This window comes from Photinus pyralis, unplaced genomic scaffold (assembly GCF_008802855.1).
Source record: "Photinus pyralis isolate 1611_PpyrPB1 unplaced genomic scaffold, Ppyr1.3 Ppyr1.4_LG9, whole genome shotgun sequence".
Taxonomy (NCBI): Eukaryota; Metazoa; Arthropoda; class Insecta; order Coleoptera; family Lampyridae; genus Photinus; species Photinus pyralis.
Window position 1 is genome coordinate 18,876,891 of NW_022170878.1, and position 72,089 is coordinate 18,948,979.

The 72,089-nt window shown below is 36.1% G+C and overlaps 4 protein-coding genes and 1 long non-coding RNA gene across 8 annotated transcripts in view; 2 read left to right on the plus strand and 3 right to left on the minus strand.

Moving 5' to 3' along the window:
- LOC116181202 (myb/SANT-like DNA-binding domain-containing protein 3) overlaps positions 1–147 on the plus strand; it is a gene marked incomplete at its 5' end in the record, with an annotated part of 1,426 nt that extends 1,279 nt beyond the window's left edge. For all 3 annotated transcript variants that reach the window (XM_031501498.1, XM_031501499.1, XM_031501497.1), the window contains 1 exon segment: positions 1–147. This exon segment is cut by the window's left edge and continues 177 nt beyond it. In XM_031501498.1, coding sequence (XP_031357358.1) covers positions 1–110 — 110 coding nt within the window. In that variant the 3' untranslated portion in view covers positions 111–147.
- The window catches only part of LOC116181201 (putative nuclease HARBI1), a 2,346-nt gene extending 232 nt beyond the window's left edge, over positions 1–2,114 (minus strand). The window contains exons 1-2 of one of the 2 annotated variants that reach the window (XM_031501496.1): positions 1,716–1,749; positions 1–1,658 (exon numbers count right to left, since the gene is read on the minus strand). The exon at positions 1–1,658 is cut by the window's left edge and continues 232 nt beyond it. In XM_031501496.1, the coding sequence (XP_031357356.1) occupies positions 598–1,650 (1,053 nt within the window). In that variant the 5' untranslated portion in view covers positions 1,651–1,658; positions 1,716–1,749 and the 3' untranslated portion in view covers positions 1–597. The other variant, XR_004147213.1, reaches the window with a different exon arrangement.
- Positions 2,115–5,039: 2,925 nt separating this feature from the next.
- Positions 5,040–6,865, minus strand: LOC116180810 (UDP-glucuronosyltransferase 2C1-like). The gene is made up of 4 exons (XM_031500940.1): positions 6,033–6,865; positions 5,765–5,987; positions 5,497–5,716; positions 5,040–5,449 (listed from the first exon to the last, which is right to left on the minus strand). Exons 1-4 carry the CDS (start codon positions 6,840–6,842, stop codon positions 5,164–5,166), a joined length of 1,539 nt encoding a protein of 512 aa, XP_031356800.1. The 5' UTR covers positions 6,843–6,865; the 3' UTR covers positions 5,040–5,163.
- Positions 6,866–25,931: 19,066 nt separating this feature from the next.
- LOC116180278 lies at positions 25,932–27,854 on the plus strand. Its single transcript, XR_004147102.1, has 2 exons — positions 25,932–26,403; positions 26,458–27,854. It is a non-coding gene; the product is annotated as an uncharacterized LOC116180278 (long non-coding RNA).
- A 1,878-nt stretch (positions 27,855–29,732) lies between these two features.
- Positions 29,733–31,809, minus strand: LOC116180277. The gene is made up of 5 exons (XM_031500184.1): positions 30,860–31,809; positions 30,585–30,767; positions 30,391–30,528; positions 30,242–30,322; positions 29,733–30,179 (listed from the first exon to the last, which is right to left on the minus strand). Exons 1-5 carry the CDS (start codon positions 31,045–31,047, stop codon positions 29,831–29,833), a joined length of 939 nt encoding a protein of 312 aa, XP_031356044.1. The 5' UTR covers positions 31,048–31,809; the 3' UTR covers positions 29,733–29,830.
- Positions 31,810–72,089: the final 40,280 nt, after the last annotated feature.

A 72,089-nucleotide genomic window follows, 5' to 3' on the forward strand; every position in this document is an offset into this window, starting at 1 on the left:
AAAAAAATTACTACCTTCAAAAGTTGAAGAATGCTAGGCTGGAATACAGCACTCTCCTAATGGAGAAAAATTTTAAAAAACGCATTTTCATGAATCAATTAAGTAAATGAACATATTTTCTATTCAAATAAAATGGTGTTGATAATATTGACTGTATTTTTATACATTGGTTGGTCATGGTCATGCTAATCCCCGTAAATATAATAACTCTGATCTGTCTGATGGCATCGTCGTTACTAAAAATGTACTTAGGTACCTACTCATAGTTAAATAAAGTCTTTGAAGAAACACACTTGCTGAGAATGCAGGGTCGAAACACTTTAAGAATTACAAAAGAAAAGGTGCATAGTTAAACGAAAGAATTGAAATATTCATAAACAAAACCACATAATAAAATGTTATTTTTCTGCAAGCTCTTTTGGGATTGCCTCCTATTAATGTCAGTACCTATATACCTGACGAAGTCGAAAATCAGCAAAAAAGTATTTCGCTGAAGTTTAAGATGACTTCGCAGTTAGGTGCTGGATTCAGCTGTTTAACTTCTGTGTTCCTTTTTTAAGGAAGTAAATGAACAAATAAACGGACAGAACAAATTTATTAACTGAAAGTAGTATTAACTAGAGCAGTTCTAATGGATGTATTTTCATTCCGGTAACCTTCTGCGATCGGTATGTCTTCAGCTCTGCCTTGATCTTCAAAAAATTCGTTTAAATGGTCATTTGAATCAATGGCAATATTGTGTAAGACCGCGCATGCAACTATTATCATCAAACATACGTGAACAGTATTTCTCAAGCCTAAAAAGAGACAAGGAAACCTTCTTTTTAACACACCGAATGTTCTTTCGATCGTATTCCTTGTTGCCACATGTGACCTGTTGTATCGTTCTTCTGCGGGCGTTCGGGGATTCAAGAAAGGGGTTAAGAGATATTTCTTACAAGCATATCCAGAGTCCCCCAATAAATAAGTTCCTGCTCCGTATTGGTCAGCTTCAAATTCCGGGATTAATGGACTATCATTGAAAATAGTACTGTCATGAACAGATCCTGGCCATCTACTTATTATGTGCCTGATTTTTAATGTGGCATCACATATGGCTTGCACATTAATAGAAAAGAAGCCTTTTCTATTTCTATATAGCTCAGCATTATTTCCACCAGGAGACTGTATCTTGATGTGTGTGCAATCTATAGCTCCAATCACTTTAGGAAACCCTCTGATTCTGTAAAAGCCTCTACAGACTTGTAAAATGTCGTCTTGGTTCTTGGGCATGTTTATAAAATTTGGCCTTTGACGAGCAAGATGTCTGGTGACTCTATTTATCACACGACAGGCAGTACTCTGATTTACGTTGATATGATCTCCAATAACTCTTTGATATGTTCCAGTTGCATAGAACCGAAGAGTTATTAGAAGCTGGGTTAGGCCATCAATACTTTTGTTCCTCTTGGTTTTCGGTTCTATTAAATGTCCAAACATATGAAGCAAATTTTGTACTATTGGCTTCGAAAACCTGTACCTCATTTTGAAATCGATATCATCGTATATTTGAAAAGGATTGTTTCTATCCCTTATAAATCTTATTCTCCTGGCGGGGGCTTCCTCTTCATCGGAGGACGAAGAAAAAGAGGAGAGTGAAATGTCCAACATGAAAATGGCTAAATAAACAGTAAGGAATTATGTTATTTATAAGTAAAAAGTAATTTTTCACTTACATATTATTTCCAAATTTATTTATGAAAAAGTAAGTACCTATTAAAAAATGAACTGAACACAAACTGAGAACTTTAACACTAATTAACAATAAGGAACATCTCGAATAACTATTAGAATAGGTCAAATTATTCTATAAAAATACGTTCCACAAGATCAAATTGAACATTATCAACGAACTGTCAGTTTAATCAGTCAATGAGCACCGGTTAAATTTTGCCGTGATTAAAGCCGACTTGACGGCGTCGTTAATGCTAATTCTTTTTTGTGCATAGGAATTTTAGCTTAATCGATGTTTAACAGTTCCGTTAAATTAACTAATTTAATCAAAGCAAATGTCATTTTTTAATCGAAACAAATGAGTTAACAGCGCCGTTAAGCTTTGATTAACTTTTGTGCATTCGGCCCTNTTATTCTTACTATGGGCATCCCTGTCTTGGTCTTTTACATGTCCAAGACGCTCCTTCCCTTCTATTCTTACCCGTAATCTAGTCTTTCCATATAATTCCTTGATTTTTCCCTTTAACGTCTTGTCTTTTCATGAAAAACGCGATCACCTTTATGCCTTTTTTTTCTAATTCTTCTTCCACCAATCTGTGTAGTATAATAGCTATACGAGTACAGTAGACCGTTCCCTTCCCTTCTCTGAATCCCATTTGTGTTTTCCCTACCATCTTCTTCTCTCCTTTCCTTCTATTCTTACCCTCATTCTTGTCTCTCTATAACAGTTCTTTGATTTTGTCCATCATCTTCACTTCTTTCCTTTCCACTCCGTCAAACGCTGTCTTTAAGACCATGAAAAACGCGAACACGTTTCCGCCCTTTTTTTCCCAATTCATTTTCTACCAATCTGTGTAATGCAGTCTATCGCCCCCCCCCCCTCCTCTTTTCTCAAGTCCATTTGCGTTTCCTCCAACCTCCTTTCGTCCATTTCTCTTTCTAGTCTTTCGTTCAGTATCATTACATAGATTCTATACGTCGTCGTAGCCATCCCCTTTTGAATATTAGCTTATTTACCTCTTCCTTCCATTCTTCACGGAAACCCCCTCATTTCCAAACCTTGTATACTCGCCTTATAATACATTCATTAACCCTATATGTGGTGAAAATCCAAGCCTCATCACCCAATTGCTGTTCCATCTCCTCTTGTTATCTCTCTTCTTCAATTTTATTTCTTCCTACCTCATCCATAACATCATCTCCTGCTCTCCTTGTAGTACCGGGTGACCCAATAAGACTGTTCCTCGGCCCTATCTCGAGAACCGGTCGTCGTATGACTTAGGGGTAAAAAATTTTTGGGTAAATCGATCATGAAGAATCGCTGTAAAATATTTTCAAGTTCTAAAAATGACCAACAGAGGGCGTAACTGCCATCTTAAATTTTAAAATTGCATTTTCTTTAAATTTCGCATTTTTTTTTCACATTTTTAAAGAGGAGCAGTTTATCTATCATTTTCGTAAAAACAAGAACTCAGTTATTTCAAAAACAAAGATGGCGTGCGGCGTTCAATTGTTTTTGCAATAACCTTCCTTAACTTCTTAACGGTTTGACCGATTTTAACAAATTGTGTATGGTTGAAAAGAGAATCCCTTGGGCAATGAGAATCAACCAAAATATAGTTAATTTAGTCGAATCCTTTCTCGCCAGAGGGACAGTTTTGACACTATGACCCAAAATCTTAAAAAAATCAAAAAAATCAAATGGAATGATATGACTTTTTCCTTATGAAAAAGTAGCCAAATAACATCCAAAGAGGTCAGTGAAAACCGTTTTTCAAATTCCTAACCTCAAATATTGGGAAAATGAGATTAATTAATTAATTAATAAAAATGCTTAAATTGTATCTTAAATTTACTTTTTACATATTTCCGGTACCTATTTGTCGATGGCGCGAAAGAAAATCACCCCACACTTTTAGGTAAGCCTTGGAAAATTAAACAAATGAAATACGATGCATTATAAAATAATAACAGCCGTAATTTGTAAATTATTCTGCTGTGTTTACATTCAGAAAGTGCAGTTTTTTGAATTTGTAATCTTTTTTAATATGCCGATTTCTAACCAAAAAGCATAATTTAATATGCTGGCGCTATATTTTGAGTATTTTCAACATGCGACCCGCATCTTCTATTTGCGTTATCCGAATCGACCACGAACCATCGCCGCCAGCATATTAAATGCTTCTGGGTTAGAAATCGGCATTTTAGAAAAGTGTGCAAATTCAAAAAACTGCACTTTCTGAATGTAAACACAGCAGAATAATTTACAAATTATGGCTGTTATTATTTTATAATGCGTCGTGTTTCATTTGTTTAATTTTCCAAGACCTACCTAAAAGTGTGGCGTCCTTTTCCAAACAATCTTTCGCGTCATCGACAAATACCGGAAATACGTCAAAATATAAGATACAATTTAATCATTTTAATTAATTAATTAATCTCATTTTCCTCTGTTTATAACCTTTCAAAGACCTCTGTTTTTATTTCCCTGATTTGCTCTTTGTATTCATTCTATACTTATTACTATCTTTTGTTCTTTACATTTCCTGTTCTCTCAACTCTTTCTCTTCTATTTCTCCACTTCTTTCGTTCTCTATTATTTTTCTGTATCTGTTTCTCTCTTTGCCCTACATCTCTTACTTGTTTCCATGTTATAGCTTTTTTTAATACTCTCCTATATGTTATTCCACTCCTCCTCTAACTATCCACCCTCCTATTTCTTTTTTTCTTCCTCTAGTTTCATTCCACGCACAACTCCGTATTGTCTGCTGTCCATAGCAGTATCTCCCTTCTTTTTTGTCTCTTTCCCTTTTTTGATCTTCTTATCTTCATAAAGCGGGAAAAGAAAAAGAAAATGATATTATACACCCTTCGGAGTTTCCCTCCCCCACCCACCCCTACAGCACTGATTGGCATGGAAAAAACCATTTGCGCTTGGGCAAGTCACCTTTAGCCCTAGCAGATGGCTGAGACTGATCGGCCGAGCTCAAGATCTCCAAATTGCCAAGAGTAAAAAGAAAGAACCAAAGAAAGGAAGACAAGAAAGACAAAGAGAGACAAAGAGAGGCAAAGAGAGGCAAAAGAGAGGCAAAAGAAAGGCAAAAGAGAGGAAAACGATAGACAAAAGACAGGCAAAGACAGGCAAATAGGGACATGGAGAGACAAGAGAGACAAGACAGACAAGAAAGACAAGAGAGAAAGAAAGAAATGCTGTGTTACAGATGTATGTACAACAAGGAGTTGCGACACAACAACATCACCCCTTCGGTCATTGAGGGCGATATACGACACTCCAAGTCATAGGGTTCGTAGACGCAGCGGTCGTTAGCCATTTATTCATGCATTTCAAAAACAGTGAAGAATTCACTTACAAAATTATTAACACTTTCATATACCGCATTGTGTTAGTAAAACTATAATGGTTCCAAAGGATCCGAAAGGCCACTTCCACTAACCCTTCTTCACTTTAACTCGGAAAAATGCTTTGTTTAAAAATCGCAGACAAATTTTTGAAACGACCACGATTATACACAAAAGTACTGTAATAATAAAAACTAAGACGGCGATGACATCCCAGAAGTAATACTGGTACAAAGGCATATCGAGAGCCGGACTCCTAAAGTGTGTGGCACCCTTGTGACGAATCACATACTCAGTCCACCACACGGCCCGTTCCAAACCGGTCATCGGCTGATCCTCGACCAAATCGGCTAACTCCGTGATGCGATTTCGATACCTAAAACCACGCGAGTCGAATCTATCGAGAATTCAACAAGGCCATACCTTTGGTTATTGATTACTTCCAAAATCGCGGCCCTAAATTGCTCTTTCGACATCGACCTGTAATCCACCGACAACGCGAAACCCATAGAGACCATCTTCTTAACATTAAAGGGTTGGTCGGCGAAGAAAGGCATCCCGACGACGGGAACTCTGGCCGAAATCGTCTCCTCCATGGACTGCGCTCCGCCGTGCGTTATAAAGAGCTTCAAATTGGGATGCCCTGATAACTCAGTTAAAAAATGTGGCGAGTACCGCGCGAACTTCTTACTCAAAACTTCCATCTGAGAAACCCACTTTGAGATCATTACATTATCGGGCTTGCTCGGTAAATCGCTAAGCTCGTACTTCCAGAGTATCTTGTAGGGAATTTCCAGGAAGGTTGCAAGTATGACGTTCATGGTGTCGGCCGGAATATCCTTACCTTTAACGTTTGACCCCAAACTGAAGTAGATAAAACCTTGACGTGCTTCATCCAGGTACCTCTTGACGTTCTGTAAGCCTCCATATGATTATGCTCGCGTGCAGTGGGGACTCACTTGTTCTAAAGGTTTAACCGGGAGTCTAGCCACGTTGCCACCAATTGGAATAATAGACGGAAGTAGAGGTCTCACATAGCTGAAGATCGGATCTGAGTTCACGAACAATAGACTGGCGTTCTGAAAGATTGCTCTAACGGGAGTGTCATCTTCGAAGTATTTTTTTCCAACATTCTCTTGCGATTCAAAATAATGGACACCAAATGTATAGAGCAATTCCAATCCGACCAAGTACACACGCTGGAAGAGGTTGGTGGGTCCGTACAGTTGTGCAAACTGATGTGGATAAAGAATGGGGTGACCTACACCACCAATTGCTTTTTGGATCGTATTGGGAGCGTCTACGGAGAGTATCCCAATGTGTGGGCACTTAAACTTTCTCGCAAAGTAAACTGGAGCAGCGAGAAAGTACTCAACGATTAGAAGGTCGAAGTGTTCAAACGGGTCCTGAATAAGTTTTTGCACCTCTGGACTGCGTAGTTGTGCGTCGACAACGTTAATAAACGCGTCCATCGACGCACGAAGCGATTTTATGGGGTTCTGACTTGAAGTAATAATTTTACCGAGTTCTTCTTCCAGGAACTTGTAGGAGAAACTCAAATCGATTTCGGTTAAATTTGTAAGGAGCGGGTCGTTGATTGGATTTGTTGTGAGCACCGTTACGTGGTGCCCACGTAAGGACAGCTCCTTCCATAAGGGGTGAAAGACTACTTGATGACTGAAGGAGGGTACTGGTATAACTGCCAATATCCGAGCACTACCGCACACGTTAAGCAAGGGGAGAAAAGACACTATGTACAGCACTTTCATTATCAGACTGAAAAACTGCACTATGTCCCTTGAACTTCGATTTCTCCATTCAAGGGTACTGATTACGTATCTATTAATGAGATTACGAACCGACACAGTGGGAGTTGGTCGCTAAGTTTTGAATCGGCTTTACAGCTTTTTAGTGAAATAGAATCCATAAGAGCAATTTGTCTCCAAGTTCAGGTCATATAGTAAAGTCGAACAGCACCAATTGCCAACGAACAGGACGTCCATTTGGACCAGTTTGAGTTTGGGTTCCCTCTCCCGAATCTTCTATTGAAACGAAGTTATTTAAAATTCAAAATAGAAAATAAGCATTTTAAATAACACTTCGAATACACATTTTTCACCACCTCTTCCGCGTGGCTCCATTCCTTTGATAATTCTGCCCAAGTTGGTTTTCCACACCACATCAATGTATTCGTCTTTTCTCGACGCTTACACCACTCCAACCGTCTCCCTTAGTCTCGAGATCAACAGTTAGTGGAACGCCATCTGTAGGAGAATCAAAAAATGTTTGCCATCAAGCTTATTCGTTTGTTTATTTCTCGATTTAATCTTCTTCATCAACTGTCGATACTAACTCTTAATAAAAAATATTGTTTACGCTTTGATTTTAGCACCGTTTTATGGTTTACACAGTTTAAAGAAAGAGATCGTGGCGCCCTCCTATGTTTTCTCAGAATTTTACCGCCCAGCTTATATTTTCAATTTTTGTTTCCTCCTCTAATATAGTCTTTCTATTTAACCCTAATTCAGTTTTTTTGGTTTACCTACTATATCTTTATTTAAAAAATTATTATTTATAGAAAATAGATATGTCTTGGAGTAACAATAGTTAGTTTTACATTTCCACCGTGTATATCGTTTGCGTTAGTTTTATGTAGTTATTTAGTTTTTATTTAGTTTTTCAATATTCTTTTTTCATATATTATTTCTATCTTTTATATCTATTTAAGTTATATATCTCATAGTTGTTTGACTCACTTACGCACTGCTCTCCACGTTTCATTTTTCTTATATGTATTAATGTGTTTTTTTTCTCTTTGTTATAATGAACAACCGTAAATAAATAAATAAATACCTTAAGTAAGGACAAAAAAAAATAAAAAAATATCTACCGAGTTATAATATCTTCTTTGTACTTCTTTCAGTTCCTCCCATTCCTTCTACCCCCACATCTTCCTTGCGTACATGAGCACCCCTCTCACCATTGCATCGAACATGTACGTTGTTGTTCTGAAAACATTCTTGAATCTCCTCTCTCCAATTCCCACCTCCTACCTCATCGCCACCAACCCCTATTCCCTTAATTCTCTTATCTGCGCATTTGCCCCATTGCATATGGTACCTCTTCTATTCTTTCCGCTCTCCATTTCCGTTGTATCTCCCTTTCCCTTTTCTATATTTAGCTACATTCTTTTCGTTGCCCAATACCCCCATCATTTCCTTCATCTGTTCTACCCCTGTTGCCATAATCACCGCGTCCTCCGCGAATGCCAGGTACCATATCTTCTTCATCCCACTACTATCCCTCCACCTTGGCCATGCCCTGTCTTAATATTTTTTCCGTGTCTTAATCCTTTGCATGATCAAAACGCTTCAAACTCCATGCCTTCTAATCTTACCCTCAATCTTGTCTCTCCGTGTGGTTCCTTGATTTAGTCCTTTTTATCAATTTTGCTATCTTCCACCATCTTCCCTACCTTTTCCCTGTCCATTCGGTCAAACGTTGCCTTTAAGTCTATGAAAAACACCTTTCCGCCCTTATTTTCCAATTCCTTTTTCATCAATTTGTGAAATATGTACATGCAGTCGATCGTTGCCCTCCCTTTTCTGATATTTGTTCTTCCTCTATACCTATTTCTCTGTTTTGTACACTCTTTGTCCCACGACTCCGTTCTCCCCTCCTTTTCCGTTAATTGTTTCCATGTTATTGCTTTGAATACTTATATTATTTCACTCCTCTATATTCCCGCCTATTTCTTTTCTATGTTCCTCTAATCTCGCTCTCTCTATACAGGGTGTTTTTTTGGGAGCTTTAGTTAAAAGTTTCTGGGAAAGTAAAATAGGTAGGTTTTTGAAAATTTGTACTTAGGAGTTACTCTGAAGGCCGAATCGATGTAAAATATTTTCAAAATGGCCGCACTTCCGGAAACACCGGAAGTAGATAGTAACTTCGTTATTTTAAATGGCAACCCCTATTTTTTATTGCATTTTTGGATTCTACGTGAAATTTCACTTCTTTTGATACCCATATGTCCATAGGTATCTGTACCATTTATGGTTTTTAAGTTATTTTGTCTTTAAAAAAAAATGGCGGATGCAGATCGTACCTTGGTAATTGATTACTTGAAAACGGTTGTAGTCATGGCAATCTATTTTTATCAGTGAATAGAGAATGCATATGGCTTTCTTTAAGTGCACTTAAAAAAAGTTAAGTTGCGTACGACCGCCTCTATGGATACCTATCCAAATTTATGAAACTTCAAAGACTAAAAACTCAGTTTCTTTAAATGGAATGAGCATATTCTTGCTATTCCATGAGATAGAGAATCGAAATGGGCATATTTTGACAATACATGTTCCTATAGCTATCTTTAACAGTTTCTGACTTATTCCCATTTTATTGAATTGACACTATTTTTTCGGATTTTCTTTTTAGTAGTCGGCCATGATTCTATAACAATTGAATTTTAAACAAATCTAGTGACACTAATCCATCACCCACTGTTATAGGTTAACAAGTTTTTCAAAAATCGAAAAATGACTCGCAGTGGTTTCACCTATTTTGGAATTTAATTGTTATTTATGGTGAAATGGGCAGAATCGCGGCGCGTGCTTTCCGTACATTCATTCGAAAACTGGAACGAAATTGTATGAATTTTGGAAATTTTGTACCCCTAATGCACTACAAACCGTTGAAGCACAAGTGATACAAAGCTCTACAAGAGAATATTTAAGAAAATGAATTGAATTGCAAATGCAAGATTAACAAAATAAATTCAATGCAACATATAAAAAACTTCGTTGAAACATTTTTGATATGGAATTGTTGCTAGAACAGATATCGCATTCTTATAAGTTGTTTAAGAAATTCAGTTGAACGACTCTGTTTAGATTTTTCAAAAATTTTCCGTCCTATATCCTTAATAAATGAGTTATTTATTAATGAATTATTTAGATAAGAACTAGAATCAATGGTATTAAAGAATCTAGTCCTTGATTTGTTCAAAATTCGATTGTTACAAAATCATGGCCAACTACTAAAAAGAAAATGCGAAAAAAATGGCATCAATTCCGAGATCAATTCAATGAAAAGGGAATAAATCAGAAACTGTTAAAGATAGCTATAGGAACATGTAATATCAAAATATGTCAATTTCGATTCTCTATCTCATGCAATATTAAGAACATGGTCATTCCATTTAAAAAAAACTGAGTTTATAGACTTTGCAGTTTCTTAAATTTGGATCTCCATAGGTGCGGTTGTACGCAACTTAACTTTTTTTTAAGTACACTAAAAGAAAGCCCTATTCATTCTCTATGCACTGATAAAAATGGGTTGCCATGACTATAACCTTGTTCAAGTAATCAATTATCAAAGTACCGTCTGCATCCGCCATTTTTTTTCTTAAAGTCAAAATAACTTAAAAACCATAAATGGCAGATATCGACATATGGGTATCAAAAGAACTGAAATTTCACGTAGAATCCAAAAATGCAATCAAAAATAGGGGTTGCCGTTTAAAATAACGGAATTACTATCTACTTCCGGTGTTTCCGGAAGTGCGGACTTTTTGAAAATATTTTACATAGATTCGGCCTTCAGAGTAACTCCTAAGTACAAATTTTCAAAAACCTACGTATTTTACTTTCCCAGAAACGTTTAACTAAAGCTCCCAAAAAAACACCCTGTACAGCTACACCATGCCTCTTGTCCATAACTGTATCCTTCTCTGCTCTTGATCTTATCGTCCGTTTTAGACCATACTACCATATTTTCTACTTTATTTGTTAAATTCTTCATTCCTTCTCTGTTGTATCCGGATATCACTCTCATTTTCTTTCCCTCAACTTCAACTAATCTGACCTGTATTTCTTCTTCTTCTTTTGTTTCATTCGTCTATTCCTTTATCCCCTTCGATTACCTTTGTTAATATACCTCCTTTTGCTTGTCCTTTTATATTGTCTCTCCTCGCAAATTGGTTCTTCGCCACTTCTTCCGTATATATTCATCCGGAATCCGGTTTTGTATTTTCTCCGGATTCTTTTCGGCTATCCATGATCCTACCATCCCCACGACATCATATCCTCTCAGGCTTGAGAGTCTTTACCAGCTCCCCCCCCCCCTACATTCCATAATATCATGCTCTTCTCCACCTTTATTTCGCTTTTCTCTTTTCTTCTGTTGTTTGTATCTGTACCCCCTTCCCCTCTATCGTTTCTTTTTCGGTTAGTTTCTCTCTCCAAACTCCGCCCGTTCCTCTCTGTTCTCACTAATCCTTTTTTTGGTACTCCATCTGCATTCTTCATCTTCTACCATTAGTTTCTCATATCCCCTTGCCCCTTTCCTCTTTTCCTTCCCGCAACCCTTATTTGTACCCTTCTTTCTTCATATGTCAACTCCCCATCTATGTATACCCCGCCCCCGTTTAATTTTCCCTTTCTCCTCCCTCTTGTTTTCCAACGTTAGTTCCTCGATTACTACCTTATTAAGCGGCAGAGCAAAGTGATGCGAGCTTTATAGGGGAGTCGATGGTGTCCGTCTGTCCGTGAACACGATAACTATCAAACGCTTGGACCGATTTGGTTCAAAGTTTGCACAGTTGACCTATATGCCACATGTAACAAGCCAATTGAAAATGGGCCAAATCCAATGACTCCGTGGGGTCACGCAGATGTGCCCCGCCGCTTTTTTAGACGCTCTTTATGGGTTTATTTATTTATTTCTCGCCTCTTTTACCTTCGCCTCTACTTGTACGATTTCTTTAAGCCATGTCTCCGTTCTCTCTCAGATAGGTTTATGGATATTAGGATTATGCTGAAAATTCTTAAGGACAACCTGCAGATACTTTACACAATAAAAAATTAAAGTAACTTACAGATATCGCTTTTTTCTTTAGGTTACGAATGATAGAAAAAATGCTCCTTCCACGAAAAATTGAAAACTGGACCGTTTTTGGTGTGATATGGTACAACCCTGCTCACATTACTTCCTGTTAGTTTTCAATAGTTCGCAGACGCGTTAACGCGTATTATTACCAATTTTATCATCTCCTAAAGTTTACGCGATTATAGTGATATTGTTGACTGTGCATCTCTTTCCCATGTAAATATTGTGTAGGATTTTCAAAATCATCTAGAAAAACGTTATACGTAAGTACCAAACCATTTTTGTTTTATTTGAACGCTTTGTAAAATAAAAAAAAATTGTTATGTTTTGCAATATGACATCTCTCTCTCCTTTTTTCACTCCTTTTAAATCACGTGTCAGAATTAATTAATTGATCAAAGAATCAAAGAAATACTTAAATTAATTCAATTAAATTCGCTTAATTCGATCAATCAAATTAATCAAATTAAAAACCGAAAATAGGAATAATAGGATATTTAGCGCTATTATGCTAAGAGGCTACTATGAGGATTTAGCTCCAGAAACTGGCTTCCACTTCACAAATAACCCAAGTTTCTTTTGCAGCAGTTTTTGAGCGCAACTGTTTTATCATGGAACAGAACACAAACACAAAGTGCCACCACCATTATGCTCCTTATATGTATAAAAAATGAGTATTAAAAATAGTGGTAAGTTGTTAGAAAGTTTAGATGATGGGGTGGAACTTAATGGGCAAACAGGCGAGTAATCGGATTGTAGGGGATTATTGAGCTTAGCTGAAGCGTGATTAATTGATTCATATAGGAGACAGCCCCGTTATTATTGCGGAGCGTAAATAATTTCGTTTACTTACAGGTGATTCCGTCTTCATATTGGCCAACGCAGGGTAGAACAAACGATATCACCCCATAAATCAACGCTAATGCAATTTAAATCAATACCGCTACTAATACGATCGCGATTTTTATAAACAGTTTAGTTTACGAATCGAACACTTGTGTGACACCCTCTCGCGAAGGGTTAGCGTTACACTAAACTATTAAACTCTGACAAGTATGACGTTGCATGAAATTTCGATTTAAAAGAGTTAAATGTGCAACAAAAGATTTACATTTTAGATCAGTACCCCTGCGCTGGACTCGTAAAATTAATGTTATAGATTATAAGGGATGTTAATACCGCATCGGGAGTCAAAAGATTGATGGAGTTTTACCGCAGGTGGCTTGCTAATTTGACGGCCAAGCTTCTAGTCATACACTCGTCTTGATGTTTTCGATTTCGATCTGAACCCAATTATGTAATCGTGACAATTATTGCATAAATCTCTAGAATTCGCCCTTAAAAACTCGAGGATCGGTATTGGGGTTTCGATTTAATCATTTGGGCACCAGGCAGCAGCTTTCACGAGGGAATTTCTCCAAATTACAGTTGATTTTCTCCTTTTGAAAGGTAGCAACAATTCGGAAAATTGGATGGTGGAACGCCTTATGCCATACAGTTTGGACCTTTTGCATCGGTTGGTAAATTTGATTACTCGTTGAAGGTGAATTATGGAAAGAGGGTTGCCGAAATTGAATCAGGAACAAACTGGGCTTCAGGTTTCTCGAAATTAGGAACTGGAAATTTGGTTTTTAATTTAGTACAAGTACTAAAAAAAACCTTTAATTTCAGAAATTCACCAGCCCCTGATGCCTCTAAAATTCCAAACAACAAATTAACAAATATTCAATTAACCTCTGATGTAATTCTAGGTACGAAATAGAAAAATTTAACTTGAAAACTCTTATCTGGGTCGTAATTTGGGCTCAATTAATTACAAAATCAACCATTCACAGTTTCACGCGATTATTCAACATAAAACAAGTAAATAAGCTGAAAGAAAAATAGCCACTCAGAGTCAGAATAACAGTTTCCACGTAACAAGCGATCTATAGACTAATTAATTAAAGAAATCTTAATTACATTGACGTATCAATATTCTAAAATCCCCGGTCGTAACTGCGATTTACGATAAATGACGCACAAACAAACACAAAACACCAAGTGATATTGCTTCAAGGCTTCACTTCTCGACTTCAATTGATTTAATGGTCGGATTTGCGTTTAATATCAAATTTCGCTTTAATAATACTTTAAATTAAACATACAGTGTGACCCAATATATTACCGTATGTGCTGAAACCAACCAAAACGTACGGATATCGTAGTTTACACAACACTATATAAAGACCTATATTTTTAAAATCTTGCAGAATGTTTTTAACATTTTTTTAAAAATTGTCTATAGAATTCTCTTATAATTTTAGTAGAATTTTTCTAGAACGCTTTTAGGATTTTTTGAAATTCTCTTAAAATTTTCAAAAATCGTTTATATAGTTTTCATGAAAATCTTCATAGAAACTTCTTTGAATTTTCTAAGAATTTATTTGTCAGATTTTCTAGAAAATCTTTGAAACTATCGAAATACCTTTTCGATCTTTTTGAGATTTCACCTTCAATTCTGCCTTCTATTTCACCTTCAACTATGCCCTCTATTTCATTTTTAATTCTACCCTCCATTTCACTTTCAATGCTGCCCCTTTTAATTATTCCTTCTATTTCCCTTTCAATTCGCCTTTTATTCTATCTTCATTTATGTTCACCTTCAATTCTGCCCTCTATTTTTGACCTTAAAATCAGCCCTCCATTTCACCTTGAATTCTGTCCTCTGTTCCACGTTCAATTATGACCTCNATATATATATATATATATATATATATATATATAAAAGATACGGCAAAATACAAATTTTAGAATGTCAGATTGGTTAAAATTTCCTGGTCTATGCGAATCGCCTTCGTTCACTTCCACAGGTCCTGGAATACCATCCTGGTGGAACAGTTCTGTAAAATAGGATAAATCCTTGTTTTGCTTCCATTCATTACCATACTGCGATGTTAATAAACTGGAAATGCTTTTAATTTTATCTACTTTCAAAGGTACTCCTACGGGTAGTTCTTTGGGTTTCATCATCTGGATTGTTTTACCCTTCTTGAAAATCGATTTACCTTCTCCAATATCATTTCGATAAAGCGCTTCCCCTCTTATCAGTATTTCATCTTGCTTGTCCTTTGTGAAATAAGACCTTTTTGAGGGTTGAAACTTTTTTTTATTTTTTTTATTTGGTTTGAGTGCCTCGACAACCATAGGCCATTGGCACATGTTATAAGTAATTAATTTAGAACAGTAAGTGATATATACAAAACACAAAAATTAACAGAAAAGGAAAATTGAGGAAAAATTTACATTTTACATTAGACTATATGTAATTATACAGATTAGCATCTTTAAGAAAATTGATAACGTTCTGGAAACTATTTGTTAGAACTTCTCTAATCTCTGGTTTTAGGTCGTGTCGTTTTCTAATGTCCGCGTATTTTGGTTGAAACTTGAAATGCAGCGCTCCTGGTATTTTAAGCCGGTCCGAAGCTTCCGCTCTCCAGTCATAAACTTTAAAATCATTTCCCATGTGATAGACGTTTGAATATCTTTTGATAATATCTATGTAACCGTCTGGGTGGATTACTGTCGTAATGTTTCTTACTATCTTTTCAATATTGCCAAACACTCTGTCTGGTGGAATGTAAAAGTGTCCAACTACAGGAAATATTACTTGAATCTCTTGAATTTGTTGTGGAGCATCACATAGAAGCCAGTGGCATAACATTCCCATAAACTCATTGCAGGGAGTTTAGAGAAACCCCAAATCCGCGGTAAGGCCCCATGCAATTCATTTCTATCTTGGACACGTGGTATAGGGGCAGAATCGCACAATTAGTCTAAATCACGGAATTTGTTTATTAAAATTCCATTCATATGGGTGTTACCACCTAGGATAAAGACATCTTATAGAGACTTTAGTCAATATACAAATTTAAGTACGCAGAACGCTTTTGGCTTTCCTGCGAAGACGTGCAACATCAAAAATAAATTGCCTGCAGTTACTGTGAAAAATATGATGCTTGGTGAAAAATTTCTGTTATAGAAGTGTAATTTGCAACTGACGATTAAAATGACAGTCGCATATTTTACGGCGTTCAAGGTATAATACTGAATTCATCTTCAGTATTCGACGCACGTTTCTGCACGAATAAAATTTTGCGCGCAAAGGGAAATATATGAGAAGGGCATTATTATTACGACGATCAGGCGTGCTAATCAAAAATAAGATTCCATTACAATTTTGCTATAGACTTACGTATTTTATTGTTTTAGATTTTGGCTTAACAAGAGAAACAGCCAATAGTTTCTTATTCTTATTTCTTATCAATACGATTTAATGAAGTGAAGCGTAGTTTAATCAAAATTTCACGAAGCCTCTCGTGCCAATAGATCATTTTATAATGTAGTATACCTAATCATATTTGTTGAACGCGCCACGATATTGAAAGCTAAACCGAAGAAATCGTCTCCCCCTGTTCGCCTACATTATCAGTCTCCATACAGTTATCATTTTTCAAAGCCTCTTACGTTATTGTTTTACTAACGTACCTATAATGTGTCCCAACATTTTCTACAGCAGGTATGGGTGGGCAGGAAGGATTTGTGATATATTCGGACCAGAGGCTCAATAAAAATGCATTCTTATGAATATCAGTTGGGTTTTATTTTCTTGCTTTCTTCCTATACGATTAATTTCATTTATTTCCTTGAACTATCAGCTTATTCCGTCTGATTGCTTTTTCTAGGTACTCGAATCTCTCATTTTATTTGTTCACGTTTTTCTATACATCCGAAAGCTACCATATATATCATTGACATTGTTTTAAAAATTCCATTTCCTTCTGCAATATCTATTCCACACGTACAAAATTTCTAACCTCAAATTTTAAAAAAATTATTTTATTATTTTTTTTATTTTGTCTTGATTTTTAAATGGGCGGGGTTTCAGCCACGGTTGCTCTACCAACCCAACCCACTATACATAGGTATACTGAAAAATCTACGTTTTTGGGATAAATGTCAATTATCTGCGCAGCATTTTCTTTTGAGGTAACTGAAAAAGTAACTGTGTAAAATATAATTACCTTCAAATCTTTGAGTCATTTCTATTCTTGCTTCTTAGTACCTTCTAAATCTACTCGTATTGGTAACACTGTGTTTGAAAATACCCGGTGCTTCATCTCGTAAAAATTGTTTTCCACTGAGGCGCTTGGTTTTGAGCCGGGAAATGCCACAGAGAGAACAGACTACTTATAAAATATTGTAAGAAATTGGTAATTTTTGGGACTATTTCTGGGAGAAACTGCGCATTGTCATGGTTCCCATAAGATGGATCGATAATACTTGGTACTTCGCTCTTCCCTCTACAAAGTTGTTGGTTACTCTCAGTATTGTTATTTTCGTAATCTGCATTAAATTCTTCGTGCAACATTGGTTCCGTTCCCACTTCATAACCAATATAAAAAGCAGGATAGTCATCGGACATAAATACATTAGTTGTAATTATACCACACTTTAAACTTGAAACAATATAACATCAGATCGATTTGAAATACAAAATGTTGCTGGTACTGAGTACACCTGAGCGAAATTCATCATTTACGACAATTGTATACAATTAACAATTGTTATTTAAACATACTTAACTATGTTGTCAGGTTAATAATGTTGTTAAGGCATGTGATTGGATGTTTTTTCAAAGAAAACACAATCCTTTGCAAAACATCCAATCACATGATTATAATGTAAATTCGTTGATTAATGTACCCTCTTAGAAAAGTCGGATAGTCGTGAACAAAATACATTATTTACATATATACAGTACGTATCTTAGGAAGCTCAAGAAAAAATCTGCCTCATTCGCTCTAATATACTTCCACGGGGCTGTAGATGCTGCCTAGGAACTCTCCTCATTCTTCTGATAATTTTCATCTTCCCCTCCACTCACAATCTCTTAATGCTTTGTGTGTGCACCGCTTTCAGGACCCATTTATTTATGTATGTCTACTGAATGGATTCACGTTGTAAGGAACCACGGTGGCCATTTGACCGACGTTGTGTTTCAGAGATGTTTCATATTTTAATATTTAATAAATGTTTCTCAATTCCTTGGATATTGTTGAATTCCAATAAAATTGCAGGTAATCCATATTGATAAACCCTGTATTTTTCATAAAGACCAGCTTGTTAGCAGTATATAAATAATTAATCATTAATCATGATGCATGACTTACAGATATTGAATGAGTTGTATCACCGTTTATACAAGACTGAAGCAGAATATTGAAATTTTTATTACTTTTTCAATTATTTTTCTACAACAGCACAGCATAATGTGTATTACGCGTCCATAAAATGCTCTGCAAGTACTCATTTTCTGGAGTTGCGATACAAATAACCTTGTACAATGTACATGTACGCACTGTTTCAGTTTGTAGCGCTTCGTTCCGCTTTACGCACTGTTCTAACTAAATCACGTACGCATGGATGTCCCATAAATTAATCCATCTATCTGTGACTGCGCCAACAGTTTTACGTTAGGTAGAGTTAATAGTTGACTCATTGCTCATATATGCGAGCAAACATCACCGGGTATTGTAGTTTAATAGTAACAAAGTTAATTGAATGATCAAATTTACAGCACACAGTTTTAAATGATTGTATAACGAATGGGAAGGCGTGACTTGACATCAATTTGAAATTATTACGAAAATATTTCTACTAGACTAATCCCGGAATGTAATCACGTTCTGTCTTTTTTTCCGATCGATCCCTCCAATATTTTAAAAGATTTGATCATAGCCTAGCTAGAGATTGTGAAAAATGCATGTTGATAACCTAAAGTCTGGTGGATATAAATTGTTCCAAGTTTGTATCCAAACCTTAACCCTACGTTAAGTAAAATGTGAAAGATAAAAAGTCAAACTCGTTTCCATTTATAAATGTTTGAGCTTTAATACGAATGTATTAAGTCATTTAACGAAAAAGACTAACAGGATCGGATTAGTATATGAAGGAGGTGATTACTACTAATTAAATTTTAAACAGAAGGGTAGCTTTTCACGGAATCTTACCAGATTTGTGTACGCTATACGCAAACGCTTAACCTCCACTACGTGGATTGTACCAATCAAACCGAAGTAAAGGTATATCTTTAAGGATTTATTTAAAAATGATTACTATAGTCCATGGCATCCTTTTCATGACGAAGAAGAGAAAAGGCAGAACCATTATTGCCAGGACACACCAGGAACAAAATGAAATAGAAAACTATAACAAAAAGAATTCAAACCAAACCAAAAGAACTTTAGTAGAGGAAGATAATCGGCGTACACTAGAACCTTCAAAAGCTAGTCAAATACAGGCAGAAGATTTTGTTTTGGTTCTATTAGAATATAATGCAAATTCATCGATCCATCCAGAAATATTATATTGGGCACGTCGTACGTATCAATATGCAGGCAATGCGGAAAAATGCTAAAAATAATACTTGTTTTGTTTTCCCATGTGTAGCAAATGTGTGCAACCAAATATCACCGGGACAGACACTTTTTTTGTAAAATCAAAACTTAGTATAGTTTGCGTAGAATATTTATTAGTTACACGATTCGTTCCGCACAATTATTATTACTATGATTATACCATCATTTTGCTTCCTTTTAGTGGTGCGCGCATCTTCCTTCCACGCTAAAGTTTGGTATGCGATAAGAATTTCTCCGAGTACCCATCGTATGCCCCATAAAGTTAGCCAATTGTTCAATATCTGTTTTGTTCATGTTGTTAAATATTTGGGTTATGGTAGCCAAGTGCTTTCTTAGTCTAGTGGCAGTTATTGCTTTCAGGTTTTTGGCCCCGCACATTTTTGCATATTTTTCTAGAACTTTATAACCTGCTGTGGGAGTTCCCACATTTCCCTTAACAAACAAGTATATGGATTATCACGTTTTACAAAATGTTGCCTAGATGATAACAGACGTATATGTTCTTGCACATCTTGACTAAATCGGACGGGGTGTAATTACAACTCTTTTAAATTTTTGCAGTAATATTTTATCAGTCGGTGAAACGGCTTCCGAAAATTCTTCGTAATTTTGCGCATTTTCGTTGTTAGATTCATACAAATGTAAAGCAAATCTCGCCCCAGGACGTCGACGATTTAATAACAAGACTACAAAATATGGTTTCCAACAATTCATTATAAGCAGACACATCTTCTGCGATGCTTCCTCCGCTTTATTGGATAAAAATTCTTTTATTAGTTTTAGATCACTTACAAGTGGGATTAGCGTAATCTTATTCCACTTTTAAAGGGTCAAGTTATTGACCGCATGGTTTGATACATCGTATCTCCAATTTGATTCTAATAAGTGAATCATCGTTTTAAAATCTGCTTCAGCTTCAGTATATGGTTGCCATTTAGGCCCAAATTCCGTTTTCTCAATAACAAATCAATTGCAATGTCACAACATTGTTTAAGCGAAGTACTAATATTCATAGCATATGTGGGGGAAATAAAGCAATCTTTTACGGCATCATACATGGCAATAATCTTTGTAGCGCAAATCAAAATTTTGTGGCTTAAGTGCTTCGATTAAGTTTCGTACTGTGGGATTTAATTTTTTCATTTCTATAAGTAATTTTGACAATTCGCGCATCTTCCTAGAAGTGCTTTTCGCGGTGTATTTTTATATAGCGGCGCCAAATGCACATAATAACAAGTCCTTTTTTTGCTACTAGGGATATTTGGTCTGCTTGCATATGTGGAAAGACTCTCTCTCTTTTAAATTAGCGTCTACTTGCATATACTTCACTAACATATTGTGAGCATCAATTTGCGGTGCAGTAGAGCAACTTTCTCCTTAAGTACTCTGAAGTTTCTTATTTTTGTTTTTTTTTAATTTTTTGTACCTCGGTCTCCAGCGGATGGTTTCGTTGCAAGTGCCTTGAAAAATTTAAAACATTGTGATAAACCGCCCTTCACACGGTTTATCCACCTTTCGCACCTGCATAGTTGAGTATGAGAAAGTGCATTTAATGCACTAGATTTCCCTAGAAAATTTCACATTTAATCGCTTTGATATCTATCTTAATATTTAATTTCCTTGATAACTAGTGGTGTATATTGTTACGAAGCTGTTTCAGCTAAGATAAGACTTTCAGCATTTTTTCGAATTAAACTAGAAAGTAGGATAGAGGACTGTCCCAAGGATGGTATGTAATACAGGATTGCTCGATCACTGAATTTTTTCGCCGCGTGTAGTGACGTCACTGGCGGACCCAGGCGCACCGCATGCTTTGACTTTTCGATTTGTGCACCACTTTCATTTGTATTTTATATTACGTAAGATTCTAAGAGCTCCTCACGATGCGTTTTTGAAACGCTGCAGAGTGAACATTTTCTTCGAAAAAAAGATAATAATAATAATAATCTTTATTATTCTGGCGAGGATCAGCATAATGCTGTTTTTCCTAACCAGCACGAAATAAATGACACAAAAAAAAACATTAAACTGAAAAATACAGATTGGTTGTACTAAATAATACAAAAAAAATTCGTGTTATGGAGAAAAACATTAACATTTGTATTAACCGAGAAGCACCGTTTAGCCAACTAAGAGTGAATCTCTTCAAAAGATTTTTAATTTTCCTTTTAAATGGTTGCAGAGGTAGCGACCGATAAACATGAGGAACCTTGTTGTACAAATAGGCACACAGGTAACTAAAGGAAGCTTCGTAACGTGTGGTACTGTGCGCAGGTATTTTGATGTCCATAATATTTCTTAATCTACGATCATGAAGATCTCCACGATTTTATAGTTCTGTGATTTAGACAAGTATAGTGAAGTTCTCTCCTTTCTCGCATACGCATAATATTATGTTGGTTGTAAAACCGTGAAACATGATCATATTTTCTAATGCTTGATACATACCTTATACAACAGTTCTGCACTCTTTGAATTCTACTAACTTCAGTACTAGTAAGGAGAGGCCCATAGACAGAATCAGCATAATTAAAACTTGACAGAAGACTCTACCAGTGTCATCTTGACAGACTGCAAAAGACCATTTCTAAGTCTGTACAAAGAACGCAGTTTCGCATAGCTACTTTGAAGCAGCATACTGACGTGAGGAGAAAAGGAACGAGTTTCATCAATTATTACACCAAGACTTTTGTGTGAACTTTTAAACATAAGGGGCGCATTATCAAGTAAGACTAAATCAGCAGGAAGATCCGCCTTCGCCAAAGAGCTTTTTGTACCAATCAACATACCAATAGATTTAAGGGGATTCAGAACAAGGGAGTTGTTCTTAGACCATTCCGATAAACTCTTTAAGTCCGAATTAATTAATGGTAGTAAATCTGGTGCGCATAGTGGGGTAAAAGACCCGTATAGTTGAGTATCGTCAGCGTAACTATGGAAATTAAAAAATTGAAGATTGTAACCAAAATCAAATAGATATGTAGTGAAAAGAAGAGGCCCAAGGATCGATCCTTGTGGTACTCCACGTGTTAAGGGAAGGAAGGAGGAATAACGATCTTGTCTGATATGGTTATGCGGAAATCCATTCCTCCCGATGAGAAAATAGCTTTATTTTTTTTATTGCAGCTAAATCAGTTTATTTAAACTTTTGCATCTTAAAATAACGATTTCTCGACGTTAATTAAATTGTTATTACAGTCCAATACTGCACGTCGGCGTCCAAGCATTTTTGTTGCAATATAGCGAACACTTATACACACAGTTATAACTAGAGATGGGATTTTAGGCCCATTGGCCTATTATGAATATTCAAAGCCCCATAGTGCCGTGAAATTAAAATACAAATTTTAACGTATAATTTATTATAAAGGGCACTATATTTTGCCTAAAGTGCCTTTTTTTCGCAAATTGATACCTATTTTAGAATTTGTAAAGGGAATGTGCCTATGTCTGAGGCATGTTGACCTATTTTCTCTGTTGTTGGAATCTATGAATTGCACAATTTCGAAACACCTTGTATACTTTAGTCAAATCGGCAACACAGGTATAAATCTTTACTTAACCTCAACATTATTTACAATACTTAGAAGTGAGAAGTGACTGAAGTGAGCGATTTCAATATTAAATAAAATTATAATGCCTTAAAACAGAGAAGTGTCGATAAATAACTGGATTAAAGACAATCCCCATTTTAAATATCATGAAGGTGACAAATTATTTTACAGACTTTGTAATAAAGTTGTAAGTACTTTTATATATAGCGGTAGTATTCTCCACTATTATCCTATGTTTCAAGTTTTCCTGTAAGAAGAAGTTTCACATCCTACATACAACATGAGAAGACCAATACACATAAAAGGTTGCTATCGAAGAGAGTTTCTAAGCAATCACAGTTACCTGAATCAACTACAAGCAATGGAAATGTGAAAGCAACCTTCTATATGGATTTATGTACAGCACTAATTGCTGCAAATATACCTTGGTATAAGTTAGATAATCCGCAATTTCGACAGTTCCTAGAAAAATGCAGCTCAACTAACATTCCCGATCGCACAACGCTAAGTAAACTTTATTTACCAAAGTGTTACAATCAGGTACAATATAATTTTTTAATTACAATTGTAATTTATTTTATCTATCTTTTTAAGGCAATAAGTGATATTCGAGCAGATATAGGCCACTATAATGTTTGGATTTGTGTGGATGAAACTACCGATTCAATGGGACGGTATGTTGCAAATTTAATAGTAGGAAAGCTCTCAGAAGATATGTTAACCACTCCGCACTTACTGTCTTGTAAGGTTTTGGAAAGGACAAATCATTGCACAGTAGCAAGATTTGTGAATGATAGTGTATTATTTTGAAATGATTGCGCTCGTTATGCGCTCATATGCGCCACCGATAATAACTCTTGCGCCATTATCGTTTTTTAGAAATCCGAAAAAACATTTGGGGGGGACAAGTGAACGTAGCCCCCCCACCCAATTCCTAATTTTGTTTAAATATGCCTATACTTTAGACCACTATGCCTATAATGTAATCTCTCTTGCCTACTTTAGTGGTTTTTTTTTGCCTTTTTCCCTACTTTTTTTTTCATTTTCACTTGCCTAAAACCCCCTTCCCTAGTTATAACGTTAATGCAAAAACATTGACAACTTGGCAAATTAAACTGTCAATTCCGACAGCCAGGTCCGTTGGTGACGTCACATATGACTTAAACGCGGGCAACATTACAAGTATAGGGATCAAGCAATCCTTATAATATATAGCATCCTTGGGACTGTCCTATCTAATCACACTATACCATTTTGCAAATTACTATAATTACTTTATTGGAACTACTTTCCATTAATTCAAACTAAAGGTAAGGTGATTATGATAAAGGCAGTCCATCTTAAACTTCGAAACGGTAAAAAACTAAAACTTTGTAACCTATATGTAACCTGTGTGGAAGATATTAAATGATTGTGTAGCAAATAAAACGTTGCAACTTCAATCCGAATTTATCCGTAGTTAAGGCCTCGGAAAAAGAGACGTACAGACATAAAAATTATTGTGGAGAATTGGTGCATTAGTAATAGCTATAAGCTACCCAATACAAAGACGAACCAAGTATCTTGCAAACTGTAGGAGTATTTAGATTTCGGAAAAACGGACGGATAGATGTACGGATAAATAAACATCAATTTTGAGCAATAGTTTATAAGCTACCGAATACAAAAAGGTACTAAATATCTTAAAAACCGTAGAAGTATCTAGGCTTCGGAAAACCGGACGGACAGACGTACGTAACATCTGAAGATGTTATTGGTTTTTTCCATTTTTCACTGTAATTGTTTCGATTGGCATTAATTTTTATTTTTCGTTTAATACATGTGTGAAACAAAGTAGTATAAATTACTGTGCCAGTGTACCCTCCTTAGGGTGAACAGTGACACAAATGCAACATTTTGAATTTATAATTATAACTAATTTTTGAGTTAATTTATATTAATGTAAATAGTTCGTGGTACTTCTGAAATATTGTAGCATGCCCAAAATCAACCTTGTATGAGAAATGCATTTCTTTTATATATTTAATTGAGCATTTTATAATTTGAGTGCAACTGTACCCTCCTCTCCCCTAAGTATGCTGCCAAAAACTGCGCTTCATTAAGGTTATTATGTTGAGACTTTTTTTCAAAATGTTGACATTAAATCTAAAAAATTTGAAATAAAATGAAATATATTGTGCGCAGTCGTATTTCTTATATAAAAGCAAAAAGAAATATATTTACCCCTAGTATTTTTAGTTATTTGATGATGGTGGTACAACTGAAGTAATAGTATCATCAACTTATCCCAGGGTCCAGCTGGATTCTGCCACCGCTCAGTATCCCAATACTGACCCTGAACCGATGGCTTGACCAATTCCTAAAATTCCAATAAGCTAGTATAGTAAGGCCGATCCTGGCTCACTTTACATTGAAAAGTGCCATATGATTGAAGTGTTAGCGTTTCAAGGTCAAAGTGGTGTTGAAGGTCAAAGTGGTATTGCGTAAGTGGGGGGGGGGGGGGATTTCAAGGTCGAGTGTTGAGAAGAAAGGGGTGTATTGTTTGTGTTCTTTGGAGGGGGGTGGTGGTGTCGGTTCAAGGCCGTTGGTAAGAGGGGGTGATGGCTGAGGTCATTGGATTTCAAGGTCGATTGGTGAAAACAAAGGGGTGTATTGTTTGTGTTCTTCGGAGGCTTCAAGGTCATGTGTGGGGATGTGTCTGTCTGAAAGAATGCGTGCCGATGCTGGCTCACTTGAAGGTCAAATCGATTTTGGGTCGAAGCTGAATGCGTGGCGATCCTGGCTCACTTTCAAGGTCGTATCGATGCATTGGTGTTCAAGGTCATGTGGGGGTGTGTCCGTCTGAAAGAATGCGTGCCGATGCTGGCTCACTTGAAGGTCATATCGATTTTGGGTCGAAGCTGAATGCGTGGTGATCCTGGCTCACTTTCAAGGTCGTATCGATCCTGGGCCACTTAGCATTGAAGAATATATGAATAAAGTGTTGGTGTTCAAGGTGAAATTGGTGTGGTGTTGCGTGGTCGTTTCAAGGTTTTTGGATTTCAAGGTCGATTGCTGAGAGTGTTAAGGGGGGGGTATTGTGTGTGATCAAATTGTTTTTCCTGAAGGCGATTGGATTTCAAGGTCGGACGCTGAGAACAAAGGGGGGTTTAATGTTTGTGTTCTTCTGGGGGATGGGGTGCCACTGGCGGTGCCAGTTCAGCGCTGAGAGTGTAAAAAATGGGTTGCGTAATTTTTCGGCTGCCGTCTCAAGATTGAGGGTAAAACGTAATTATTCTTCTTGCCGGCTTCGTATCTCAAAGGCCGAGAGCGCGCCGGGGGTCGAGAGAACAAAGGGTGTATTGTTTGTGGTCAAGGTCAAACGTGGTGCAATTCTTAGGCTATCGAGGGATGGTTTGCGACTTGGAGAGTGGGGGGTGTAATATAAGGTGCTTATTGGAATAGTCATTTGTCCATAATAATAATAATAATAATAATAATAGAGGAGATGTCAAGAGTAATTGTTCATCATCATCATCAGCAGCAGCAGCAGCGGCAGAAACGGAAAAAAAGAATTGACAAGCTGGTAAAGAAAATTAGAAAATTAAAGTGGGATGTGGAAATTTTGGGTTGTCGGCGCAGTATGGAAAAATTGATGTTGGGAGGCCTACTGGCGATTTGTGGTGAATATGTGGCGAACGGCTGTTGAATGCCTTCATCAAACCTTATTGGTATTACTATCTGATGCTGAGCATGAGGCGGTGTATGGACCTGAGACTTTTAGGGAACAGTGTCAAAACATTGCCCAAAGGTATGAGTTGGGGATTGAAATATGTAGACGCTTTTTAAATTATAAAATATCCGTTTATTGCCTTATGAACGGACTAAACGTGGCTCAGTTGGGTGAATACATAATATGGTGATGAAGAAAGTGACATTTGACGATAGTAACAATCGCGTGTATGTGCTGATCGCGTGGTCATGTGCATATAATGAAGCGCGAAAAGGGCCTTGGATAGATTTCGCTTTAGTAGGAAAATAGAGCAATTTTGTAAGATATTGTCTCTCGTCTTAGCAGAAAATCATCGATCATCGGTTTATCGCACTAGATTTCATGGTCAACATCAGACCGCAATATAATGGTATATATCGCACTGGATTTCAAGGCCACCATACAGCAATGTAATGGTTTATCGCACTCTAGATTTCAAGGTCATCAGCCAGCAATATACTGGTGGTAGAAAACGGTGCCTGGAATCAGTCGAATGGTGTTGACTAATCAGTTAAAATGGATCTTAATCGACTCAACAGTAGCACCTACTGCAAACCTTTCAAGAACGTCAAGGATATGAAGGTTGGTGAAAAGTATAAAGTGATTGGTATCGATCTAATCAATACCAAGTATGGCGATCGAATACTGATCGATACTGAGAACTTTAAGTGCATCCTTCCTTTGCGCTTTTATGAGTACTTCAAGAGCGACAACTGTCTGCAGATCTTCAAGGACTTCTTGTCCAGGGAAGAAGTCTTTATAACAAGCGCTGGAACGGCGGGGAAGACTACTAATTTAACATTTATGTAAAAAAGTTGTAAATGAGAGAGAGAGAGAGAGAGAGAGAGAGAGAGAGAGATAATAAATGTTGTTCACGAGAGAGAAATTGGGTCTCTTATTTAAATGCACATCCCACTCTCGAGATCATCTCAACGAAAAAAAAAAAAGGCTCCAAAATGTGGTGACGAGGATGAGGGCGACGATGACAACATCTATCGCGATATTGAAGATGTGTTAAACTATAAGTTTAACGTAAATTCTCACAATACAGTTTGCAAGATGGAATTATTATACTATCGACCTACTTATTTTATGTATCACATATGTCAATAAACGTACTCTATTTGAGCATTTTTTTTTATTTGATGGAGGCAACTTCTTGCCACACTTCAACAATGTTGAGTCGGAAGCGGAAGTGTACGGATGGGAGTGGCTTGGTTAATAATCTTATAAACAAACTTCCAGTGGAACTACATATTCCTGGCTATCAGTATTGCGGACCTGGTACTAAATTAGATAAAAGGCTAAAGCGAGGCGATCCCGGCATAAATGCCCTAGACGACATTTTTTTATAATAAACAGCTTTCAAAATAAACAGGCTGTTCCCCCTGTTTGTTTACCTATTCCCTTGATTGCATCATCATGGATACTAAAGAAATGGCCTTGAAACGACGAATAGTTTAAGCGTGTAAAGTATAATCGTCTCAAAGCGGATCGTTTTATTAAAGAAGTGGAGTTTGTACGAACGTATAAATCGCTAATTCAACCGCTATCCCAGATCGTTAAGTAAATCGAACCGCCGCGCCGTTAAGAGTCTTCTTTACCTAAGCGCAACTTTTTTTTACATTATAGTGTATAGATGATTATAGCTGCAAGAGATAAGATGATATTCTTGCTTTGTTAAGTCCTGTCTTGGTCCTTAGTTAGTTCCCACCGACACTGTGCAGCGGCGCCACTTGTTACACTCAAATTGTTGATTTAACGCCCGCCAAGATACAGACTTTATTTACAAAAATTATGACTTCATTTTTTGGGGTCATGTTTAGAAGTAACTTATCTAAAAAACTGTCGGTTTATTTTTTCCATAAATCGTCTTGATCGAGAGTAAAAAAATAAAACAGATTAGCGCAATAATCGGTGCGAAACATCTAATCTTTAAACAATCGGTATTCAGTTGGTATAAACTTAAAAAAAAATAGTCCGAACATTTTGTAGATAAAGGTCTAAATTTATAAAATAGTTCTTAAAAAAATTGTCTTTGAAAAACAACTATAGTTTTTATGGCGGGCGCTCTTATGGAAATTTACATTGGATGCAGTGGGTACAGAAGACCATTAAGGTCATATCGATTTTGGCTCACTCAAAGCTTAATGCGTGCCGATACTGGCTCACTTTCAAGGCCATGCGGTGTTTGTCTGTCGAGCGGAGTTTGAGAACAAAGGGTGTATTGTTTTCGGGTGATCAAGGCGACTTAAGAATGGGTGTGGTTCAGATTAATATAAGTGTTTGTTGTAATGGGTCTTTGCTCAATAATTTATAATTCTATAATAGGCGAGATGTCAAGAGCCATTGTTCATCATCATCCACAGCAGCAGCAGCAGCAACGGAAAAAAAGAATTGACGAACTGTTACTGAAAATTAGAAAATTAAAGTGGGATGTTGAAATGCTGGGTTGTCAGCGCCGTATGAAAAAACTGATTTTGTAATGATTCATACAGTGGCAGTTAAGGCAAGGATTATTTCTTTGTGTGTGAGGCAATGGCATAAATACGACGACGATGGTTATTTCTTGTGTACCAATTAAGACAATTTGTATGTAAAGTTTGCGAATTAAAAGAATGTATAAAGGGTGCTTATTCATTTTCCCCCGACATCCATCCTTTAGAACCAGCCTCTTTAAAAAAATTTGGGGATTGGTGTTTAATGAACTCTCAATTTTAAAAACGAGTACACTGTACCTACCGTGAATAGACGTTCTGCATGGTATCGCGCATTTGGTAAAAATAGAAAATTATCAGCTCGCATTATGCCGACTTGCGTATGCACTCATTTCATTGCACAGTGATATTCACCGATTCGCGATGTGTTGTGGAAAATAATTTTGGTGTTTCTTTGTGATAATGATTAATTCGGATTAGTATTTTCACTCGAACTCAGGTAGGTACGTAAATATTACATTTCCGTGAATGTTTGTGGCAGATAAACTAAATTAATTAATATCAACAATCGCATTAAATAATCCATGTATTTTCTACAAATTAGGTACATTACATTAATGTTTTACTTATTAATTACAAATGTGAAGTTAAATTTGAAAAGAAAAATTAATTATTTTTTAAAAATTCCATGTAACTTATAATAAATTTCATCTCTCGATGCAGGTTTTCATCTTGAACTCGTGATGCATCCAACTCCCGTTCTAAACGCTCCGTCTGGAGTTGGGAATTTCTTTGTCTGGCCTGGAAAGTTGTCAGCATCTTCTCCAGACACCCCATTGATAACATCGCCAGCTCTTGGGGTGTGGATGGCTCGCGCCATCTGGGCGATTCATGAGATGGCGGCGGTGGTGGTGGCGCCTCTTCTTGGTCGATGGCTGCTGAAGACGGCGGAGAGACGTTTTCATAAAATTCTCTTAGTAATTGCATATCTTTTTCCCCCCTAGGCAACGGGGCACTGTAACAATAAGAAAAACACAGTATTAAAAATAGATTGTATGTATAATAAAAGTAACTTACTGAAAGTGATTGTTGCCGCCGTTATTTACAGGTAGCTGTAGTGGTAAATTTGGTTGTTGTTGTTGTTGAGCTGGATTATTTCTGTAACGTAACATTAGAATAATTAGTATTTTTCATATAAACGGAGGTACAGTAATGAGTAAACTTACGGAAATTGATGCATGCCACCCCATCGAGGATTTGTGGATGTAAAGCTACCATTTTCTGGTGGCTGCGTTTGAGTATTTGCCTGGGGTAGCGGCGCAGGAATTATAATGTGCTCCAATATTTGTACTGATGGATACTGGCTGTAAAAAACATATATGCATTAGAAATTTTATTTTTCGTGAACAATAATTTGTACCTTAACTGTTGTTGTTGTTGCTGTTGTTGTTGCTGGCCATGTCTGGGATCTATCACCGGTGGTCTCATGGGAGGTGGAGGAATCGTTGTAATTGGAGGAGCGTAAACATGATTGAAATTTCCCTCATATTCTTTTAGAAAATCTTCCAGTTCATTTGTGGTGGTGGTGGTGGTAGCTATTGTTCTATAAAAAAAATAAAATAATACCTACAACATTAGTATCTATATGGATGGTGGAGAGCGAGTACTAAATTATTATACAAGTTTACAACTTACCTTTCCCGATGTCCTTCTTCATCTTCCGTGACGAGGTTGATCACATCACCATCGGATAATTTTGTAGGTTTTTCTAAGGCGGTCTTTAAGATTGAGCGTCCACCACCCCCACAGGCATTTATGTAAGGCTTCTTACTCGTTGCACTTTTTTTTAAAGTCAACTTGTTGGCGCGTTTGGTTGAAGACATGACGATAACGTGCAGATTAACACTTGTGCCGCAAAATGTCTACCCCTAGGTATATATGTGGAGGTTTTTGTTGGAGTTAGCAAAAGAGTGATTCTAAAATAACATCAAGGACGTTCTCACACACACATATCAACCATTGTCCCAAATGATACCCGTGAAACACCTGCAACATTGAAGATTCCCAGAAGACGGCAGAGACCATTCACCTCAGTTTAACAATGATAATATTCATTAATGTACTGGGAAGATGAACTTTAAATGAGCTTTAATCCGTGAGATCTCATGACTTCTGTGCATCATTGACGTAGTATCTGTATATCGCATTTCGTCAATTTTGCATAACCCCTAACAAGAAGTGTGGGGTGTGAGTGTCTGGGACAAACGATTATCTATGTAAGATACGATAACGAATTTCCTGCCACTCTTGGAATTTGTCGCAGCACCGTGTTATGGGTAGATATGATGGAAAATGGAATCTGATATTGTTCGACATATTTCAATAATCACTTCTAACAACAATTGAAAAATATCTCGATAAAAAAGGAGGGTGGTGGAATAGATGACATCGAGAAAAAGAGACACTAGGAAATATGTTGTATGGTGAATTACAATAATAAAAAGTAAATATTTAAGTTTTTAGTTATTTATTTATTCAAATCGACACATCATAACCTTATAGAACAACATTATTTTTATCAATCCACGATTTCTCGTCCAGACCCAACCATTTCACGTACACTTTGTCTTTCTTGCGACGCAGGACTTTTTCAACCAAATATACGTCCGAATACTTGGCCTTCTGCAACTCATGTTCGTAAAATCCACCTAAAATCGGTTTAGCCTTCATGTCTTCCAACAAATACGTGACCGGATTTGTTATTTGTACTTTTATAATTTTGAACAGCTCACTGGACCAATTGGGGGTGTAGCCCTTCGCAAATATGGATTTAAATTTGCTAATTCGAACTACATCGCCGACATTAAAACGGCATTTCTTATTGTTGAAGAGCTTGATGTGGTTGTAGGCGTCCAGCTTTGTATCGGCCTTCACTTCGATCGGTTTCATCCCCGTTGTTCGATGTTTACGATTATTGTACTCGCTCGTGATCGATTCGATTGCATCTATCCATACATATTTTCCGCGTAAACTAAACTGCCGGTACAAGGGGTTTTTTATACTTCTTATAACCCTCTCGGCCAGTGCGGCCTTTTTCGTACTGTACGTGGAATAGTGATTAATGCGTTCTTGCATCATTAATTTGGCGAATGATTTGTTATAGAATTCCTTCCCTGCATCGGTCTGTAGATTTTTCGGTCTGCGTCTCGTAGATTTGAAAATAGCCTGTACGGCTTTTGTCACCTCCTCACCCGTTTTAGTCTTCAACCCTCGCGTCCATAGATATTTTGAAAAACAATCGATAACTACTAATATGTATTTGTAGCCTTTATTCTCTTTTGCGTAAGGTATAAATTCGGCTAGATCTGCTTGCCAAAGATCATCGAAGCCTTTAATGATGGTACGTCTACGAGGGAAGTTTTTGCGCGCCGCTTTGTGTAACTCGTTCACCACCTGCTGCATCCTCTATTAGTTTATGTAAAGTTTCTTTGACCGCTTTCAACTCTTCCTCTAGTACCGCTACGTAATTGCGAAGACTGTCTACGGGCGCTTTCGCAATCTGCATGTATTGTGTGAGGTACCCTTTATTTATGGCATCGCGGTCGTCTACTGGATCGGCGAGGTTCATTAACCGGTTTCCGTTGAGATTTAGTCTTGTTGATAGGTAGTGTTGCAACGTTAGGGCATCGTGACGTTCAATAGGATCCACAACATTACTTAGTCTCTTATTTTCCACATTTATAGTATCGTCGGTAATGGAAAATTGTCTTTAACAGTTTTCCAAATTGAGCATGCGTATGAGAACGTCCGAATTTATCCATGGTGAATGTAGGCAAGAAAGTGTTTATCTGTTTACCTGTTTATCTGTTTACCTGTTTGTCTGTTTACCTGTTTATCTGTTTACCTGTTTATCTGTTTATCTGTTTACCTGTTTATATGTTTACCTGTTTATCTGTTTACCTGTTTATTTGTTTATCTGCTTACCTGTTTATATCAGAAGCTGTTTATTTTGAAAGCTGTAGATATACTTGATAGCAGTATTTTCCAACTGAAAAATAAACACCTTTTCACGGTAGGTTTTATATAGTGATCGAAACCTTTCCTGAAACGACCGTTTGCACATCCGCATCCTTATTTATAGGGCATTAAGAGAAAGAAGAAATGTTACACTTTTATCGCTTTATTTACTAAACAATTACGACATTGTATAGTTGTTATGTATGTAATACACGTTTGCCAATGCACAATGACATTTTGGATAGGAATGATATAAACAGCTGGCTTCCAATTTAGGTAATGCAGGTTCCTCGTTGATCTCGACGACATCCTGCGATAAGGTTTTTCGTATAAATTCTGCCTTCTCCTTTCCCTTCACATATATAGCCTCCATTGGTGATACTAGCCGGCGAAGTATAATCGGAAATAAGTGGGGCGGTGTATGTCCTTCTTCCCATTTAATACAATGGTGGTTGTGCATCAGCCAGATAGCTTGTCTCTGGTAGTTCACATCTAAACTGCTAAATGAAAATGGAGGTTTGAACACAATATGTGCAACTTGGTGCCCATTAAATACCGCCAACTCCTTTGGCGTAAATGTCGTTGGGGATGTTTTAAATCCTTGAACGTCAATAGCAATAACCATTTTCTGCTACTGATTCACCAAACTGTTTCGAGACCTACGTACTACTGGACTAGCACTACTGTACTGCTCGCCATAGCTTATATTTCCAACTCGTAACCTTGAAAGCGGTTGACTGCGATGATTGGCTGTAATGTAAAAATAATTCATTGACTAACAGGCAGACATGCCATTGGCTGTCACGGGGTACCTCATATATTCCTCAAAATAATTACCCAAAGCCTTCCGGCGTAGGTAATGAACCACAAGGTCATTTGAACTATTGCGCGTGTGCTAAGTAGAAGGCCATTAGGTTAGTCACCCCATGGGTTACTGTCCTCGGTGTTGGGGTCATTCTACTATGGAAACATTATCACGTAAAATTGATAAATGACGAACAATCTCATCCCTATGTTTTAATAAAGAAATACACTCCCGTGTCAGATTTACGATCCGAGTGCTCATTAATCCTACCGGATGATACCATATTTGCACACGCCTGTTACGTTGCAATGTCACTGCACAGATGTGCGACTTGCACACGTTTATCTGTTTGAACTGAGGGTTCACGGGTGTCTTTATATTACCATCCTATGAGTCATGGTTTTTTCCAAGAAGGCTGCCTCCTTTGTTCTCACTTCTCAGAATTTTCTATGAGTCATCGCCTTTAACCTTCATTTAGTTCAGGTAAGCTCCTTAGTTTCGACAACAATCACCCGGTTGCAGAATAGTAATTGTGTAATTATTAAACAGTATGAAGTTTCGATGAGAGAGACATGGAGAAATTAATTTTTAATCATGCTTATGCCCTCCGGAGACACTTTATGCGGCATTTTCCTTTATTGTAATTTTTGGTTGGTTTTTGGGGACGTTAAACGGAGAAGGTATAGATTTAAATGCGTCTATTAATTGCACGACATGTGAAACTCCCGCATGAAATGGTGTATATAAATATGTTTCTAAATCTTTGTTTAGCGATGCAAATAGAGGTCTAACTGAGAAAGAATTTTATTCAAAAATGCATACGGTCATTTTTTCAATAAATATTTTTATACAATAACTAAAAATTGCATATTTCTATGAGCTGCTGCACGCGCCTCCCCTGTAACTTTAGAAGGGGCGCCTGCAATTATTCATCCTTGAACGCCTTGTAATTATAAGACTCTGATGTATCAATGAAAGTCATGAAACTTTATAGTTGGCATTTGCATGTGACAATTTTTTATGCTAGACATTTTTCACATGTATGCAAAACGCCTCTTAAATCCCGAACAGTGCAAAGGGCTATTTTGATCAGCACTTTTGTGTTGCACATCGCCTTCCAAGAACTAAAATAGTACAATGTACAAAGTGTCTTTTGTTTTGACCGTTGTTCGCAGGAAATTGCAGGAGCAGTTCGTATCTTCACGTCATCGCCCGATTTTCCTCAAACGCAATTTTTTCTAAGAACACCATTTGAAATTGCATTAAAGCATCGAACTAACTTACAGAAATAAAACATGCTACGTAAACGTATGTAAAATGTTGGGCAGATATGAAAGTCAATTTCGAAGAAACGAGAGAAGCTTTGCTTATATCATTTTTAAATCATGCTAAAGAAGGCAGTATTTCCTACAAAAATGTCCTTGATGCAATCTGGTTGCGGTTAAAAATTGTTGGACTTGAAACGCCGTTCCAGGAAAAAATTTGAGTCTTCTTAGCCTTGTAATTAAAATCGTACCTAGTAATTTTTCGCTAAAAATCCCCATAAATGCCTGTATTATAATTGAAAATAGATCCAATGCTTTGGAAATGTTTCATTAGTGAGATTATGAATGCGATTAACGTTATCGCAATTCTCTCATTTCCATTAGTTATTTTTAGGAGTAGGTACGTTCTTGACGAACACAAAGTCTTTTGCGTTCCCAATAAGTTTACTAAACTGTAACAACGAGAAAACTATTGGATATGACTGAAGGAGGAATGTCATTTTTAATCGCGCAAATTATTATCCACACTGTTCACGTAAAATGCTTGTAGCTAAACATGTCCTCAGTGTGATAAATAGGTGCATTTTTTTACCTCGAATCGTAACTATAAGCTAATAACGTATTAGCATTGAGTAAAGAATTTATTTATTACTCAATGGTATTAGGTACCTCTGAATGGGATTAATACCTTCAAGCGATAGGCGATGTTATAATTAATTAGATGTGTTTAATTAAGACATAATTTTTTATACAAAATGAAACCAAATTATTAAAATTTGCTTTAGGTACACATTAAGTAAAGTTATTTTTAGGTGCACGATTATTCGTTCTTGAATCCGTATACTCTTCTTTTACCTGAATCATGAATGCATTTATCTAGTTCGTTAGGCATTTCTGTGAGCACCCGTCATCGCATCCAGGTCCGCAATACTGATAGCCAGGAATATGTAGTTCCACTGGAAGTTTGTTTATGAGATTATTAACCAAGCCACTCCCATCCGTACACTTCCGCTTCCGATTCAACATTGTTGAATTGCGGCAATAAGTTGCCATATTTATAGGAAATCCATCCATCAAATAAAACAAAAATGCTCAAATAAAGTACGTTTATTGACATATGTGATACATAAAATAAGTAGGTCGATAGTATAATAATTCCATCATGCAAACTGTATTATGAGAATTGACGTTAAACTTATAGTTTAATACGTCTTCAATATCGCGATAGATGTTGTCATCGTCGCCCTCGTCCTCGTTACCAAACTCCATTTTACGAAAATGACGGTAGTTAATCACCTGTTCGATAACATCCTGATAGAAACAGGACAGAGCGTACGATTCCAGTAAATCCAAACGATAGTTGATTATATCTTTTAGATTAAACAATTCTTCAACGACGTACTTACTCATCGTGCAATAATGCAGCTTATCACGTTGTATTGTTACGCTCTCTAATATTTTCTCAGTCGTCGTGGGATCCCGCACAAATTTCCTGTTATAATGAATAGTAAAATTTGCGTTAAGCGATTCAGAACTTTTGTCGTGCTCAATATCTTCTTCCTTAACATTGGACCAGTCGATCCAATTTTCGAGCTCTTGAGATCTAAAGAACTTCATCTCGAGATATGTTTGGTGCTTTAGAAGCATTTCCCAATCTTCTTTCACCATCACTATCGCATTTAATGGAGAGTGCACAATTCGTAAAACTGGGGCCAAATTAAGATGCGTACTGTAGCCAATTTCAATATATTTCTTCGAATTGCTTTCACCATCGTAGAGGTCATATGATGAGCAATCGATTAAACGTTCGTCGGCAGCTTTACTATGCACATTTTCGGCAAACTGGGTGATAGAATCATCACTAGTGTCTTTGTTGTTATTACAGCACCAGCACGAGCACGAGAAATAATTATTAGTACAACTGATTGTATCCATTTTGGAGCTTTTTTTCGTTGAGATGATCTCGACCCCACGATCACAGAACAACTAAAGTGTTTCTAAGGGTGGATATGCATTTAAATAAGAGACACAATTTCTCTCTCTCATCAACAACATTTTATTATTTCTCTCTATCTCATTTACAACTTTTTTACATAAATGTTAAATTAGTAGTCTTCCCCGCCGTTCCGGCGCTTGTTATAAACACTTCTTCCCTGGACAAGGTGTCCTTGAAGATCTGCAGACGGTTGTCGCTCTTGAAGTAGTCATAAAAGCGCAAAGGAAGGATGCACTTAAAGTTCTCAGTATCGATCAGTATTCGATCGCCATATTTGGTATTGATTAGGTCGATACCAATCACTTTATACTTTTCACCGACCTTCATATCCTTGACGTTCTTGAAAGGTTTGCAGTAGGTGCTACTGTTGAGTTGATTAAGATCCATTTTAACTGATTAGCGAACACTATTCGACTGATTCCATTCACCGTTTCTACCACCATTATATTGCTGTCTGATGACCTTGAATTTTAATGCGATAAACATTACTGTCTGGTGACCTTGAAATCTAGTGCGATATACCATTACATTGAGTTCTGTTGACCTTGAAATCTAGTCCGATAAACTGATAAACGATGATTTTCTGCTAAGACGGGAGACAATATCTTACAAAATTGCTCTATTTTTCTACTAAAGCGAAATCTATCCAAGGCCATAGTTTCCCAAGGCCCTTTTCGTGCCGCACTATATGCAAAGGACCACGCGATCAGTACATACACGCGATTGTTACTATCGTCAAATGTAACTTTCTTCATCACCGTATTATGTATTCACCCAACTGAGTCTCGTTCAGTCCGTTTATAAGGCAATCAACGCATATTTTGTAATTTAAAAAGAGTCTACATAGTTCAATCCCCAACTCATACGTTTGGACAATGTTTTGACACTGTTCCCTAAAAGTCTCAGGTCCATAGACCGCCTCATGCTCAGCATCAGATAGCAATACCAATAAGGTTTGATGAAGGCATTCAACAGCCGTTCGCCGCATATTCCCCCTTAACACTAACCACATTTCAAGCTAACATCTTCTAATATCTATATTTAAATTGCAACACGTTTGACCTTGAGGCGGCACCCCAGAAAAACACAAACAATTTGATTACACACAAACAACATACACAACCTCCCTTTGTTCTCAGCGATCGACCTTGAAATCCAACGGCCTTGAGCCGCCGCCACCCCCCCTCCACACAAACAATACACCCCTTTGTTCTCACAACTCGACCTTGAAATCCAATGGCCTTCACCCATCACCCCCCCTCCGAAAAACACAAACAATACACCCCTTTCTTCTCAACACTCGACCTTGAAATCCAATGGCCTTCAGCCATCACCCCCCCTCCGAAAAACACAAACAATACACCCCTTTCTTCTCAACACTCGACCTTGAAACCCACCCACCCCCACTTACGCAATACCACTTTGACCTTCAACACCACTTTGACCTTGAAACGCTAACACTTCAATCATATGGCACTTTTCCATGTAAAGTGAGCCAGGATCGGCCTTACTATACTACTCCAATAAAAAAAACTTACTCTCCAAGATTTTAAAAGGAGCTTGAAACAAATTAAACAAACGCCCACAATTACTTTCTCTCTGATTCAAAATGAAACAAAACCTGGATAAAGACCGGTTTAATTTAAAGCAAAGAATTACGCTAACTTCCAGTTGTACAAAACAAACATTATCAACTTTACAATAAGAAAAAGAAACAAGACACAGACAAACTAAACAACTACTTACAGTTACAGATACAATCTTCGTTTAATCCCTGATAGATCGGGTGCACATCTTTCACTACACCATCAGACAAAAAACATCACCATGCCGAACTAAAAAAACTGCCCTCAACTTTTACAAACGAGACACCGAGCTTCGTCTCTCCGCTACAGTCCAAATATTTGCTTCTAAACTTGGCCAGAAGGCTAGACCTTTGCTCCCGGAACTTTTAACGCTGAGCACCACTTTTGTCTCCTTCAACAACTTCTCTTCACTCTCGAAAAAACTCCTTCTTACATTCCTCGAACGCAAATTACTTCCAATACTTCCACATACTATGCAACTTAACTTTTTCAAAACTTCTCCAGAGAATAAACGCTAAAGTCGGGCTTGCTATCAAAAACCAAAAAGCTCCCTTCAAATCCAATTTTTCTTACTTATGCAACTGGCCCTCTCCTCTTTCCAAAACCTCGCCATCCAATCACCGTGAAGCGTCCTTTTCGAAATACAACAGTATCGTCACGTACCTACGCACCCAAAATTGATAAAGTTGATAATGTTTGTTTTGTACAACTGGAAGTTAGCGTAATTCTTTGCTTTAAATTAAACCGGTCTTTATCCAGGTTTTGTTTCATTTTGAATCAGAGAGAAAGTAATTGTGGGCGTTTGTTTAATTTGTTTCAAGCTCCTTTTAAAATCTTGGAGAGTAAGTTTTTTTTATTGGAATTTTAGGAATTGGTCAAGCCATCGGTTCAGGGTCAGTATTGGGATACTGAGCGGTGGCAGAATCCAGCTGGACCCTGGGATAAGTTGATGATACTACTACTTCAGTTGTACCACCATCATCAAATAACTAAAAATACTAGGGGTAAATATATTTCTTTTTGCTTTTATATAAGAAATACGACTGCGCACAATATATTTCATTTTATTTCAAATTTTTTAGATTTAATGTCAACATTTTGAAAAAAAGTCTCAACATAATAACCTTAATGAAGCGCAGTTTTTGGCAGCATACTTAGGGGAGAGGAGGGTACAGTTGCACTCAAATTATAAAATGCTCAATTAAATATATAAAAGAAATGCATTTCTCATACAAGGTTGATTTTGGGCATGCTACAATATTTCAGAAGTACCACGAACTATTTACATTAATATAAATTAACTCAAAAATTAGTTATAATTATAAATTCAAAATGTTGCATTTGTGTCACTGTTCATCCTAAGGAGGGTACACTGGCACAGTAATTTATACTACTTTGTTTCACACATGTATTAAACGAAAAATAAAAATTAATGCCAATCGAAACAATTACAGTGAAAAATGGAAAAAACCAATAACATCTTCAGATGTTACGTACGTCTGTCCGTCCGGTTTTCCGAAGCCTAGATACTTCTACGGTTTTTAAGATATTTAGTACCTTTTTGTATTCGGTAGCTTATAAACTATTGCTCAAAATTGATGTTTATTTATCCGTACATCTATCCGTCCGTTTTTCCGAAATCTAAATACTCCTAAAGTTTGCAAGATACTTGGTTCGTCTTTGTATTGGGTAGCTTATAGCTATTACTAATGCACCAATTCTCCACAATAATTTTTATGTCTGTACGTCTCTTTTTCCGAGGCCTTAACTACGGATAAATTCGGATTGAAGTTGCAACGTTTTATTTGCTACACAATCATTTAATATCTTCCACACAGGTTACATATAGGTTACAAAGTTTTAGTTTTTTACCGTTTCGAAGTTTAAGATGGACTGCCTTTATCATAATCACCTTACCTTTAGTTTGAATTAATGGAAAGTAGTTCCAATAAAGTAATTATAGTAATTTGCAAAATGGTATAGTGTGATTAGATAGGACAGTCCCAAGGATGCTATATATTATAAGGATTGCTCGATCCCTATGCTTGTAATGTTGCCCGCGTTTAAGTCATATGTGACGTCACCAACGGACCTGGCTGTCGGAATTGACAGTTTAATTTGCCAAGTTGTCAATGTTTTTGCATTAACGTTATAACTAGGGAAGGGGGTTTTAGGCAAGTGAAAATGAAAAAAAAAGTAGGGAAAAAGGCAAAAAAAAACCACTAAAGTAGGCAAGAGAGATTACATTATAGGCATAGTGGTCTAAAGTATAGGCATATTTTTTAATTAAACATAAAAGAACATTAAAATGCTACTATATACATAATTTGCATATTCTAACACTGTGATTTACTAAAACTATGTGTGACCATCTGTCTTCACAGACATTGGCCATTTATGTTTCGGAAATTAGATTTGTTACTAGATTCAATTCAGAAAGAAAGGCCTTAAAAGTATTTTTACTTACACAAATGCCTTCGCTGTAGTCTCATTAAAATAATGAAAATATAATTAACAACTGTTTTAAAAAAGAAACAAAATTGTGCACTTTAAATTAATCTAATCTCGTTTTAATGATATTATAACAAGGACATTCATATGAGCTACATAGAGAGGATTTATGCTCATTAAAACTCGTATAACAGGTCATTCTTTCCTAATCGAGTTTGTTCCAACAGTGTTTCTTATATAGGGAGTTTGGATACTGGATATGTACTTGTTTGGCGGTTCCAAGTATTTATTCGTCTTGTTTTTAACAGGGTGCATTATTATGCACAAAGGAATGTAGCGACATCTGTTATAGTATTGTAACCTAAAGTAGTGGAATGGATGACTCAGTTATGAAAAGACGCTAAGTTTGTTATTACATCGATAAACGATTTATTCCTCTGAAAACCCACACAGTCTGCTGCTGCTTCAACATATTTTAATGTAAAGGTAATCTTAGTATGTACAGGTGGCCTACTAAGAATGCGAGGTACTGTATCTGGGAACCTGTCTATCGTAGAGGCTTGCGGTAAAAAAATTTATTACTAAAACGGCCACAAGCAAAACCTGGAAAATATTTTTATTTGTTACTCAGTTGTAAACGTTGATTAACAAGACAAAACGCAAACGGGTAAACGTCATGTTTAATCGCTACTGACTTGTAAAACTGACAGCAGACCTGTAAAAATTTTACAAGTTAGTAATCTAGTAATTTCATTGGCCAGAATTAATGCGAAGTCTCTGTTACATGGATAACATGATATTTTAGCATTTCTTCGAGATTAATTTAAGAACTAATTATTTACGTTTACTATTGTTTACAAATGACTAATGAGTAACAAATAAAATATTGTACATTATACGCCAGGTAATAGTTTTTACTGGCTCTAGGAGATGACAAGCTCGCCTAACGGCTCGCTATCGCCAGTAAAAACTCGCTTACCTGGCTAATAATGTAAAATACTATTTAATGACCGCTAGGGGGCGTAACTGCAGTCTGGAATCTAAAAAAGTGATGTTTACCTACCATTACACCTTCCTCCTTTCGAAGAAAAAGATTGTCATATATATAATTGTATATACACACACATCCGCCGAAAATGTTTTGCCGGCAGATCCGTCTTTAACTTTACGTGGTAGGCAAGGGCGTACTGTTGCAGTTTTTTTTTTAATTAGCCCTATCGGGATCGATGCCCATGTGGCTAACAGGAATGGAAACAACAAAATGACAAGGATGACACTCTTCACTCCATGCGGTCTTTCATGGAGACTTTTAATCAGACAAACACAATAAATAGACCACGGAACGGTTTAGGATGACGAACAGATGTGTTATGACAGAGGTATCAAAAATTCAATGAATGATTTTATTTATTTAAATTTGAATTTTAGCTTCCATCAAAAATTGCACCAATGCGGCGTAGATTTTTTTGTTATTTGAAGCTAATAGGGTGACCATATTGGTTGGTAATTCCATATTATGACAGCGTATTTCTTTAAGTAATTTGTCAGTGAAATTAGCGTTATTCACACAACCAAGGAAAATATGATTCAGGTCGCCTTGTTCTCCACATACGCAACTGGGAGTATCTATCAATCCCATTTTATGTAAATGAACTGGATATTGCCCGTGACCAAATTTTAGTCGAGCTATTGTGGTCGCATACCACCTACTCGCAGTAACGTTCCTCGACCAGTGAGTTCGAATCAACTGAGGGTGGATTGTCGCATATTGCGTGCTTTTCTCCGAGTTGGAGTCTTCCCAAAGATTTTGCCATTTTGTAAACAAAATTTGGTGCTTAAAATAGGTTACGGCATCACTCAGTGTTATTATTTTATTATATGGTATTCCCTCTTGTATAGCCCTTTTTGCTAACGCATCTGCTCGTTCATTAGCTTTTATATTGACATGAGACTTCACCCAATAAAATTTAATACTACATCCTTCGGTTCTCATCATTGCTATGAGCTTAAAAGTTTTTTGACAGATTGGATCCATTGTGAACGAGCAATAATTCGATTGAAAACCTTTTAGAACGCTCATGGAGTCTGACATCAACACAACGTTTGTCATATGGCGCGCCCTACAATAATTTAATGCTTCGTATATGGCGATCGCTTCAGCTGAATACAGGGTGATTCCTATAGTACCTGCCACCGTTTGGGAGCGTGTAGGTGGTGCGTAGGGGAGTATTTTGATATAGGACACTTGGGGTCGGAAATCTAAAATAAGGGTGCCAGAGCCAAATTTACCTTCTGGAATTTCGCGCCTGTAGGTAGGCAACCCAACCGGCCGGCGGTGCACACGGAGCGATCTCAGGCGGCGATGTGTGGCTGACACTTGATCAGAATTTTGTTTAAACCCACGAAATCCCGTCTGCAACGACGCGTATCAAGTGAATAAACACTATGGCACGTTTTACCGTTTACACGCGGGTTTGCCTCGAAACGTTCCAACACATCCTCCTCTAAGGCATTTACCAACGGGCGATCGCGATCACGGGCGCTAGTGGGCTGCGAAATAGGAGGAGGTCGGTGTAAACAAACTTTTCGAAATGGGTGCTTAAATGACCCAAGTATCGATGTGCATCACGAATCTGTGTGTAAAGTTAAGCCTCCGTCAGCTTACCTGCAATTGCCCTGTCCCGCACAGTCGGAAGTGAACTTCTTGAAAGACCTGTCTGCAGGGTAACTGACGGTTTGGATACCGCTCAGCGTACGCTCGTCGTGCAGCTCGTGCGTTACCATTTGCCAATCCGTACATGAAGTGCATGTCGGCGTATTCCGTGTTAGTAAAACGTGCCATAGTGTTTATTACGGGATTTCGTGGGTTTAAACAAAATTCTGATCAAGTGTCAGCCACACATCGCCGCCTGAGATCGCTCCGTGTGCACCGCCGGCCGGTTGGGTTGCCTACCTACAGGCGCGAAATTCCAGAAGGTAAATTTGGCTCTGGCACCCTTATTTTAGATTTCCGACCCCAAGTGTCCTATATCAAAATACTCCCCTACGCACCACCTACACGCTCCCAAACGGTGGCAGGTACTATAGGAATCACCCTGTATATAGGGACGAATTTTTTAATGTAGATATCTGGGTGAAAGATTGAGTTATTGAAGTTATCCTACTTTAAATAATATTTCCAACCGGAACCATTTGCAACCACCGGACTGAGAAGATGCAATTTTTTTCTGTTTCCACCATTTTCCCACACGCTATCCTTCCAAGAGGGGTCTCTGCTATGATTGGAGCATGGATATGTGGACCATTAAATCTTCTGGTGGGTATAATTAGATGCGCATGTGGCTGCCCTATCAACATGGATATCTTGGAGTCTTCACATATTTACAGAAATCCCATCGTTTGAATTTTCTTCTTCTGAAGCTTATTCGTGGTGGTTTTTCTTCTAAATTATCTGTTGTCAGCACTTCGTCCAGTTGTTATAGTGACAATCCTTGTGAGACTTCTTCACAATCCTCGTATCTAGTAGTGAGTATCCTGAAAAGGTATCAAGCGTTCTTTCGCTCTCTCTATTTTTATAAAACAATTCCAATGATGTCTCCAGCATTCAAACATAGATAGAATAGTATATTGAAACACAAGTGTTACAATGCGACCTATTGTAATACGACTATCTTGTGGCACGAGTGGCGACGCGAAGCGTAGCCACGAGTGTCCGCAAGATAGGAGTATTGCAATAAAGCATTGTAACACGCGTTTTTCATACTATTTTTTCTATTTCGGTGCTTTAATTTAATTAAAAAAATCATTATCAGGAACTATAGGGAACATTAGAACTAACATGTTTTATGTTGGGAACACTTTTTATGCCGTTAAGTTTTAGGTTGGCAGCGTAGTAAGACTGACATTTTGAAGTTATAAAGAGTTCAAACATGGAAGTACCCAACGAAGTACCTACTTGTACTAACTAGTAACTGCCAACTTAAGAGATGAGTTACCAAAAAAAAAACGACTATAATCACTGTCTTTGTACAACTGTTTTCGGCCGAAAACAGTTGTACAAAATCATCATTGTGACACCGAAATAGAAAAAAGTAATTTTTCTTCCACAGATTTTGCATTTAAATTTGTCGCATGCATAAATCTTGTGTTCTTCGCCACAGTCTGAGCATTTCTGCAAGTATTTCCCTTCTGTATTTTCCCAATTAATTATCTAGACTTGTACTCCATTTTTAGCGCATTTTCCAAAAGGAAAATGAACGCTATTGTCCTCACTTTGTCCGTCTGTACCACTACTAGTCCTCCAGTTTGTTTTTTCGTTGTGGTTTCTTTCTTATACTGTCATATGACGTTTTTGATAAAATTTCACATACAATATCTGACTCCACCCTTCTTTTTAATACCGTTCATCGTTAACGAGGTTTTTTAACTCTGCTACGATTTCAAGTGACTTCAGGGTGGTAGTATTTTAGGTAACGTATTCCCGTCTTAGATTCTTGCTCTTGTGTTGATGATCCACCCAGTCTTTGGTTATTTCTTGTAGGTCTATCATCTTTTTCTTCTTTAAAACTTCCAACCAACTTTCACATTCCTTTCCTGCGCATTCTGATGATTTTCCTTTCCAATAATCTTCTTTGTGCTTCGGCATGGGCTTCTCTGATTTTTGAAGATTTCCACGCGGTTCCAGATGATCTCATTTCACATAATTTCTCGCGGGAATTCCTTGACTGATTTCCGCGATCAAGACAGTCAAATACTTCCCAAAATTTACAATTAATTAATTAAAAAAGGTCCCGACACATAGATTCCACGACTTAATTTGGCTCTGTGGTTCGTTTTTGGATTCTACAGTTCAAAATCGATTGACAAAGTCGTTTTTCGGTTGATTTATGGTATTTATTTTCCAAAAAAAACGGAAATTGACGCCATGTTATATAAGAGGCAAAAGGTCTTCGAAGAATAAATGAAATGCGTATAACGTTTCTTTGCAATGCTTTGGTGTGTGAGGACCACTAATTAATCGCTCACCTAGAACTATCTTATTTTGCGTTTGCGAAGTGGTTTTTTTTCCCTATTTAATGGAGATTTTCCAAGACCTTGACGATGATGTCACCTGTAGAATTAACTTAATCATTTTGGCAACATGAAAAGCACTTTTAGTTGTACGGGAACTGTTTCTATTGGAGATGCACTAAAAAAATATTTCGGCGTTTTCAAGAAAAGTCCCCTCGACACTGTATTTTGAAAAAGTAAACGTGGGGGCTTCTTTTAGCTATTTATGTGCACACTATGAGGGGTGGTATAAGGGACACGCGATATTGGTTTGTTCCCCGATTGCCCTCGAACCGTTTTTGGCTAACCTTGGTATATAATTTCCGACATGTCTCCATTGGAAATTAATGAGCTAGAGGTGAATTCAAATTATGCTAAACAATTCATTAAGAATTTGCAATTTTTTAATTTGAAAAACAGTACGTATTTCGGAAATTGCTCAGATTGCTTTTCAAGTAAGTTTTTATCGTTTTTTACAGGATAATGACACGGTTACCCAGCAAATTGTAAACTGCCGCCTTGTCTATTTTGATACATCATTCTTTTTTAACCAATCAAGTTAAAAATATAGTAAGACTGTCGCGGAAGTGCATAGACAAATACAACAAGCGGTTTCTTGTCCGAAAATAGCCGCTAAGTAACACAATTTGATGTATTTTAATCGACAAAAGGTCAAGGTTTAGAGTTTTTTTGAAGTTCATTGATAACTCCGTTTGTAAACAAAACAAAGCTAACGTACTGCATGTGCCGAAACGAAATAGCCTCAATAATAATGAGAAACAGAAAAATAACTATCTAACTCTAAAGTTCACGCACCGAGAAAGAAAATTCGGGTTTTTTCATCGAAGGTTATAATTATAAATTATTAAAAGTTACACAATACGACATTAATATCTCGTTTTTATTGGAGGTACTTATTACCGCACTTCGGGAATTCTTTCAAAATTGCTTTCGTGAGGGTCAGAGCGGCCAAAATCTGCGCTCACTTTAATGACGTTCGTTAATACATTCTCTCGTCGAAAAGTGGGAAAGCGTGTGTAAAATTCGCCTTTCATATAAAGGTAATCTTTTTCCACAAAGTACCAGCTTAATAAAGATTACAAGTGTAGGAGATATATTGACTTCCTTTCTGTATGGGGAACAGCCGAGGGAACAGCGGTATAACTTTACTTTCATAGATGTGTTGACTTTGTAACTGATAGCTCCTTTGAACGTACACACTATATCGATCGCCCTTTTTTTGTTAACATTTTCAAAGTAGGTACACGTAATGAGTACAAAAAATGAGAGCGCCCTTGTCACGGTCATCAGGCGAATGGTGGTCAATACCACCTTTATTGTCCAAATTTCGCAATCTTCTTTCCAATCAGCCACGATCATTAGTTACTAGCGACGTTTCCTTGATTAAAATCTCATCCGCCCTCTTTAAAACTTTACTCGTCGACGGAATACCGCCACTGCATTTCGGTATTAATCTCAGCCTCCAACCTGATAAGAGTACAAAATTAGATACGAATCTGTAGTCGGGCTCATACCTAAAAACGATCAATTTTCCTTCTTATGAAAAGTTAGGTTGAACTTTTCGAAAACTTAAATCTCCAGTGGGTCAACATCCCTAAGCTATTTAAAATCAATATCATATAAAACATAGCTATAAATTATCTTGTAATACCGCAATTATCTTGGAAAGTTTGGAAAGTTTCATTTCCCTTTTTTTTTCATTTTCGAGTGAAGCGAGATATTTATGAGGCATCGGTTTGGGTTGTCCTATAACTTTGTGCCCCCATTAAGTTGCCTTACCATTTCTGCATGCACATCTTTCATTAATCATTTTGGAGTTACCAAGTTTGTAATGGTAATGTCTCCCTTCACTACCGTTACCGACTATTTCAATGCAATTCGGTAATTATCCTGAATTTTACTAATTTGCTAGTATTAGTAGTAATCGGCGCGTTAGTCAAAATGTGGCAAAAATTTCTCTTGGACAAGGCGACAAATTTTCACATATTAACTCGTTTTCGATTTAATTTCCTATTTAATTGAGAACACGAGAGTGGTTGTTAAGATCTAAATCTGCATTTTTAAATTTTAAGTAAATGGCATATTACTAGCGAGGAAATATTAAAATACGAGGCCCCTCTGGGCCGAGTACTTCAATTCCCGAGCCAAGTAGTGCCATTTTACTACGAGTTTTGTATTCCATTTTTCTCGAAATAGTCATTTTTAATATAAAATTTCGATTTTCGTATAGAACTTCTCATTAATATCAATGTGTCAGTGATGACGGGAGTCATTAGAAATTGCAAATGTGACATGCAAAGCGGCAGGACTGATCTACCCGATCTACCCGACTCCTTTTCCCGCCGCTTTGCATGTCGCGTTAATTTGTAATGTCTAATGAGTCTTGTCATCACTGACAAAGTTTAATATGAAAATTGAAAAGTAGTCAGGTACAGTGTTACTGCCTCTATCATGGAATTTCCTGACATAAAATGGGCGTCAAAATTAAGGTTTCATGACGATAAGCAACTTAAACCTTGATGTCGACTTTTCCACAGTTGCATTGGTACTTTTATTTATTTATTTATTCAGATAGTGAACCTTGAACTGCAAGGATTCGTGCTTTGTCTGGGGGTTCATCCCGGTGGCTTTAATCTGGATGTGGTGGTCGGCGGAATGGTACGGACATCTCGAGCGCCACCAGGAAAAGGTTTGGGCCGTTGATTCATAACACTAAATCAAGCCAGAAATCAAATTAAAAGAAAGATTAATTCTATTAATTTTTTTAATATTATTGTAACCAGTATCCCAGACTTTAGGGTGCATGCAAGTCGATAAAAGATTGGCAACCGGCGATAAGGGATGCTACGCATTATTTCCTTGATTTATGATAGGCCTACCAGAATCTTCGAGAATGTTCCGTATTTTTTCTTTTTCTTTTGTATATAAACAAATTGCAGGGCGTAAACGTAAAACAAAAACACAAATAAACCACATTAACTAAAACCCTTCAACCCTTCAACAACAAGACTGGCATACAATAAACTACAAATACGGCCCTATTTATACTAATGACAAGTTTAACTGAAAGTTTAGGAGCTCTGTTTGGCCTAAATTGTTATGAATAATAATGAATGAATGCGCACAAAGTAAAATTCTAATAATTACTCAAAATTAATAATTAAGGGACTCGGTAGCCTCGACCAACTTATAAAAATTACAAGGAATCAATTACACACATTGAGAAAAATCCTGGGCACAAATAGAAAAATCTGAACATGAACACTCTATCCGGGTCGTACAATGGATTCAAATAAACACAATTAATTTTTGTCTCTTTAAGTTAGTATTTATCAGAACACTAATGCTAAATTATACTCCTACTTCCGCCAATTTCAAATGTAACTCCAATAAGGAGAGACTTCAGATGCCCCCTTTTCCATAACAAAATTATGCGTCCTTATCGTACACCACTAGATAGCACTTAAATGCACTCATCCAGATGTTCCTGAATTTTAAACAACAATTTTTACATCACAAATTTACACGAAATGATAAATTTAAGCAATTAAAAACAATTCTGAAATGGAAAAATAGCCACTAAAATAACAAATTTTGATCAAATAAACCAATTCTGTGCTTATTCGTTATGAAATGCCTCAGATTTAAATTATTTTAAAACATCTGCGTATACAGAGTGGCCTTTGGTATTATTTTAGCCTAAATAACGTCCACTCGATGTCGTTTACATAATATTATACAGAGGAACTTTTGGGTAAGAAAGATTTTGTAAAAAAATATAACAAAATTAGTTGGAAACAAAACACAACTTTTAATGGTAGACAATTGAAGGCTGTAAGGGATGTAACAAATGAGGAGGAATTTTTGTGAGCCAATTTACCGGAGCGACTTAACTTTCATCTTGTAAGAGACTTTTTCGGTGGCGAATTCTGCCCCGAGTAAATCTAGGGCAAACTGGAGCCAAACTTTCCATAGGCAAATACTCCGGTGGCTTGTTTTCTTGGGGGGCGAATATTCCGGAGGCGAAAATATGAAATTGTGATGACTGAAGGGCGTTTAAAAAATATTTTTGTGTGGCGAACTTCATGTCAATTAGGCATCAGGATCAGGATTCTACAAGAAAAGTGAAACCAGTCGAAACTTTAAATTGCAATTTAAAACCACAATTTAAAGTACTATTTTCGGACGAAAATTATAAGCCCAAAATGGAATGTGTACTTATAGACCGAGTTACAGACTTAGTGTGTCTTTTGAAATTTGGTTCCAATCGGTTCAGCCCTTTAGCCGGAAATGGGAATACAGACGGACCGACTGACATTCCGATCGATATCATTGAGATTTTGTTTGATTCGGATATCTGGCGATTCAAAACGTGTATTTCTGGAAAAAAAAGTGGGGGGTCATTTTTTACCCCGTACTAACGTGCGGGTGGTAAAACGGTTCCGCATCAAATCTTTCATATGGCGCAATCTATCTGATAGGTGGCAGACTATTTTTTAAGGGATTGCTAGGCGTCATTCTTCTCAGTGGGAAAAATATAATTCATGATTTGGCCTCAAAAATACATAAACGTAAAAAAGTACAAATTCTCTTAGGGGCGTTATTTTTGGAGGCGAATTCATCTGGCCCGAGCAGGTTTTTTGGAGAGAGAAATTGGCTTGAGGGAACTAATATTCCGGGAGCGAGTGCTCCAGGGAGAAACTTTTTAGCAACGAGTTTTCCATACAATTAAACTGATAGATATAAAACTTTCAACTTTTTGACTTGATAAATCACATTGCAAAAATGTTCTGCTGATACAAAAGACGAATCGTATACTTTATGCGCAAGTTCCACCACATTTGGCCAAACGTCTACACCTGTGCATGTTCGTTCCTTTTCCGCATCTGTCGGCATTTTGAGTAAACGTTCGTCTCTCGTGATGCTTTTACAAAGCGCGTGTAGTGACGCCGTTTTTAAATTTCGTTTTGTGTTTTGGACAAAAGTGCCCAATTTTCAATTGAGCAGTTTGGTGCTGGGACCTTTCATCGTAGACCGGTCTTATGGAAATTAAAGGTAAACTAATAAATAAGAATTTTCAGGAACATGATTATTGCAATCGATGCAGTTTCGGCGTAACTTTTGCCTAACAACTAAAATGCAAAATGGTTCCTTTTGGTTCAAATTGTTTGAACTGCATTAGCAAAACGCAAATAACGCGGTTTTACAATGATTAAGGTTAATCAATTCCTGAATTCTAATATTTTTAATGCTTTATGAAAATCGGCATATGTCAATCATTCTTGATAAATGCGCAAGTCATATTTGCACCTGTGCGTTTCTTATCTGTAACAGATGGTTTTACGCGTTTAAATTTCCCATTAATGCTACATTTTTAAATTTATGTTTTTGTGTTTTGGACTATAAATGTAAATAACGTAGTTTTCTATTGAAAGAATGGTCACGCTGGCCTTTCCTCGTGGTGTATGAAGAAGTCCAGCGTCACCAAGCCTTTCAATAGAAAACTACGTACTGACGTACTGTTATAGTTCAAAACCCAAAAACATGAATCTAAAAATGTTGGCACGAGTGTTATCACGTCTTATTGAAATATTAATAACCTGACCACATTGATGTGTGGCCAAATGTCAAGCAAAGATAGGTATAACTTAGGCGATTGACACTCTGTAACTAATCGCCCGAAATCTAAGGTGTAATAAGATTTTGAATTTCCTGCAGTTGTAAAAATCGTAGTACGTGAAATCCTTTGATTAACATGGCAGTTTTGGAAATTTTGAAAGGAAAATTAAGCAGGTTACGTTTACGAGGGGTCTGTTTTAGAGCCCCGGACTTGAAAACAAAAGGCCCTGCTTTCGGATACAGGTATAACGTACCTTTCAATTGCATCTTTAATCCAGTATAAAAATATTCATTTGGTTTTTCCGCAAAATTAGACATTCTTTATTGTAAGGAGGCACAAAATCTAGAAGGACGGATCTAAAATTCCGTGGCATAGCGAAACCTTTTCTTCAAATTCTGACTCGAATTCCGATTAGGTACACTTCTATTGTACGGAATTTTAGCATTAAAGTGTACCGGAATGAGTTTATGCCATAATAAAATGGAATCTGTGTTGGACATTTCCTTTGTCATAAATTTTACTATTAAGATCCCTGCAACTTACAGTTTGCTCTTCATTTATAAGGCCAAAAAATTTCTATTATCAAAAATTAAAATTCAAGAAATCATAAACTCTAATTGTTCAACCAGCTGCATAATTGGATATTGTTGGAAAGCATTTTCAAAGAGGTTTCTAATAACGTATCGCGCATCGGGGCTATTTATTTTTTTAAGGGGTGGTGCAGGAAATGAAAGTTGACTCATAGAGTCTTTTGTGATACCCTAAATTTAGCATTGAAAAGTTCTTGAGTAGGCACTTCTTGACATTATTTTACATTTCCGGTATACTTCTATTTGCCCCTTTTGTAACCCACACGCTTGTGTTAAATCAAATATTCGAATTTTTCCTTGCATATAGACGATAGATACAAATGTCTAGGTAAACTGAAACGTTTTAGAATTACTTTTTGTCAATTTTTTGGAAATAGAGTATAAATTTGCATATAAGGCCTATTCAAGCTAACCTTCGTTTTGTATTTTATGAAGAATTTTATTGATTTTTCTAAATCGATAATAAATAGGGATTCAAGATAGGCCAATTGTTGTCAGTATTGGTATAAATCTCTATCTCAGCTAAAGTGCAACAACTGTATACAGGTTGGGTCAAATTTCGTGTTAAGTACAGAGATCTCGATTATTAGTATAGATAGAGAGATACTTCCCCAAACAACTACTTTAAAGTAAAAAATCAAAATCGCCAATTATGCTATTTTTCGCCATATTTAGGAAACTTTAGCGAGGGGGTAAACCTTGTTTTTAGCGCATTTCCACAAAAATAAAAAAAAATGCGCTATTGTGGCCACTTTGTCCGTCCGTCCGCTCGTTTTGCGACGCTACTAGTTCTTTATCTTAAGAGCTATTGTTCTACTTTTTTCGGTATTTGGTTCGTTATGGTGTCGAGTCTTGTACCAAGGAAGGAATTTTTTCTGTACCGCTTACAAAAAATTACAAGTGTAATGGGGACGCTTCCAACTGCGATCCCCATGGAAGAAATTTATTATTTGTTATGAATGTTTGATCTTTAAAAATTTTTAACTTTGTAATTAAATACTTTATTTTTTTGTACTTGTAAAAAAAACAAAAAACCGTTTTTTACATGTTCCATAATTTTACACTTTTGCCGTTTATTAACGATCCTAGAGATCGTTTATAATTTTGCATTGCTATCTGTCGCCTGCCGGTTGGTCTGTCCGTCTGTTCCTTTGTCTGTCTGTCCATCTATCTGTCCGTGTGAACGATAACTTTGTTTAGAAATGTTCGATTGCTTTTACATCTCCGTTAGTTATGAACTGAATTGCATGAAATTCAATATGGGCATAGATTTAGCCATATAATACGCAATGCCAAAAGTTGAATCGAATCGATTCCAAATTCACAGTGCCCTTTTCGCATCTCGACCATTTATAAACCGAATTGCAAACTTTTTTACTTATAAAAGTATTTGAATGAAATTTGATACATAGGCACTTGGAATAAAGGAAAATCAACCGCCAATTTCAAAATTTGGTTTTGCGCATGCGCAGTGCCAACTTTTTTATTTATGGAAGAATTTAAACGAAATTTGATACATAGGCTCTTGGGATAAAGGAAAATCAAACGCCAATTTCAAAATTTGGTTTTGCGCATGCGCAGTGCCAACTTTTTTATTTATGGAAGAATTTAAGCGAAATTTGATACATAGGCACATGGAATAAAGGGAAATCAAACGCCAATTTCAAAATTTGGTTTTACGCATGCGCAGTGCCAACTTTTTTTATTTATGGAAGAATTTAAATGAAATGTGATACATAGGCACTTGGAATAAAGGAAAATCAAACGCCAGTTTCAAAATTTGGTTTCGCGCATGCGCAGTGTCAATTTTTTTTATTTATGGAAGCATTTAAATGAAATTTGATACATAGGTGGTTGGAATAAAGGAAAATCTAGCGCCAGTTTCAAAATTTTATTTTGCGCATGCGCAGTGCCAACTTTTTTTAATCTATAGAAGCATTTAAGTGAAAATTGATATTTAGGCGCTTGGAACAAAGGAAAATCTTACATTAGTTTCAAAATTTAGGTTTGCGCATGCGCAGTTCCAACTTTCTTATTTAGAAAAGCATTGAAATGAAATTCTTCTCATAAACTGAACTTGAAGTAGCACGTCAAAAATGGATTGCCCATGTGCATATTTGTGGCCGGATTTTTACGATTTTAACAGAAGTTGCATCTTACAAATGGGAAATGAATGCAAGTGGAAATGCGCTTTATGTAAATCGTTTACGATTACTTTTTAACTTGTTTGATTTTATGCTCAATCATTTTACCTGTTTCTACGTTATTGCTTTTTTAATATTCTCCACTCCTCTGTGTTCCCTCCTATTCCTTCTTTTGGTTTCTCTAGTTTCCTTCAATACGACTCTACACTGTTTCTTGTCCTACTCACTAACCGTCAAGGAAATAAACTAAAAAAAATTCCAAATTGGTCTCGAAACCTAATATGATCTCATTTCCAGATCTCACATTTCATTCGCTTAGGCGGGGGTGGAGTGGAATTCGTGAAGTCGCGAATTAAAATCGTTTGTTTTATGGAGCTTAATTGTAATATCGCGAAGATTACTGAAAATACTTGGTGCATGTAACTTCACTGATGCTCGCTTCTAAATGTACCATGTGTCCTATTCTGGTTGAGATTGCAGTGTAACTCAGCTGTTTTTAAAGATAGGGACATGCGGTTTTCGCCACTTTTCTCTTAATACCACAAACAGAATCAGTCTAGCTAAGTGTGTTTTTGAGATACAAGATGAAAGCGAAAAGTTTGACTTGTTAAGGCAAAAACTGTCTATTTTAGAAACGTTAGAAACATAGAATCCAGTACGCCAGTCAACACAATTTTTTAAACTACCGTTTTTGATTTTTGATCCAATGTCGCAATTGTTTAAATGCAACACTGTATATCTTCACGTCAATTTTTTGCATTGTTTTTTCTGTGTACATTAATGTATCACAACTTACATTTTTTTATATTTTAGCCATGAATCTAAAATAAAAATGTGTTTTTTTAAAGCAGACTATGGATTCATGGAGATTTTGTTATGTTTATTGTATCTATGCAGCCGATATCAATCAATAAAAATGGCTGACGATAGAAACATGCCATTTCACAAATTTGAATGAAAAATATGACATAATATAATAAAATAATATAGATTGTGATACATCAATGAAATCAGAAAAAGGAATTCAAAAATTATATACAGGAGATATACAGGATTGTTGCAATTAAAAAATGCCAGGTTTTGTGTCGAATCTCAGAAACGGTAAGCTTTTTAACTACGCCACTGAATTCTACGTACAAATATCATTATCATATCATCTTATATGGGTAGTAAATATAATAACGTAGGTACCAAAAAATAAAACTTTTCGTTTACATCCTGTATTTCAGAAACAAACGTAGCTAGATTGATTCTGTTTGTTTCACAAAAGAGGGGCACCGTGTCGCGAAAACCGCAAGTACCGGAAGTTGACGCCATCTTGTTTTTGTTGAAATTGAAACATACCATTTTCGATTTTTTCCTAAATGCGCTATTTCATTCTGAATTTAAGATTTGCGTACCTACCTCTCTGTCATAGTTTTTGGCATAATATGTTAATTTCTCTAAAAATTTGAAGATGCTTAAGAGTCTATTCAAAAATCACATATCTCTTAAACCGTTCAAGATAAGTGAGTGCTTTTTTAAAAATCGAATTCTTATAGTCTAAGGAATTTTTTGAGTGACCGCTGAAAGTCTTGAAAAAGACTGGCATTTTTTCAAAATTAGGAATCAAAAAATGTCACTTCAGTTTTTCAAATTGCAACTACTATTTCTGATGCCAGAAATGAATGTAAGTAAATTTGCATTTGGCGCCACTTTTATTAACATTCTGTGTGCCTATATACGGTACTTTTTGAGCTAGAACAGAGAAAAACTATTGTCGCAAGAATTATGTGAACTGTTAGACTGCAATAAAGAAAATGATCGCGATAATCACTAAATAGTTTACCCACCAAAGGACTAAAGTCGTGTTTTAATCTCGAGGGTGCTCTCGTGGGATTAGTACGGAGATAGGTACAGAAAAATGTTTATTACTAAAGTTTCTTTATAATCATTGTTGAATAATCCTCATTTTTCAAATAAGGATACGGGGTCTGGTCTAAAAATTATCGAACAGAGTCTAATTTTTTTTTCAACGGAATATTTTGTTCTAAAAAACTACACCAGGGATGATGTTCAAAAAAGATTCAAATGGTTCGAAAAGTTCGACCCAAAAAGAGCACAATTACGGAGATATGTGTCGAAACTGGGATACCCTGTACATTTGAAGGTAACCCTTAATTATTAAATTCCATTGGACATTTCATTGAGAACGTACTATGTAACTTTTTCTCCCTCCCTGCGTATTAATCTCTTCAGGAGGAAAAGTGACACTTTAATCCCTCAAAGTGAAGACAAAATACGTTGATTTACTTCACGGTGTACAGCAATGTCAATACAGTCAATTCTCATTACATTTTCAGCCAAATTGATAATGATCATATTCCTATAAAAGTTTCCTAGATACGTTTATAAGTACATGTATCTAAAAGTTTTAAATGCATCCCTTTTTCACATTATGCTATAACAAGTTTTTAATTTTCTATCGTTCCTACGGCATGGGACTCGATTAATATCTAGTTAGCAACTGCCTGAACTTTTTATAGCGCATAAAAGCTTATCCTGAAATTTAGTATTCGTTATACTTTGTGCACTGTCCGTTATCGTCATGGATAGTAAAACGTGTTAATATTCGATTAATATTTTCACCAAATTACTTGTTCCCTAGCGTCATACTTCGTTGCATTGCACTCATTCTCACAAAAAGTTGAGTTTAGAATATGCATGATAGGGACTATTTTTAGAGCTTTTTGAAAAAAAATACACTATTATATTCGTTATGTCTGGCTGGCTGTCCGGCCGAGATATCAGCAGTTACAATAGCTAAAGACTTCAAATTGTCACTAAAAGCTTTCTGCTATAGTGTAGATGTGCAGGCTCTAGTAGTCTATTTTTAAACTTTGCTAATAAAATACTGATTACTAAAAATGCCCTTGTTTTTATTTGAGCGTATTGCTCGTAAAACATTTCGCATTGAAGAAACTAATTCGTTTTTTGGATATGGTGGGTACGTGATTCAAATTAAAAATGCTTACCTACCGTTTCTGAATAGCTGCTGGATGGCCATTCTTGAGTCGATTTTAACATTTGCCGCATAGTCTCTGTAGATCCTGAGCTGTTCCCCAAAACCCAAGAACTGAAAAGTCTATACGCTTTTTTTGTGCTACAATGATACGGGAGTGTTTTTTATTGGGGGTTTCAACTCAATGCCAATATTACCAACGAATTTTTCTCGGATTTTTTCCCGATACGCCATTACAAACGCCTAAAAATCAAAACATGCCCAAAGCCCCAAACCACTTTGCATTGATTAACGAATCGACATGACATAATTTGCATGACGCATATTTCGCCTTATGCGAATCCCTGCCGATACCTCACCGTTGTGTCATTGTCATTGTTAAATTTAGATATTTATTTCAATCGAGATTTTGTTCGTCCACTAGTTGAACAAGTTGGGGATGTAGAGGATTCGTTCTTTGACCAAATAATAATTAAAAAATTAATAAAACGGTAAAATTCCGGCTTTATTACACGAATTTAGTACTTTCATTCCGTTGTAAATATCTAAAAATATCCCTTTAAGCGTAATGTTTGGAAAAAATGAAGCGATAGTAGCCGTTTAATAGTGCCTATAAAACTGTAAAAATTTTTAATTACCTTGACCTCTTGCTTTATATTTATATCCATTTTTAATGTGTATACATTTATTGGTATGCGTATCTAAATGGAAGTTTATGTCTCAGAGTTCAAAGAGAACAAGAGCCCAGTTAAAAAAAAATCGACGAATTTAGTCCATCTCAACCTTTTGCGTCCATTCATTACTACACTTAAAAATACCATAGAGTAGAATGCATTAATCAAAAATTAACGATACCCCCTAATATAAAACCGATGTGGTAGAGCAATCTACCACCTACCTTTAAGTGTTAAATCAGGTAGAATAAAATTATTTGAAACGCCTTGTATATTACCTACACTACATATTTTCGTTTGTTTCAGGTAAGCCCAAACAAGTTAAATTTAGGCGATCGTGAAAAGTAAGTGAACTGTTTCTTAGCTTTATGGTAAAAAAAATGTTTATTCCAGAATAAGAAGCTTATAATTAAACAAACACGTACTGATCCTCTTACGTACTAACATCGATTAAATGCACTATAAAGGTTATTTATAATTGTAATTTGTTTTAAATTTCTAATTTTATTGCTTTATTGTGTTTATCTATATCCGCTATTTTATTATTAGTTACACAACTTTGTAGTCCGTGTAATCTTCGTTCCGACGTATGAAACATAGGTGACTTAGTACGTACTGATTGTACCAGTACATACTGGAAATCAATTCGAACAATAATTGAAAGTTATTTTATTGGCCATTTTGAAGTTAAGTACCGCTCAAATCTATGACAACCATTGCAACTACCGCTCGTACGGATTTTGAGATCCTGCAGAGGTTTTTCATAGATTTTTCAAGGATTTTTGAGATACACGTATTTCAAGCTGTTTCTTCAAAGATATTTTCGAGATTCTGCAGGGGTTTCTTGCGGGGATTCATGTTCAAGTGAAAATATTCTTAAAATTGTTGATAATTCATGAGCGATTCTTCCGAGATTGTTGATAGCTTCTTAATTGTTAATAAATTCGCGTTTTTATTAAAAAATTCGATTGATCATGCATATTTCTATTATTAACACTTACCAAAAGGTCACTCGAAAGGTTTTTTTTAAAATTTCGGGGTTTTTCTCTATTAAATAACCTAAATCTTTAAAATTGCTCACATATGAAAACAAAAATTGGTATCGGTATAAAATAAAGTATTAATGATAACGAAAATTCATTCCCATCATCTAAAAAAACAGAAAAAGTTCCCTAAAGAAAGTCTGTTTAGTTTATACCTCCTCAAATAACGATTTTAAAGCCAAAAATCAAAAACATCAATTATGATATTATTCGCCATAGGTATTTAGGAAACTTTAGAGAGGGAATAAATATTGTGTTTTTTTGATTTTATTTAGGCATAGCTAGAGGATCATTTTTGGCCATTTAACCAACTCTCTGTATCTGCTAATAAGCGAGATCTCTGTAACACGAAATTGATACAACCTGTATATGCCTTCATGGTGACCTATTGAAATCAAGGTTTTCAGCCACGAGCCATTCATTGGAAAGCTTTCGAAAAGCTGCATCAAAATGCGACCACACCCGTCATTATTAATTTTTTCTTATTAACTGTAAATAATTTTATTTTTTGAATAATTATGGTATAAACGGCGCCTCATATTGAAGAGCTTTTAAACACAATCTATCAAAGAAACAAAAATGTTTGAAGTACGACAAAAGTTACAACCCCGTTAATGGTGTATTATCATGTAAATAAAGCGAATTTTCATAAATATTGCGATATTTTAGAATGGGAAGGGATTTTATTTTTAGGTGGCAATTACAGGGTTGTTTGCCGATCAATTAAACATAACTTATTAAAGAAATAAAAATTGTAGATGTACTGTGCGTCTTATTTTAGTTGGGACTGTAACGTATCTCAGCTGCTTTTAAAGATAGAAACCCTTTGCCACTTTTTATGACTCTTTTAATACCACAAACAGAATTAATGTAGCTACTGTTACTAATGTTATAATAATAATAACTTTATTTACGCCATAGGCATTTTCTTACTACGCATGTAAGATAGAAAGAAGGCTGCCTACTTTAGATATTTTTACGTAAAATTCAGTGACGTAGTCAAGCACAAATTTTGAATCCCCGTTTCTGAGATTTAACACAAAATATTGTTTAAATCGAGGTTTAAATGAGACACCCTGTATATTTTTTGGCATTTGTTTTCCCGATTGCATTGATGTATTACAATCTATATTTTCTTTACATAATTATTATATTATATCATATTTTTCAAAATTTTGAAATGAAATGTTTTCATTGTCAGCTATTAATATTAATTGGTATCATTTGTCTTAATTATTACAATACAATAAACAAAACCATGGCCTACTATTTAAAAACAGTAAAAATAAGGTTTTCATGGCTAAAATAAAAATATATAATATATAGGTTGTGATACATTAATGTAATCAGGAAAATGAATGAAAAACAAACTGACGTTAAGATATACAGGATGTTGCACTTAAAAAATGCCTTTGTCCTCCGTCCTCAAGATATAAAGAAGATAAGTTCAGCATTGGGCCAAAATATCAGAAACTGTTACTAGTTTCTACGTAAAGTATCTAGTTTTTCTATCTTACATGGGTAGTAGGTCTCTTGGTTTTATAACATGCCAAAAATCATCATCATCAAAAAGCATCTTTTTTTTCACCCTGTATCTCTCTGTACGTTGATTGGTTCTGATGTGGTATTCCAGTCTCACAAAAAAGTAGCACAGGATCGCGAAAACCTCAAGTCTAATTTATTATTTTATAAAAACAGCCGAGGCACTGCATTCTCAACCAAAATAGGACACACTGTATAAAAGAGTAAATGTATACTTCTATGTAGGTAAGTGAATTATCTTAAACAACTATGAAATTTCAAAACGGGGAGCGATTTTATTTTTATGTAAAAAAATTTTTATGTAAAACAGAAGCTACAACCCCTTTAATTAAATATTGCTATGTATTAGCGAATTCTGTTGAAATATATGTAATTTCAAATCAGGGATTGGGGGAAGGAGGACATCTCTTTAAGGAATTGAATGTTACTTCGATTTTCACATAATTGATCTTATTGGAAATTCGTGTTATCATATTTTACAGGAATAGTTTTTTTTCTAAGGCGAAAATAGGCACATTCACAAATTTAAATTGCATTATTTATATTCATCCAAGTTGGGTTTGAAACAAAAGAATACACAACAAGGTATAATAAAAATAATAATTAAAATCAACACTCAATATAAGTTTTTAAATTATGAACAACAAATAAATTATTCAAATTTTGAATCAGAGAAATAATAAAAGAAACAATAATTATGACTAACGCAAATGTTCAAAATGTTTCGATAAAGAGGCGAAGTCTCTATTGATTAGTTTTTTTGTGTGGCAGTATATTTCTTTTGTTTCAAAGCCAACATGGATGCATATTGCAATATAAATTTGTGAATGTGCGTATTTTCGCTGTATCTTTGCTTAGGAGACAAATATCAAAATGCGATTTTCACTGATATTTTCACTTTGTCATCTTATTTGATAATATATACCAATTACATCGTTCCATTTGAAATTTTCAAGAAAGCATGCGAAGTTTACATTAATGTCAAACCGCGCCCCTTCCCACTCATCACGTTTACTTAAAAAACTGGATTTTGGTAAAATCTGATTACACGAAGAGATCTCTTTCCAGTAAGACCAATTATATGAAAATCGCTTAACCTAAACCGAAGTTATTAATATAAGTATACTCTGTACAACAAAAGTTACAAGCCATGCAATTGTATATTTCTACAGAATATGTACCTACCTAAGAGTGACTTTTTTTTAAAATTACGAAATTTCATAACGGCAGGGGATTTTATCTTTCCCGTAGAGATTTTCAATGTCAAAATGGTGGCTTCCACCGCCAGAATCATTAGGGCTGCGTTCAGACACGGCGATAATCGCGCACTCACGCTGGTCTCCGCTCCAGCATTTCGTTTGAATAATTTTCAAGCTGACGGAGAAACTTGGCAACGTGGCAAGTTTATTTTTTCTTATGGACGCCAATTCGGATTTTGACATTCTGAAATGACGTCTTTTTTCTCTGTACACTTGGTGGTTCAGTATCATATTTTCCCTAAAAATACAGTTTTTCATTTTTTGCGAAGAGTGCTTTGGAAAAACAAAACGATCTTTTGTTGTGAACAAAATTTTGACAGTTTGATCTATCGTTGGCATTGGAATTGGAACTAGTTGTGGAGAAAATTCGAACTAAACAGAATTAAACCTTCGTTTTGCAAGAATATTATAATTCAAATTAGAACAAAATACATACATTTAACGAATGTAACATCATCAATTGTTCAAATTGTCCACCTCCTAATAAGCACAGTGCCAGTTTCTCAAAATGTCAAAATCCAAAATGGCGTCCATAAGAAAGTTTTCACGTATTTCTTCGTCACCAATGAAATTATTAAAAACAGGATGCCACATTTGAATTCTTTTTCACAAACTTTTAAGTTTCGTGTTGTTTTGGGGAATTTTTGACAAAATCGGAAAACCTAATGTTGAAAGTTCATCTTATATTGTACGTATACTCATTTTGTATATTTGGGAAAGAGTTACGTGCATTGAAAAAGAAGCCGAAGAATCGATATACTCAATTCCATCATTTAGTGTAACTTCAGACACTTTGAGCGCAGGATGTCATAGAAAGTTTGACCATTAAATAATTAAGAAAATTACTGACTGCCGTGGAATACATTAGACGCTTTATGCACGTATCCAATATTCGATGTAGTTGCATCGTATTACGAAGAGTAAATTGTGGATGATGGTTTAATTGCGTTAGTTACTATAGATCGATGCGCATAAATACAGGATGGACCATAAAAGGCAAAAGGGTGGCATTTTGTTCTGAAACAGTAATTCTTTCTTTCTCCAAGATTAGTTTCCCATGTTAATTTACTCGCTTGGCGCACCGAACAATATTGCATTTTCCACAGAAGACGAAATTGAATTTCGATATCAGCTCTGCGCTACTTTTTCCAACGCGAAAAGCCATCGATTAATTAACGGTTGTTGATCAAAGCGTGTGCGTACAATGAAATGTTTGCAAATTAAAAGCGACCGCGTCTTACTTAATTGTCTGTATAATGCCAGCCTGCGTTATAATCAATGTCTAGTTTAGCGATGTTGACGTAGCTTAAAATCTCCCCGAAGTGTCTACAACTCACCCTTAAAATATCAAATCTACTCAAATCTACTGTAATTGTCTGCATGTCCTGCAGGCATCGCTTCCGGAATTTCGAGTACTCTTCCACCTTGCCTTCGTTGCGATTACGCCAACTTCTCTCGGAGGAAACAAAGCAACGCGCCGAGAATAATCCGGTTTTTTATACTTTTACCCTCGTTTTTGCCCTGTAATATATATAAACATTTTTTATCGGGTAAAGTGTTACAAAGTTTCCTTATAAATGAACGTCAAAATGAACATAATAAGGCGAGGGTGTTAGGGAGAAATATATAATCAGTCTATTACTTTCTGGTTTTACAATGCCAAGATATATGTAGCTACTTTACATATCAATGATTTACGCCTTTGGTGTCGTTGTCTCGGTCGCACGGTTAGCACAGTCAGTGCTCTTCTGTCACACCCGGGCCCGCACCGACGTGCTCCAGCTCGCAAAAATCAATAGTTCCACCCCTGGTAGGAATTCGCCACTGGACTCTGGCCACCAGGAGGCAGCTTAATACCCACAACTGAGTACACCTGTTGTATTTAGATGACACGTGCTCGTATTTAGCGTTGACATGACCCGTCATTACCGCGACAAGCGCTTGAGGGTGACTTTGCGGAGCGTGTATCGTTTATTCATTTTCGACCCAACTTGCGAAATTGAAGATTATTCTCGAGCTTAAGACAAAAATTCACCCCCGCGCTTCCTTTAAGCTTTCTTTTATTATCTGCATAAGTGCACGAGGAGGTCTCGGCTACAATTATCTTGAATAATGTCTTCTTTCTGCATATATTATTACGTATACCATTCGTGATAAATTGAAGTAATTTTTCTTAACGAATTTACGTCCCTGTTACGTCGTAAATTATATCGCTTTCACACCCCTATTTTAGCATACTATATTACATTAGATTCTTTACGGATGCCTTAAAACTTTAATCGACTGTATTTGTATAACATTTATTTAATTTTCTAAAGAAAAGCTCTGTATTTACCATTAGATATAATGAAAAAAAAGTCCTTTTAGTAAATGCGTGGGGTGATTCGGAAATATAACAAATTTTCCCTTTCTAAATTATCATTAGGCATTAAACGCTGTCTTTAGGTAAATGTCTATGTCTAATCTATTGTCTTTGCGTAATATAAGAGTATTGTTGATCCATGAAAACTAAATGCTAGGAAATTTAGATTTCTCCAATATGTACTTCAAATTTGGGCTTTCTTATCCAAGCTTGAGGTTACACATTTCAGGATTCAAATTATGAGAGTCAAACCAGATGAAACATTGAAGTATACCTATACGATTAAAGACAAAGATTCAATCTTCAAAGTTTGAACATCAAGTTTCAATTTCAAAACAACATAGGTACTACAAGATGCATTCTTCGAGTTTCAAAATTCAAGCTTGAAGATTCAAACTACAAGATGCATTTTCATTGTGCAATATTTTAAAAATGGCTAGATAAGTACTTACGGACCTATCGCCAACGTTCTATTACACTTGCCGTTTTTTATTGTTGTACCGTTGGATAAAATTTGCTTGACTGTTGCCGATATAGTGGCTAAGATTGGTTTACGTGTCGTTGGCATATCCTGAAAGGCGAAAAAAGCGGAAAAAAATTGATTCGGTTCACAAAAGGACCAATATGTTGAATGTCTTTTTAGTATATCTCGTATTGTAGGTTGGTAAAATAGCTGCGCATTGAAAACACCGCTAGAGTAGGTTTATTTCGTACAAATACCGCCGAAAACGAAGTATTTTACGTATGTATATTCGCTTTTTCCGTGAAATATATATTCGGCTTTGGATACTGTGTATTTCTTTCTCTTGTTCGCCTTGCTATGGATTGTATACGACGACTGTTTTAATTTTACACCAATTCTTTATCATTAACTTTATGCTGTATAAAAACCTTTATTTTAATTTCATTTTCCGGAAATGGCCATTGAATCTTCTTTTGCTAGGAATATTCCGTACCCTCATACCCCCCGGTTCTCTGTAATACTTCTTAGAAGAGGATCTGACGATTTTTTCATAAAAATAATCATAGAATTCCTGAACACTAAACGTTTTGTGGGAGAATGTTACCGGGGAGTCTGGGGGGTATGTAATACTAGCACAAGCGATAGTTACCTTGCCATTTTCAGAAAACAACCATAAGTGTACCAAGGGATGAGGGTTATGGCGAAGGGCGATCGAGTCCTTTACTTTCAATTTAATTTTCTGGAAATGGTCATTGAATTCTTTGCTGGGGAGTATTCCAAACCCTACGGTGGTACATTCTTTGCAGTACTTTTTAGGAGATTTTTCTTTCTAGTATATTTTTTTACCCAAAATCGTCCTGAAACCTTCATTTTCATGCTTACTTTCTATCCGGGAAGAGCAGTCTACGTTTCCTGCCGCTTGTCACTTTACTGGCCGCACCTGTCACTTTACCGGCCGCATTTTTGACATTTAAAAATGTCTATAATGACATCACTGACAGATTGACATTAATCAAAAATTGTATATTAAAATACGATTTGGGGTAAAATTTAATACAAAACTCGTCAGTAAAATGTCATTACCTGACTGAAATTAAAGTACTCGGCCCTTCGCCAGTAATGTATCATTTTCTTGACTTTTATGTAAATACTCTATTCCTTGTCAGATGTTAAAGGCAACAAATGATCTTATCGTTACATTCTCTTCGGATTGATCTTTTTATTTTTGTTTCTGATCACCAGGTCTTGAAGGTTCTACATTTTTTTGGATTTGACAGGCCCAAACTCGGGCACAAATCTATTAGTAATTGTCTTTTTTTAGTACAATTTGTTCCATGCAAAATTTTCAAGGCGAGGAATGGTCTTAGTCTCTGTTTCTGCTGGCGAGAATGTTAGAATTTTTTTGCATTTTACAGGCCAAAATCTTGTGGGTACAAATTGGCCCTAATTCGAAGTAGCATTCTTAAAACGGTCCACAACAATCTTGATTGTTATTTTGAATCTTTTGTACTTTGACTCAAGCAAGGAGGCCTTTTTGGCATTGAATTTGTTTTCAAATTATTTTGGTGCACACATGACGAGTTTGGTAGCCTGTGGTTATCAAGAATGCATGAAACTTAATTTTCAACCAAATTTAGTTAGTTATTACTTATTATCATCCAAATTATCAGCCATAGATGCGAAAGTTGGTTTATTATTCTGCGTTCAAAATCCATTTTTTTCAAACTTACTGACCAGGAATAATATGTAAATAAAACGGACATTATAATCCATGAGAGTTCACTTTGGATAGACAACAATAAATCTGTACTTTCAAATCTGCGTATGAAGTAGGCACGAGCGTAGGTGAAAACGTAAACTTAACGGAAACGTAATAAACATATGAATCAAGAATTTCCAATTTCTGTCTTCAGAATTGTAATTGGAGCCAAGGCAAGTGCATTTAAAGTCCTTTATAATAGAGCGTTCAGTTTTAGTTAGTTACTTTCTATAAAAAGGTGTAGAGACTAGAGATTCTTTAAGATTTAGGCAAAGATAATAAATATAGTGATTCATTATATCATTCCAGCCATCCTAAACTTTGAAACTGTAACATTATACCAAAAAAAGGGACCATTTTAAATCTATTGGGTTTATCTAAACGCACTCTCTCATATGATAATGAAAAGTTCGGAGAATGATCGTACGGAAGCCAAAAAACATGGCAATTTATTAGAGCCAATACAGAAATCTCAGATGTTTTTCATCGTCTTGTGTCTGCGTAAATTTATTGACGTTTTTCTAAATCCACTCTTTGCCTAATTCATTTTTACAAATAACTTTATTACGTTACGGCGTTACTTTATTAATTATTATAATTGAAACCCGAAACTTTCTAAACGATCTGGCCGAAAGCCAACGTAATTTCTTTTTTTGAATGGAAATCAAAACGCATCCGTTTTGTAATCGTTTACACAAGTTTTGTTTGATTTCTCTCCCTGTCTCTTATTTGTGCGAGCTTTAAGTAATTAAATTAAAATTCAACGTAAAAAAAAAGAGAACATACCTTTTTCATAAATCATTCTCGTTTTTTACTCGAGTATGAAATGCAAGATTAATTACACGTTTTATATTAAATTATTAATACATTGAGAATGTAAATTGAATAAGTTTATTGTTTGATCTATGTGTTTAGCATACGGATTTAGCGCTGTAATTATATTGCCTCAAAATTCGCTAATGCTTTCTTGTGATTGAACAGATGTTATTTTTGGCGTAATTACTACATTGTTTAAATGTTAAAGATGCCATTCCTATTTCCGTGTGCTGCTGCTATTGTTTATACGCAAAAGATCGCTTAAATGTATGGATTGTGTAAATTTCGCTAAATAGAGATTTACCAACTTATATTTAGGTGCGTTGCCTTCCAGTTTGGCATAGGTAAAGCCTATGGATAAATGACCTGCGTTGGTATGCAACTACTTTGAAATCCGAAATCTTTCTAACGTTTACAGAAAAATAGATATGTACGTCGTACCTCACGCATTTATTCGACTGGTTGAATTTCAAGGAGAAATGTTACTTATTAATCATAATCAACATAGCAAAAAATACAGATTGACCCAATACCTACTGATCCTTTCCATACATTTCTGAATGCACGAAATTCTTTCTTTGATGGATAACATATCTTCTAAAGTAAAAAAGTCCTGCTATTAATAGCTCATATTGATTCTTTTGAAAATGCTGTAAATCTCACCACATAACTTTACCTTTTTGTAGTACATCGAATCTGTTTCCTGGTTTGATTTTGTGCACAGGGTGCGCAAGCCACCTTTTAAATGCACATAAAAGTATGGCCTTGCCGCGTTTCAGAAATTAGGTCAATCTTTTACTTTATACATACTGTACGTGGCTTAACTCCTTCTAAACGGCTGGACGGATTTTGATGAAATTTTGTTCATGTGTCTCTGTGAATTATAGGAAACTTTTTTTCGTTGATGTCTCACTCTGCTATTTCGCGTACAGATCGATACATGCGCCAAATCTCTGGGTCTCCGTATTCTTATAATCCGTCGATATCGAGTATACAAAATCACGAGGGATAATCTAGTTTTTTAAATAAAAGTTACTTTCACATAACGAGTCGTCTATTATGAGTACTATAATTTTTGTAATACGTCGAATATCTTTGTTTTCTTTTTTGATTTTGATGTACAGGGTGCTTAAGCCACCCTTTAAATGCATATGAAAGTATAGTCTGCCCCCGTTTCGAAATTAATACATTTCTTATAAAATTGAGTTGGGTAGATTTATGTGTCGTATTTTTTAGAGGAACCATCAAATTCATAAACCATAATTTTCAGAGGGGGCACGATCTTCTAGGTCTTCTCCTTTTCCTTCTACTTATAGGGCTGCAATCTGTCACTTAATCCACCTATTACTAACTGCATCGTCTAACCCTAACGTGTCCATACCATAGGAGTCTTTTCTCCTCTATGAATTTCAGGGTGTTTGTTTGCACTTTCATTCTCTGTCGTATTTCCTCATTCCTTATTGTATCTTGTCTTGTCAGTCCACAACACCTTCTCCAGTATTCCATATAATTGGATGTAATTGTCTTATACAATTTCGTGTCTATCCTAGTTTCTTTTTTATTTCCTCTTCCGTGCTTGTATGCTTGTTTAGGGTTGCTGTAGTGTATATAAATGGCCCATTGTCGATCTTCCTACTATGAAACCCGCTTATTCTTCTCCTATTTTTTGTTTCTTATTAGCTTTCCATTGATTCCTCCCATCGTTGCTATTACGCTTATTCGTTTGTAGTTTTCACATATTTTTAGGTTGCCTTTCTTGATATTGATTTTATATAGGCTTGTTTCCACTCGATGGGCATATGTTCACCGTTTATTATTTGGGGCAACATGATTCTGATCATGCGGAGTAATTTTTCGCTTCCGCACTTAAACAATTCGGGAGTGATATCTCCAGGTCCTGGTAATTTATTGTAGTGAATTGATTTTATGGCCCTAATAATGTCTATGTAATTTCCATTTTATCTTCCTCAAGATTTCTTTTTTCCGTTAGTAGATTCTTGTAATATCTTTCCCATTCTTTTTCCCTGATATAGGGGATACAATGCTATTTATTAAGAAGTAGATATAGGGATTTATGTGTATGGTTTTTCCCTATGTCTACTTTTAAATGACAAAATCTCTTCTGAAGGGCGCCTAATTTTATGCAGCCAAAATAACTTTGTGAAAGAGATAAAGATCTGGCTGTTTCGCTGTTACATTAGTTAATTTGAATACTGTTGCTTGAGCTTTCGTATTTTTATTATCGTTCGTGTGCGATGTATTCAACTGAGAAAAAGTTGGTACTGTCAATTGGTATATAATAGTGTCGGAAACAGTTTAAGGAGCTAAGAGCTTTATTGTCTGTTAACCCAAAGCAACAATATTCCAACTAATTAATATGACGACCAGATGTTTATATGATTTCCCTTTAACCACTAGCCTTTTTACCTCCCCATTCTTCTCTCTATACATTTGGTAATCTTCATTCTTTTTCGTACTTAATAGTATTCTTAATGTGCCTGTTCGTTTCCTTCATTGTATCATACACAAACTCGTTTAATTTTTCATCCAATCTTCTTTGATATAATTCCCTTACTGTTTCATCTTGATGCAGCAGATAAACTTTTAGCTTTGCTTTTTTATGGACTTGTCCTCCTTTTGTCGCCGTATCATCGTTGTCTTTTATCGTTTTCCTGCCCCTCCACCTGAACTCTACATTTGCTACTAGCATTCGGCTCCTCTTTACACTTTTACATCTTTGATTGTTATTGTAGTGCTCTTCTTTAATATTATAAAGTCTATGATTGATATGAGTTTTCGTGCCCCTTGCGGCCAAGTATATTTATGAATGTTCTTGTGTTCTCCAAACTGCCCTACTGTTCCATCCTTTCTTTTTCTTCCTATTCTTCCATTTAGATCGCCGGCAATGATTATTTTTCCTTTCTGCACCTCGGCTATCCTCTGTGGGTCCATGTAGTATGGTGATGTCTCTTCCATGTATACCTACTTAAACTGAGTTTTCTTATTCTTTCATTAATTGGTTGTCACGTTTTTACCCTGTTCTTGTATTTGCTTTTAATGAGAATTTCTATTTTTGCTTTCGCTCATAAGTTTTCCGTTCCATTTCGTTTCTGTGTTGTCTCACTGATTATTAGTATATCTACTTCTCTATATTATACATCCGTGATCTACTTTCGTTTTCTTAAGCTCTTGTAGTACCTGCGTATCTTTACTTTTCCATCCTTGAATGTTCCAGGTTCCAGGTTCTTCTTTCCTTTCGCTTTTGTGTTTTCTGGTTGAATGGTGAAACTGGGTCCGGAGCACGCCTCGTGGAATAACTGCCCCCCCCTCAAATGCAATGGAGCTCCCTCTGGATTACCACCCGCGGATTATTTTCATTTCTCTATTCTGTCATCCTCTTTTCCCTTAATTTTTTCTGTGTTAGAGTGTGAATTCGATTGATTTCGATTTTTGTCCCATTTTTAACATAATTTGAATATCGATAAAATACAACTTTTCGATTTAGAAGAATTTGGAAAAATGGCACAAGAAAATCCCATGTTTCATAACCCTTTCTTGTTTGGAATACTATTTCTCCCACCTTTCCAGAGAAGCCCTGGTGTTTTTTCTGTTTCGAGATATTGGAAGTACCTAGTCACCTTGGTGCATTTAAAATTTCGTTTGGAAGGTGGATATCTTCGCATTGGTACTTGGTAGGTACTTCTGCCTTTGGTTGGTAGATTAAGTTCCATTCTCCATCTGGAATAGAAATGATGAAACAATTATAAAAATACCAGTAAGGCAATTTGAAATGTAACCATAAGTCATAACGAAAAATATTTTTTTGTTATCCCGCCCTTCGCGTTTTCTCCAGAAATCCATTCGGGGACTCGATTGTAGTTTTCAAACTTTCTTTCACTAAATTTAGTTTAATACCATGCAGTTTGTATAAAATATGTGACAACATAATGTCGGTACGTTTTCCCGAACGGTAAACAACGTACGGCTTGCGAGGAAGATATTTTATAGTTCGTGATTTATCGCGGGAAACGCAATTTTTTGGCAAAAGGTGCGGGTTTAATATTCGAGATAGTCGGGGTAATTAGACGATTCGTGAATTCGGAAAACATGCTATTCGTATTAGACGTATTAAAGTCGTTTAGGGTGGGGTAAAAGACCGATCTTTCGGCCCTTGTACCGCCATAAGAAGGTAATGCTTCGAAGTCACGAGAAACAATCTATAAAGTCGTGCGTGTTAGCTTTATATACAGCGGCGATGTGTATTTTTGAAACGTTTTCCACGTTCTCCATCTTTCAGTCGTGGCCGCGTCTTCCTAGTTGGAGAAAGACGCCGAATGAGTGTTATTCGTTAAGTGGGATACGGAGAACAGACGTGTAATTGATAGGTTTTGCGTATGCCTTGTCCCTATTTATAGCAAGTGTAATTATTTACTTAATGAAATGGGACGGTATATAAATTACT

Excerpts from the sequence above, each read along its gene's own strand:
- LOC116180810 (XM_031500940.1), bottom strand. The coding sequence starts at position 6,842 with ATGAAAGTGCTGTACATAGTGTCTTTTCTCCCCTTGCTTAACGTGTGC. Across the intron at positions 5,988-6,032 it reads CGGTTAAACCTTTAGAACAA|AACGTCAAGAGGTACCTGGA; the intron begins GTGAGTCCCCAC and ends GGAGGCTTACAG. Across the intron at positions 5,717-5,764 it reads TTCTCAGATGGAAGTTTTGA|GGCATCCCAATTTGAAGCTC; the intron begins GTAAGAAGTTCG and ends CTGAGTTATCAG.
- LOC116180277 (XM_031500184.1), bottom strand. The coding sequence starts at position 31,047 with ATGTCTTCAACCAAACGCGCCAACAAGTTGACTTTAAAAAAAAGTGCA. Across the intron at positions 30,323-30,390 it reads GGTGGCATGCATCAATTTCC|AAATAATCCAGCTCAACAAC; the intron begins GTAAGTTTACTC and ends GTTACGTTACAG. Across the intron at positions 30,180-30,241 it reads GGCGGCAACAATCACTTTCA|TGCCCCGTTGCCTAGGGGGG; the intron begins GTAAGTTACTTT and ends TTATTGTTACAG.